The following is a 72089-nucleotide window of genomic DNA, read 5'->3' on the forward strand; positions in this document are numbered from 1 at the left end:
TGTTGTGCGTATGGCTCAGAACTGACTCGATGGCACCTAACAACAACAACGATGATAGAAGTAGTGGATTCCAGGAGAATGGTGCCACATTCATAATCAAAAGGGACATTTCAAGTTCTATCTTGAAGTATCATGCTTTCTCTGGGGATTTTATCTGTCTGCCTTCAAGGAAATTCAGTCACTAAAACTGTTATTTAAACTTCTGCACCAACCACCAAAGCTGGTGATGAAGAAACTGAAGAATTCTACCAGTGACTTCAGTCTGAAATTGATCAAGCATTCAGTCAAAAGGCATTGATAATTATTGGATATTGAAATGCAACAGTTGGAAATAAAAGGGAAGGAACAGTAGTTGGAAAATATAGCCTTAGCAATATAAGCAAAGCTGGAAATCTCATGATAGAATTTTTCAAGACCAATGACTTCCGCATGGCCAATGTCTTCTTTTAACAACACATTGGTGACTATACACCTGTAATTCTCCAAATAGAATGCACAGAAATCAAATTGACTACAGCTACAGAAAGAGGTGATGGAGAAGCTCAAGACCTGCAGCTAAACCAAGGCCAGGGGTCGGCTGTGGAATAGACCATCAATTGCTCATAAGTAAGTTCAGGTGTGTTAGTCTGGGTTGACTAGAGAAACAAATTCATAGACACTCATATATGTATAAGAAAGAGCTTTCTATACAGAAAATCAATTGTACATTAAGAAAGCATCCCAGCCTAGTCCAGTTCAAGCCCATAAGTCTGATATTAGCCATATATCCAGTACTAGTCTATAAAGTCCTTTTCAGACTCACAAAACACAAGCAATGATGCCGAATACAGGAAGATCACAGGCTAGTGTGTGAAAAGTCTTGTGGATCCAGTGATGGCAGAGGCATCTCAGCACTGGCAGGGGTCTCCACGTGGTTCCTTCAGCTTTGAGGCTCTGACTGCCATCAGCCTGTCTCCATGTGGCTTGTCATGGAGTCTCTCTGATAGTAAGCAGAGAGAGAGAGTATCTCCTGCCTCCCAGGAGGAAGACAGGAGTTCCCAGAATCCTCAGGAGAAGGCCACACCCACACAGAGACCTCATTGGCCATGCCCTGATTGACAGACTAGACTCCATCCCTTCACTCTTAATCCTCTGAACTTGACAAATGATTCTATAACTACCACATCAGGTTGACACTGAAGAAAATTAAAACAAGCCCACAAGAGCTAAGACATGGCTTTGAGTGTCCCACCTGAATTGCAAGAACGGATTTGACACCGGAGCACGAATGGTAGAAGACTTGATGAACTGTGGAAGGACTTCAAGAACATGATATGTGAAGAAAGCAAAACTTCACTAAAAAGACAGAACAGATCAAAGTAGATGTCAGAAGGGACTGAGACTTGCTCTTAATCATAGAGTAGCTAAGACAAATATAAAAAATGGCGAAGTCAAAGAGATGAACAGGAAATTCCAAAGGGAAACTTGAAAAGTAAAATTAAAATAATTAAATGACCAAAGACCTAAAGTTAGAAAATCAAAAAGGAAGAGCAAGCAAAGCCTATCTTAAACTAAAAGAACTTAAAAAAATTCAAGCTTCAAGTTGCAATATTCAAAGATTCTATGGGTGTGGTGGTTATGGATTATATAATTAGACCCTTGTGGATAAAAGTGCAACTGAATTCACTCTACCAATTGTTTTGTAGCCTGATGACACCTCCTTGGTGTCATAAGTCTTTGGGGTTAAGAGAGTGAGACAAAATAGGGTTGAATTGTCTTTGGCCCTTCATCTTCTGCCAAAGCTGGATCTTGCATTACGATGTCCCGTTTAATCACCTGCAGATCCCAAGAGTTGGTCAATAGACTACCAATGGTTGATTCATCCAGCCAACTTTTCGAACCTCTGCATCCACTAGCCTGTACCCCTGCTGTCTCTGCTTCATCATCCTGCTTCCTGTTCACCAGCTTCCATATGTTGGAAGAAGCCGGACTTGAAACAGACTGGACGTACCTATTTCTTACAACGGTCTCAGCCATTTCCTGCCGTAAATCGATTTCTATAGACACCAGACGCAAGTTGCACTGGCTTTGCTTCTTTAGAGAACTCAAGCTAACACAATGGGTGAAAGATTGAATGACACAGGAAGCTTTAAAAGAAGATGGAAAGAATACACAGAGTCACTGTACCAAAAAGAACTCGTTAACATTCATCCATGTCAGGAGGTAGCATAAATGAGCAATGACCAAAGTCTGGAGACGAACAGGAATCCCAGAACACTTCCTTGTGCTCATGTGAAACGTGTCCATGGGTCAAGAGGCAGTTGGGCCAACAGAACAAGAGAAGACTGCGTTGTTTAAAGTCAGGAAAGGCGTGTGCAGGGTTGTATCCTCCCACCATGCTTATTCAATTTGTATGATGAGCAAATAATCAGAGAAGCTGGATTCTATGAAGAAGAATATGGTATCAGGATTGGAGGAATCTGTGATATGCAGAGAATACAAGCTTGCTTGCTGAAATTGAGGAGACTCGGAGGCACTTGCTGATGAAGGGCTGAGGGCTGCAGCTTTCAGTGTGGGTGACAAGTCAATGTCAAGAAGACCCAAATCCTCACAGCTGGACTAATGGGTAACATCTTGCTAAATGGAAAAAGATTGAAGATGCCAAGGATTTTGCCTTTCCTGAATCCACAATCAATGCTCACAGAAGCAGCAGTCAAAAGATCAAGCGACAACTCGCATGGGGTAAATCTCTTTAAAGTGTTGAAAAGCAAGGACGTTACTTTGAGGAATAAGATGTGCCTGACCCGAGCCATGGTGTTTCCAATTGCCTTCTAAAGCTGTGAGAATTGGAGGTTAAAAAAGGAAGACAAAAGAAGACATGTACATTTGAATTATGAGAAGAATATAAAAACGATGGCCTGAATGGTCCTTGAATGGAAGGATGTCCAGATTTCATCTCACATACTTTAGATATGTGATCGTCGAGAGGAAAGGACATCGGGCTCCATAAAGTAGAGAAACAGCCACAAAGAAGAAGGTCCCCAATGAGGCAGATTAGCACAGTGGCTACAACTATGGGCCCACATTTAAGAACACTAAGTACAGCTCAGGACCAGAACCAGGCTGTGTTTTGCTCCCTTGTGCATCAGGTGTCTATTAGTCAGAACCAACAAAAGGCCACCTAACAAGAACTGAGAATCCCTGCTACCCAGATTGGTCTGAACCCTAACTGTCCCCATGAGAGTCCTTGTGTTGTCTGGTGTCCAAGAGAACCCTGCTGTGCCAGCAGTAGAACCTACTTGCCCGTCCTCTCAGGTGAGAACATGCCCACTCTGCATTGGCTTCTGAGACCACCCTGCCACAGGCAGTGTTTCTAACCCAATTTTACCCTTCCCTAACGTGTGACTGATGAGCAGACCCCTCTCCTCCCTGAAGTTGAGCCTGCCTAATTCTGCCAGGTGTGGGGTCCGGGCTGCTCACTGCTCAAAGGCAGCCATGGTGCCAGGAGAGCAGAAGTCCAGCCTGTAACGATGCTCCCCGGCACAGCGTCCCTGTGCTCCACAAACAGCCCAGCGCTATGCTCTTATGGGAGCGTGTGTATGTGAGTGTGTGTGTGTGTGTGTGTGTTGTGTATCCACCTGACCTGTGTCTCTCCCCTCCCCCTCCCCCCTCAGGCTGTGTGAAGGCGTCGGAGCTGTGAACGTCTGTGAGTGTCTGAGGGGGAGCTCCTGGGGCCCTGGGGGAGGGTGTCCAGTCCCCGCCCCAGGACAGGAGGGGCAGTGGGCAGCAGGACTGAGGTGAGCTGGGGGAGGAGAAAGAGCAGTAAAGAGGTACTCCCAGGAGCCACCTCAGATGCCACTCGGCACAACACCCACCTCACAGAGTTGAGGGAACTAAGACCCAAAAGGGGAAGGGTCTGTCCAGTGTCGCAAAGTGGAGCCGCCATCTCCGTACTCTCAGGAGTGGTCCCTGCCGTGCCCCCAGGACTGGACCGAAGGCCCAAGTCCTTCCCTGGGCGACCAGCCAGGCGTCTGATAGAGCTCGCTCCTGTCCCCCAAGAGTGGGCAGCTCCCGGGGCGGCGTTGTGTGCCTGTTGAGCTATGACCCAGTGACGGGCCCCGCCTGCAGCGCCCCCTGCCGCGGGAACCTGGCGGTGAGCACTGGCGCGGGCGCCCCCTGCAGGACGGGCGGAGCTCCTATGTGCACAGAAGGCGGAGGCGCGGCTCCCAGAGTGAACTAGGGACTCTCCATCATTGACCGACTCCTGAGTCCACAACGGAAGGGCTTTCGGAAGCATCAAGCCTGATGTCCCAGAATGGCTGAGTGCATCTTCCTGCATCCCCCCACCCACGGCTTCCTCACACTTCCTCCAGGGAAGGCCAGGCTCCTCACCCCCTAATGGGCAGCTCTCTCTGCTCCCCCAAGTATGGAAACCAGGGTTTACTGGAAGTCCTGCTCTAAGCGCCTGTCTAGGTTTGGGCTTCTCCTGGGGATCAGAGGGACCCAGTGGCCACAGGACCCCTGGAGCTTAGGCATGATGGCTCCCTCTCCCTCCCGTTGTCTCCTAGCTCTCAGTAGATCTCATGCGTCAGTGACACCACAAGGATCTCCAGTTTGTCCCCTGCACTGTCTGCCCCTGGGGGGCCCACGGAGGAGCCTTCCTCAGCCTGGTATCTCTACCTGTCCCTTTCCTGCACTTATGCATCCTAAAGTGGACTGAGGGGCAAAGCCATCAAACCCAGGTCCACAATGCCAGGGGGGCAGACTGGAAGACAACTGAGGAGCCTCCAGCCAGGAGGCTTCTGACAGCCCAGTAGGAACTCACCACTTGCCCTGCTGGGATTCCACTGGTCACCCCAACCTCAGCACAGGAAAATTCCCTTCCCATGTTCTCAATTCCCCCTAAACCAAGTCACCTGGACAACAGAACAGCACCTCCCTCCTGGGATAGCAGAACCGGACATACCCTCTGCGATAGTTTATTGTGCCAGCCTGCCCGATAAACAGAACTAGGATTAACTGAAGGGCAGAGGGATAAATGGCTCGGTGGGCCTCACCTTGGTTGTTCTGTGCCTCAATTTAAAGGGGCACACTACCTGTGGGATGCCTAGCCTGTGGACTGTGTCGCTGTAAGTTGAGGTCCCTTTAAGCCCACATGATTGGAATGTTCATCTCTGGAGCTGGGGACCGACAGTTGATGACAATTGGGGACCTACCTTGCTGTTTGCTGCCTGGATATATATAGCCAGCTCTCTCTACAGAAGGGGACTGGCAACTGGCAGCTGTCAAGCCTTAAAGGACTGCTAGTGTCTCACTGCTTTATAATTTAACTGTTAATTTCTTTTATTATCTATCTGTATATAATTTAACGGTTCATTTCTTGAATTATATATCTATCTTTATAAATATTTATATATAATTACTAGCAATCTGGTTTGTCTCTCTGGAGAACCCTGTCCAATACAACCCTCCACATTTATGTTCTAGAGAGAGGCACTCAGATGCCTAACAATCCCCACTCAACTTGAAGAAGCCGGCTCTCAGAGGGCAGTGGGGAAGAGGGGCTTAGTCTCCTCCCAGCTAGGACAGGGGCTCAGAACAGACTTCCCATGATGCCCACGTGCTAGAGAATCCCTGAAAGTGCTAGAATCTCACCTGCTCAGCGATGTCCTCACCAGCACCAGCCCCTCGCAGAGCAGAGGATGGACCAGAGAAGGCACTGTGCTCTGGCCACGCAGCAAATCGAGGAGAGCATTGGAGCCTGAGCCCGGGACTTCTTCTGGGAAGACCTGTGTCCTCACCTGGGCCTCTCTGTCCTCTCAGGGGAGCTTCTCTGCACCAGTTTAATCCTGCCTCGGGACCCCCTCCTCCAGGGAACAGCACCTGGGGGCCTGCCTGTTCCCTCAGCACCTGCACTGCCAGAGCTTCCACCTCTACGCTGTGGGTACCATCCCTGAGCCTACCAGTGGTGGAGCCCTGCAACCCAGCATCTACCTAGTCTCTGCTGTTCTATGTACTAGCTGGGTGGAGTTAGGTCAATCACGTAGCCAGCCTCCAGTGACCATACACCTAAATCTGTTACGGAGCGTCGGACTTGGCCCAGCTGCAATTGGCAATGTTCTCATACAAGACCTTGACTTCATTGACTCTGCAGCTCTGGGAGATGGACATATTTGATCAGAGCACACGGGAGCAGATGAAGGGGCAGGAGGAGAGAGTGGAGCACAGCCTGGCCCACTAGGCCGTAATGATGATGTTCCTGAGTAGAGCGGCCAGTCCACAGAGAGAACAACATGGCTGGCCCCACTGTGGGACGTGGTGCCCCTCAGTGACTGAGGGCGATGCGGGGGACAGCACCGGAGACACAGTGTGGGAGTTGCACCTGGCCCGATCCCACCACACCGAGGCAGATCACTGGGGGGGGTGCAGCGGAGCAGTGGGGGAATGGAGTGGCAGGGTCCCCTGGGAATGCTGAAGGTGGACTTTGGGGCCAGGGCGTGGTGCCCCAACAGACTGGACTGGAAAACGCTCCTAAGGGCCAGCAAACGATCCCTGAACTAACTACAAGCTTTTCTCTTGTGAACTGTTTTGTTCTGTTCTTTGTCAGTGGTTTGTTCTTATTGTTTTGTTGTCTGGTTGTATACTGTTGCTTTGTTTTCCTCTGTCTAGTTTTCGTGCATGCTAGTGACTCCACAGGTCTGTCTGAATAGGACAGGCTGGATGAACTATCTGGAGGAAAAACAACGGGACCGACAGTTCTGGGGGGACTTGGGGTGGGGGGGTAAGGGGGGTAAGGAAGTGGTGTTAACAAACCCAGGGACAAGGGAAAAACATGGGACCCCAAATGGTAGAGAAGGGGGAGTGGCAGGCCTGGTGGGAAATGATCAAGGATAAGGTTGCTTAGAGAAGAGGTATACTCTAGCCCAGGTGGCGATGAAGCATGGTAGTAGGGCAGGAGGAAAGTCAAGGGAGATGGAGGAAAGAGCTAGGAGTCAAAGGGCATTCATGGAGGTCTAGACAAAGACATGTACATGCAAATATATATAGGAGGATGGGGAAATAGATCTATGTGTCTATATTTATAGGTGAAGTATTAAGGTGGCGGAAGGACCTTGGGCCTCTACTCAAACACTCCCTCAATGCATGAATACATTCTTTTATTAAATTGGAACTCTATGATGCTCACTCTCCCGACACAACGGCTGGAGCCAAAGTGGGTGAACAAGTAAATGTGGTGAAGAAAGCTGATGGTGCCCGGCTATCCAAAGAGATAGTGACTGGGGTCTTAAAGGCTTGAAGATAAACAAGCGGCCATCTAGCTCAGAAGCAACAAAGTCCACATGGAAGAACACACCAGCCTGTGTGATCGAGTGGTCCCAATGGGATCAGTTACCAGGCATCAAAGAACAAAAAATCATATCATTGACTGCACACCTCCATGATAGGATCGCTGAAGACAAACGGGTGCATAAGCAAATGTGGTGAAGAAAGCTGATGGTGCCCGGCTATCAAAAGAGATAGTGACTGGGGTCTTAAAGGCTTGAAGGTGAACATGCGGCCATCTAGCTCAGAAGCAAATAAGCCCACATGGAAGAAGCACACCGGCCAGTGCGATCACGAGGTGCCCAAGGTACCAGGTATAAGGCATCATGCAAAAAAAAAATAAAGATATAAGTGTGTGTGTGTATGTGTATATATGTGTATATGTATATATGTATGTATATATGTATATATATATATCATATTAAATGAAGGGGGAAGTGCAGAGTGGAGACCCAAGGCCCAAGTGTCGACCAATGGAGATCCCCTCATAGAGGGGTTTAGGAGAGGAGATGGGTTAATTAGGGTGTGAGGTAGTATCGATGAAGAACCCAGCTTTCCCCCGGATCCTGGATGCTTCCTCCCCCCAACCACCATGATCCGAATTCTACCTTGCAGGCCTGGATAGGATAGAGGCTGTACACTGGTGAATATGAGGGTTGGAGGTACAGGGAATCCAGGGTGGATGATACCTTCAGGACCAAGGGTGTGAGGGACGATGCTGGGAGAGTGGAGGGTGAGTGGGTTGGAAAGGGGGAACTGATTACAAGGATCCACATGTGACCTCTTCCCTGGGAGAGGGACAGCAGAGAAGGGGGGAAGGGAGACTCCGGATAGGGCAAGATATGACAAAACAATGATGTATAAATTACCAAGGGCATATGAGGGAGGGGGAATGGGGAGGGAGGGGGGAAAAAAAAGAGGACCTGATGCAAGGGGCTTAAGTGGAGAGCAAATGCCTTGAGAATGATTGGGGCAGGGAATGTATGGATGTGCTTTATACAATTGATGTATGTATATGTATGGATTGTGGTAAGAGTTGTATGAGTCCCTAATAAAATGTAAAAAAAAAAAGAAAAGAAAATGATTAGGGCAAAGAATGTACAGATGTGCTTTATACAATTGATGTATGTATATGTATGGACTGTGATAAGAGTTGTATGAGCCCGTAATAAATTGTTAAAATTAAAAAAAAAAAAAGACCTTGACTTGGTGATGATGCCATCGATGACCCCAGAGTCACTGTTGTCCATGGACAGCACCACAGATGTGTCTGAGATCTGGCCCTGCAGCTCTGACCATTTTTGTAGGTTCCAGACAGAAGGTTGGGACGGGGGTGTGACCCACCCCGCCCCCTCTGAGAGTCCCCCACACAAGAGACGAGGGAAGACCAACAGGAGACTGGGGTGAGCACGAGTGTGGCAGGTCACAGGCAATAAGGAAGTCACAGTGCCGCAGGGTCGTCAGTGGCTGATATTTCAGGAGTTTATCAATGGGACTTGCTTCCATAGAGCCCCTGGGTGGACTTGAACCTGAAACCTCTCTGTTAGCAGTTGAGTGGGAGCTGTGTGTCCCACCAGGAAGAGCAGGAGAAATGCTTTCCCAACAAACACACACACACAGGGATGGCCCAGAGGCAGACCCTGGACCAGATGGCTTGCAGGTTGTAACACAAAATAGCTCACAGTTTCATAGATGGCTGTCAGGAATTGGATCTCATCCTTCAGGGTGTCCACCTTGGCCTCCATCTCCCCTTCATTCATGTAGACAGCATCCACATCTTGGGAGGAGCTGGGTAGGGCAGGAGAAGGAAGAGATGGACACTCGATTCAACACTCAGGACATTTAATAGTGCTGGTGAGAACCAACATGGTCCAGCCTATAGGAACCCGACCCCTTGTGCATCACACCCAGATCTCCCAGTCACCCCGGCATGACCAGGGATAGAAGCCCCCTGAGCCGGTCCCCCAACTGTGTGAGCCCAATGTCACTGCCTGCCCAGGAGCAGGTGCACCTCATCACAGGAACCCCAGGGTGACCGGAGGTCCCAGACCCAGCACTGACTAGGTGCTAAAGCTTTTCAGGGGGTGGACACACTCCTGGCTCTACCACGGAGCACACTCTGACCTGGAAGAAATCATTTCACTCTGGGAGCCTCTGCTTCTCATCAGGGACAGGGGTGAGTGCATGTGACTGAGAATCCAGGACCAACTCCTAGAGATGACCAATCCCAGTTGAAATAGTTAACTAGCCTGATGGGGGATTATGAGGCAGGTGGGTGCCATTCCACACCTTAACACCCCTGGCCCAGATGAGGTCTGGGGTCCTTCCCAGCTGTACTTCCTAATGGTCAGTCTCCCTAAGGAGGGGCCTGGTGTGGCTCAGTGCTGAGCCTCCAAGGTCCCTGCCCCAGAGACAGATTGTGGGGCTGGATCACCAACCTGCTCTGTGAGAGCACACGAAAACAAGATCTCCAGGGATATGTAGTTCAAGTCCCAGTGAAACACTCCTAAGGCCTTCCGACCTGGGCTTGCATATCTCCAGTGTCAGGGAGCTCCCTCTGCCCAGAGCCCGAGCCAGCCTGTTCCACTCCTTCAGCCCACAGTCCAGGCTGTCCTGGGCCACATTCTCTGTAGTGGGATGTTCTGACTGAGCGAGAACTCTCCCTTATTTAGAGCTGATGTCTCACATCTGACCTCCATGCTTCCCTCTCAGTTCTACCCCCTGGGGACCCAAAGCAAGTGCAGTCACTCCCTAGAGAGAGTGAGCCAGAGCACAGGTGCCCCTCACTCATGAGCATGCGGGAGCACACACGAACACACATAGACACACACACACACACACACACACACACTAACAGAGTAGGAGAAGGCTTTGTTGTAAAGACGTGACTTGCAGACCCCGCCCTCTCCGTGCCCATCATTTCCTTAGTCTGAGCAGCCCCATGGGACAGGCCTGAGCTCAGGGACCACATTACCCACTTTGTCCCACCTCTCCCACACCCAGGACTAGTCAATGGCCACACAATTGGGACATTGTGGAGCAAGAACAAGCAGTAGGACAAGGACAGCCCAAAGACACTCAAGAGTTTCAGGGGCCCCTCCCTAGTTATCCCCAAGGATGGAACAGGTGAACCATGGTCTCCAACCACCAGAGGCGGCTCAAGGAGCAGGCAGGAGGGGTGAGCGAGACCAGGAGGCTCCCTCCCTCCAGCCCTTCCTTTCCTGCATCTCCTCCAGCATGAGCAACACGGGGAGGGAAGGGGGAGGTGTTTATCAGCTGAAGAAGTGTCACTCACTACCCCACCTGACTCCACACAGCACCCTCTCAGAGAAGGGCCCAGAAAGAGAACTCCTGGTCCTGCACTCTGGAAACCCTTCACCTAGAACTGCTGACAGACCTGGCTCAGTGGACCCCATGCAAAATCAGCTTGGTATTTGGGGAGATCTCATTCTCACATCCTGGGAGCAAGGTTAAACTCATCACCAGGACATCCATGCCAACTCATAGGAACCCCATAAGGCAGAGCAGAGACACCCCATTGGTTTTCCAAGACCACACCCCTTTTGGTAGCTATCTGTCACATCTTTCTCCCAGTGGGGAGTAGGTTGCTCCTGCCAGTCTTTCCATAGCAGGTCTGCACCGAACCACTGCACCACTAGGGCTCCTCTCTGGCAGGACAGGGAGAAGGGGCTGGAACAGCAGGCTGGAGTCCAGGTAAGAGGTCCTCTGGATGATCCAGCCCGGGGATGCCTGGAGGCCTCTGCCTGTAGCCTCATTAAGATGTGGAGGGAAATGGCTTCTTCATCATAAAGAACACTCTCCCTGTTTTATCTATGTAGTTGGTGTTGGTTCTAACATTTGTATAGGCGTGTAATTTCATATCATACAATTCAATAGTTCAGCCATATTCAAAAGTTGTTGGTGAAATCAGCACTACAGTACGTTCCAGAATAATTTCTCCTCTTTTGTGCTCATTGTTATGAGCTCCCCGAATCCCCCAAACACTCCAAGACACTATTCACCTATTGAAACCCTGCTTATATTGAACTGTCCTGCATTTACTGCACAGAAACACATGCCATAACTCTGAAAGAAACCTATGAAAAACTATAATAAATTAAAATTGGGTGAAAAGGAAGGACAAGTGATAGGGTATTTAATGATAACCTAACTACATGAGGACTGGTACACTTCGCAGGGCTCTCTGCCTGAGAGCAAAGCTGTTCACGTGCCTGCTCAGTGGTCAGAGGGTACTCACTGGAGACTTGATCCATGAGATTAATCCTGAAAATGGATTTGGGGCTCTCGTTGTCAGTCACAGCCTTCTGAAAACTGGCTGCTCACAATTTAACCTCTCATATCATTTCCTCTCTTTTCTTAGGCTTTAGTATTTACAATCCTTGGGTCACACAGGCAGGTGTGCTCTTTCAGTGGGAACTGAGCTGACTCCTCACTTAGCTCACTGCTACTTTTAAGACAAGCCTTGAAGACCGCAGACACTCTTCTTTCTGACACCCACAGGCCGTCTAGTTTCTTCAGCGCACGTTGCTGTAGCAGCCAGACCTTCAGTGATCTCTTCAGGAGGGTAAGTACTGACTAGGACCACTGCCTAACAGCTACTCTCTCTTCATTCAGGCTCCAATTAAGCCAAAACCCAAAAGACAGTCACATATCTGGTTCCATTTACAAACATCATTCCCATTTTATTGGGGAACATTCTAAATCATCCTCATGGAGCATATGACAATTCTATCTATCATATCACTAATTAAGCTAATGGTATAGAATTTAACATTGTTGAGAAATGTATGGAATGGCTTTTAGACCCAAATACATGGATTGTGGCCTCTTACATTATCTAGTTGACATAGAGGGAATTTTATATCTTGTGATTATCTGAGTCATAGAAAGCACCAGGAAGAGTTCATGACCCCACAAATGCGCACTCCCATGTAAATGTAGAAACCTTTCTGTACTTTGAGCACCAGGAGGTCACCACCAAGCCAGCCCGCTTTCCTGTTGGTCTCCTTGCTGGTGGCTCTTTCTATCAAACTCTTCTTTTTCGCTCTAGCTTGGTGTTAGTAAATTGGCTCTACTGCTCCAGGGCTAGAGCCTTTAATAAAGGTACAAAGTTGGTCCCCAGCAGGGAGCTGGTTACACTAGCCCTGGTTCCATCTCCTGAAGGACCAGGATTCAGGACAGAGCTGTGGTGAGAGACAGTGCACCCTCTTCAGGTCAATGGAGGTCCGTCTACCCTCGCTCCCCTGGAAGTGTGGAGAGCTCCGCAGTGGCAAGTCCACAGCGAGGAAGAGCACTGACAGACACGCACAGGAGATGTCTGAGGGAAAGGCAAATTCCCTATAAGGACTACAGAAGAGGTGGGTGCTGTAGACCCCTGACGCTAAGAGCCAGCAGTCAGCCCAGGACCAGAGAGCAATGGAGTGGCCCAGGCTGAGGACTAGGATGCAGAGTTGGAGACGTGAGCTTGCAGGGAGTTCCACAGCATCTGGGAAGTGATTTCTGTTTTGGTGAATCCCCTCGAAGGAATTAAACATTAAACTTGTGTAACTGCTGTATTCTCTACTAGCTGGGACATGGGAGCTGGAAAACGAGTCTGGTGATCTTTATATGTTGCTACCCAACTTGCTCGGTAGAACTAAACTGACGAGGGGAAACTGCATGAGGAATGTCTCATGACTCGGTGGCAATTGGATATGAAAAGACTGAGTTGACGTGCACTGTTTTTATAAGCGCTTTTTGAAAACAACTGAGTCTCTTGAGTCCCTTCTTCATTTCTCAAAGGTTCCAAAGTTTGTGGAAGGAAACAGGGAAGCAAAAAGAAAAGGGAAGTTGGAAGGGAAGGGAAGGTAGGGAAGTGGAAGGGAGGGAAGGGCCTCCACTGAGAGAGGATAAAGCAGCTTGCCTTTGGAAGGACAGTGAAAGCATGAGTGCCCAGAGAGAGGGAGGAAGCAAGAAGTAGGAAGTTCAGGAAACACAGAAAGTGAGTTTTAAGGAAGAGTCAGAAAGAGTACAGATGATGAGGAAGGTGGGGTGGGGAATCAAGAAATTCTTATCCCCTTACTGACCCGGTGGTTACAGTAATGTGAGGCAGAAAGACTGTGCACTGTTTTACACCAATGAAGCAGATTATATACTTTGAACTCATCCTCCTGATTCCTTCCCTCCCAGGAAGACTCAGGTGATGGGGATGTCTGGATCAGAGGTACCCTGCTCACTTCTGAATCTCATGGATTGTGAGTTAAGGGAAACCCTTGTGTAAGATGCTAACTGACTGCTGCCTCTTTTTAGGAGAACCTTTTTGAAGCAATATCAATGCACAACATATATTATTTTATTGTAATATATTTTGTCATTTTATTGCCACCTATGCTATATATCATATAATTCAATCATATAAAAATTGTACAATCATTAACACGATCAATTTTAGAATCCCCCCCCAAGGGTTAAGTCGCATATGAAATGAGCTGTGTAACCACAATCAGTTCTAGTGATTCCTCTCCTGACACAAACTGTTTTCCATAAACCAGGATTGTCCTTGAAAGTTTCAGAGCAGCAGGCTTTACCTCACCAGCTGCCCTCATAGGCCTTACCGGACCAGCTCCAGTCGGACGTCCACAGACAGAAGCACTGCAGAGCAAAACCAACACAGCAAGTCCCAGCATGTGGCTCAGGGGACGGCCTGGGAGAGCTGAGTCAGTAGCTCCCATCACTGCTGAGTCGTTGGCCGGGGCGACCCCTTCCAGTGCAGCAGTGTGTGATGAGACCTCAGGCACTGGTGCCCAGAGTGGGAGGAGTGCTGTCCTGTGAGTCTCCTTCCAGCCCTCCTCCCACAGGTTATAAAGGCTCTGCTGGTGAGTTCCGGTTTGTTTAACACCTGCGCTAAGTAGAGAGATTTAAATGACCATTTATCTTGTCACCTGCCTGGATAGTCTGTGTCCCTCATTAGATTGCAAGCTAGCCAGACAAAGTAAACACTTAAACATTGGGAGAACTCAGGGAAAACACAGACTTCTTGCCATATGCCAGCCTGCTCCCACCCAGAAACTGGGAACCGCTGTGTGATGGTGCCTTGTGGTCAAATAGGAATGCCTCATTTGGGAATCTTGGCGAGGCCCTTCTATTTAGTCACACGGAGAGCTGCTTGACCCTCTTTGGAATGGACTGCTGAGTGCCAGCAAGTTTAGAAACCTAAGGCAGGATATGAGGATGGCATCCCCGTGCTGGGAAATGCATTTTTATGCCTATGCTGAAGAAAGGGGAGGCCTTCTTTCATGGAGGGAACTTTCTCAGACTCTAGGACCCAGGAGGTGTCCCAGTTCCTCCTTTCCGAAGGACATGGACCCTGTTCAAAGGGCTAGCCCAAGTCCACCAGGAGAGTGATGGCATCTTGGCCAAAGTGGATCCATTCAATGTGAGACAGAGGACTCCTAGGTTCACCCCATCTGCTAGCATGGTGGAACATAAAGGATCAGGATGTCTGTTCCACGCTTCCACCTGACTCCCCTAGGACCTGACCCAGGTCCACAGGAGCCCACCTAGCACCGCAGAGCCCAACCTGAGCCACCTGACCTGGCCTCCCTCCCAGCAGCAGGAAGGGAGAGCTGGAACTAGGAAGGGCTTGAAGGCGGCCCAGCACCAAACAGCAGGGTCACGTGCTGTGTTCACAGACTCAGAGGTGGGAGTTGGGAGGTTCCAGGGCAGGAGGCCTTGATCCATCCCACCAGCATCAAGTCCTTTCAGGTTGTCTTGAGACCCCAAGACCCAAGGAGATGCCAGAGCAGTGACTGGAAGCTTCGCTCCTTCCACCTCCAGAGTAAGTAATAAGCGAGGACCAGACGATTATTTCCATATTGTTTTCTACTTTCCTTCCACCAAAGATTACTCTGCACTGGGATTTTCTTTGTTTTATTTTTCTTTTAATAATTTAATAGGGGCCTCATACAGCTCTTATCACAATACATACATATATACATACACTGCGTGAAGAACATTTTGTACATTTGTTGCCATCATCATTTTCAAAATATCTTTTTCTGCTTGATCCCTTGGTATCAGCTCCTCATTTTCTCTCTCCCTCCATCATCCTCCTTCCATAATAAAACATCTATAATTTATAAATTATTATTATTTTTCATGTCTTGTACTCTGAACTCTCCCCATACCCCCTTCTCTGTTGTCCATCCTCCTGGGAGATGGTTATAGGTAGTCATTGTGATCTATTCCCCCTTTCTCCTCTCACCTTATTCCTACCCTCCTGGTATGGCTACTCTCAATATTGGTCCCGAGGAGCGTATCGGTCCTGATTTCCCTGTGTTTCCAACTCTTATCTGATCCATGTACATGCTCTGCTCTAACCAGATTTGTAAGGTAGATTAGGGTCATGAGAGTGGGGGGAGGAAGCAGTAAAGGGCCAGAGGAAAGGTCTATGTTTCATTGATGCTCTTCAGTCCCCTGACTGGCCTGTCTCCTCCCCATGACCCTTCTGAAAGGGGATGCACAGTTGTTTCCAGATTGACTTTGGGCTTCCTCTCCACCTCCCCCACTCATTCACCTTAGGATTGTTTGTTCTGAGATTTGATGCCAGATACCTGATCCCATGAACACCTCATGATCACACAGGCTGGTGTGCTTCTTCCATGAGGGCTTTGTGGCTTCCCAGGTAGATGGCCTCTTGTTTATCATCAAGCCTATAAGAACCCAGGTGCTATATCTTTTGATGGCCTGGTACCATCACGTTGCTTCACCACATTTGCTTATGTACCCACTTTGTCTGCAGTAAACCTGCTGGGAATATGAGCATGATGATCAGAACAAAGTGTTCTTGCATTGAGGGAGCCCTTGAGTTGAGCCCCAATGTCCACCAGCTTCCTTAATACGAAGCCTATAAATATATATACGTAAATCTATTTCCCCATCGGCATATATAAATATATATTTTATGTACATGTCTGTATTTTGATCTCTATAGATGCCCTTTGCCCCTAGGTCTTTCCTCTATTTCCATTTACTTTCCTCTTATCCCACTTTCATGTTCAGGCTTCACTTGGGTTTCTGTAATTCCTCTCGGTTACATTGCCCTTATTCAAGTCCTACCGGAACTCCTACACCCACCTCCACATCAATTTTCAGTCACTCCTTGTTTCCTACAGAACAGTTTTTCTTTTCTCAAAGGCCAATGGTGTAGTTAAGATGTCAGTGTCACAATGTCCTGTACTTTTAATGACGGTGTCACCTACGTTCATTGTAAATATCCCCTGGATTTCAAATGGTCACTGAAAAGACAAGAAAGAACACATCAGAGTGGATGTCAGAAGGGACTCTGAATATGCTCTTAATTGTAGAGAAGCTAAAACACATGAGAGGAATGCTGAGCTTTCAGAGCTGAATAGAAGTCTTCAAAGAGCAGCTCCAGAAGACAGAGACAAAGAGCATCGTGAAACGTGGCAAGAACTTGAATTAGAAAACCAAAAGGCAAGAACACACTCAACATAGTTTATACTGAAAGAACTCAAGAAAAAACCAAGCCTCAGATGCAGCCCTGAAAGAGTCTGAGGCCACAATATGGACGAAGTAGAAGTCATCAAGAGACGATGGAAAGAATACACACAGTCCCTCTCCCAGTAAGAACTCGTCAACATTCAACCCCTTCATGAGGTAGGTTTGAGCAAGAATGAAAGAGGCTGAAGGGAGAAGTTCAAGGTGCACTGAAAGGATTGGCCAAGAACAGGCTCCATAAATAGGTACACTAAAAACTGAAAAATACAAACAAACTAAGAAGGCACTGGGGACACTCCATCAGTTTCAGAATTTTAAAGGGATCCATCTTTGTGTCCATTCCTAAGAATGGGAAACAACAGAGGGTGCAAATTATAAAACACTCTCATCAATAGTACATGCAAGGAAAATATGGCTGAATGATCATCTAACAACGGTTGCAGGGGTACATGGACAAGGAGCTGCCAGACGTTCCAGCTGGATTCAGAAGAGGAAGTAGAACAAGGGCTAACAGTGCGGATGTCAGGTGGACATTGGCTCAAAGCAGAGAACACCGAGAGGTGTTTCCTTGTGTTATTATTGACCATGCAAAGACCATCAACTGTGTGGATCGTTACAAACTATGGAGAACCTTGAAATGAATGGGGATTCAAGACACTCCATTGTTCTCGTGCAGAACTTATACAAGGATCCAGAAGCACCTGTGTGAAGGGCCCCGGGGAAGAACTGCATGATTCACAGGAAGGAAAGGTGTGAATCAGTGTGGTATCCTTTCACCATATCTGCTCGATCTGTGTGCAGAATAAATCATCAGAGAAGCTGGGTTCTATGAAGGAGGAGGTGGCATCAGGATGGGAGGAAGACTCATTAACAACCTTCCATGTGCACGTGGCACAACCTTGCTTACGTGGAGTGAGGACGACTCACAGCACTTGCTGATGAAGATCAAGGATTTCACCTTCAGTCTGGATGATGACTCAATGTGAAGCAGACCAAAATCCTCACAAATGAACCAATAAGTAACATCATGAGGAATGGATAAATATTTAACTTGTCAAGGATTTTGTCTGGCTTAGATCCACTTTCAATATGTATGGAAGCAGCAGTCAGGAGATCAAAAGATGTATTGTGGTAGGTAAATCTCTTGCAGAAGGCCTCTTTGGAGTATTGCACAGCAAGGAGGTTACTTTGTGGGCTAAGGTACGCCTGACTCAAGCCATGCTATTCTCCACGGCCTCCCATGCCTGTGAAAGGTGGGCATTGAATAAGGAATGCTAAAGGAGAATGCATGCACTTGCATTGTGGTTCTGGAGAAGAATAGTGACAGTACCTTGGACTGCTTAAAGGACAAAGAACTTTGTCTACTTCTTACTTACATGGGACATGCTTGCAGGAAAGACCAGCCCTTGGGGAAGGCATCACGTTTGTCAAAGCAGAGGGACAGAGGAGAAGAGGAAGGCCCTCAGCAAGATGGATTGACACAGTAGCTCCAACGATGAGCTCCGCAGAGGATCCATCGTGAGGACGGCGCAGGACCGGCAGTCTGTCCTTCCATTGTGCAGAGTGCTGCTGTGAGTCCCCACTGACTCGATGGCTCCTGATCTCTGGGGCTGTTTCTCTTAAGCAGAAGCTCTAAGCCTCTCTCAGAGGTTCTTCCTGGAGACTGCACTCCAGAGCACTGGGTTTCACTGCGGATTGAAATGACGACCTGCCGCTGCTCTAAAAGCTGAATGTGGGCTCCTGGCTGTCTTTCTGGTCATTCTCTCAGTCTGACTCTGGTTCCACAATGAACTTGGCACCTTAGGTGCCCTCAGAGTGCCCTCCTGTGTTACACAGCAGCATTGATCCACAGAGATGCCTTGACTGTGATCACCATCCTGGGTGCTCAGACACCGTTATGGGACTTCAACCCCCCAACACACACCCCACCTTTAAGGGACTAGTCCATCATAGACCACTAGGCCCACCAGGGCATCCGATCTGTGTGCTTGTGCTTGTATTTGCTCCCCAACACTCTCACCATCCCTCTCTGCCTTCCATTTTTATATAAGAACCTCCAGCACTAAACACCAACCCAACAGTTCTCTGCTGTTTCTACCCCGTCCAGGAGCGGGGTAAACACGGGGCTGGAAAAGAACACCAGGGAGGGAGACACTGTTGCGTGCTGGCCTCACTCCCTGGGAGCCTGCAGTCACACAGCCCCCCCCCCACACACACACACACCACTGCCCTGCTGAGCCCTGGCTTCCCACAGGGACCCTGCTCAGCAGAGGAGCCTTTGAGAAAGACTGCTGACTGGCCAGTCACCTCTAGCCCACCAGCAGCACTGTCCTGATGAGCTGGCCAGGATAACACACAAAAAAAGCTCTCCAGGAGTCCTGGGTAGAGAAAGGTGGGCCTGGGTTGCCCTTCCTTGTTTGCAATTTCACTTAGCCCAGAGCTGGCTTCCAGGAAGGCTAAGCCTGCAGCACTTCCTGATCCTCTGATATTTAATCATAGATGTCCTTGCCAGTCACCACACACCCACAGCCAATGCCCAGAGGCACAGCAGTCCAACTGCTTGATGTACACACACCTGCTCTGCCCTTACTCCCAACTGAACCCTCTTCAGTCAGCCTCTCAACTCTTACCCCTGCCTGCACCAGCTGCACTGGTCCCAAACCACCTCTCCCACCCTCAGTCCACCCCAGATTCTGCACTCAAGAGAAGGCCCTGCCCTGCCCAGACAAGGACTTTCCCCCTGCACTACACCCCTAGAGCAGGGCCTGATACATCTCAGTTGACCCACAGTCCCCTGCCCAGTTGGCTTACATAATCCCTCTCCCTGGACCACTGCAGTGGGTCTCCCACATTATTTACCAAACCCTGGAAAAACAGAGGATTTGTAGAGGGAGGTCAGACAGTGCAGAGAAGGTGTCTAGGAAGCCAGACTTCAGCCTCCCCTGGGCAACAGGTTCCATTTAATTTGGTGCCAGGTCAACCCCTCAGGGAGTTCTCCCCCTGGAGGATAACTAGTTCTCAAGGCCAAAGCACTGGGAGTCCTGGTCCAGCCAGGTTGACAAAGAACCTTAATCCTCACATCCTGTTTGCACATTCCTTGAGTAAAGGACTGCAGGTGCTCTGTCATATGGAATATGTTCAGTTGTATAAGAAATAGCCACTCTGATTCCCAAAAAGGTTCTACCATTTTACACTCCATCAAAGTGCCAGCTGCTTTATGCTCTAGACTTGTCATGGTCCGTCTTTAACATGTCAGCCTTCTAGGGGGTGGTGCGCTCCCAGCAGCTGTCCACAGAGAAAGCTATGCTGTGTGCTGGAGAGGGGCGTGCTCACAGTCAGAGTTCAGATGCTCTCTGCCTGGGCAAGGTTGTTCCCACTCAGTTTAAGATCAGAAGGCATTTAATGATGGTTTAATGCTTGTGGAGATGCTCTACATTTCTGTGTGCTCTCACCGGGAATCAGGCATTTGGCTGCTGACCAGTATCTGCCTTGGAGTCAACAGCTGTCCTCTCTCTTGAAGCTGCACAATCTCAGAAACCTGGGAGACCATCTCCACGCTGTCCTGTGAGATCACTGTGGGTAGCAATCGACTCAATGAGCAAGTTGTTAAATCAAAATGCTGACACACCTAAAAAATCTGAAAGACGTCAGTGTGGATGAAACAACTAAATTGGATTACATGATCCAAATTGGTGGTGAGGAGGGTGTGGGAGGCCTGGTAGGGCATGATCAAGGGTAATGTAATCAAGAGGAATTGCTGAAACCCAGGTGGGGAGTGAGCATGATAGTGGGACAGGAGGAAAGTCAAGGGAAATAGAGGAAAGAGCTGGGATGCAAAGGACATTTATAGAAGTCTAAATAAAGACATGTACATATGAAATTTATTTATGTATGAGGATGGGGAAATAGATCTATGTGCATATATTTATAATTTTAGTATTAAGGTAGCAGAAGAATATAGGGCCTCTACTCAAGGACTCCCTCAATGCAAGAATACTTTCTCCTATTAAATTGGCATTCTATGATGCTCACCTGCCCAACACAACCATGAAGACAAAGCAAGTGAATAAGCAAATGTGGTGAAGAAACTTATGGTGCCTGGCTATCAAAAGATATAGCGCCTCTGATCTTAAAAGTTAGAGGATAAATTAGCGGCCATCTACCTCAGAAGCAACAAAACCCACATGAAAGAAGCACACCAGCATATGTGATCATGAGGTGCCGAAGGGATCAGTTATCCGAAATCAAAGAACAAAAATTCATATCATTGTGTGCTCACCTCCATGATACGATCGCTTAAGACAAATGGGTGCATAAACAAATGTAGTGAAGAAAGCTGGTACTAACCGGCTATCAAAAGATCTAGTGTCTGGGGTCTTAAAGGCTTGAAGGTAAACAAGTAGCCATCTATCTCAGAAGCAACAAAGACCACATATAAGAAGCACAACAGCCTGTGCAAACACAAGGTGTTGAAGGGATGAGATATCAGGCATCATGAGAACAAAAACTCTTACCATAGTGAATGATGGGGTAGTGCAGAGTGGAGACCCAAAGCCGATTTGTAGGCTACTGGAGATCCCCTTGCACAGCGGTCTCTGGAAGTAGATGAACTAGTCAGGGTTTGATGAAGCAAAGATGAAAAATATAACTTTCCTCTACTCCCTAAATGCTTCCTTCCCTCCTCCCCCCACTATCATGATCCCAATTCTACCATGCAAGTCTGGCTAGACCAGAGGATGTACACTGGTACAGATAGGAACTGGAAACACAGGAAATCCAGGGCAGATGTTGCCATTAGGACCAGTGGTATGAGTGGTGATACTGGGAGCAGAGAGGGAAGGTGGGAGGGAAGGGGAACCGATTACAAGGATCTACATGTGACCTCCTCCCTGGGAGATGGACAACAGAAAAGTGGGTGAAGGGAGACATTGGACAGGGCAAGATATGCAAAATATTAATTTATAAATTATCAAAGGTTCACGAGGCACTGGGGAGCAGGGAGAGAGGGGAAAATGAGGACCTAGTGCCAGGGGCTTCAGTGAAGGGCAAATGTTTTGAGAATGATGAGGGCAATGAATGTACAAATGTGCTTTACACAATTGATGTGTGTATGGATTGTGATAAGAGATGTATGACCCCTTAATCAAATGATTTAAAAAAAGAAGTTTAACTAGTGAGGAGACCCTAATAGCCAATAAATATATAAGAAAATGCCCCTGATCATTAGCCATCAGGGCAATGCGAATTAAAACAACCAGGAGATATCACCTAACATCCCCAAGCATAGGTCAAATCAGAGAGCAACACATGTCGGAGAGGCTGTGGCAAGATAGGAATTCTGCTGCACTGCTGGTCATCTTGTAGATACGTACAACCTCTGTGGGAAGTGATCAGACTATACTTAAAACAAATGGAAATTACTAGGTTATGATCCAGCAATCCATCTACTGGGCATGTACCCAGAAGGGGTACAAAGTAGACTGCGACCAATCATCTGTGCTACAGTATGTATTGCGGTGCAACTGATAATCACAACGAACGGGAGCAACCTATATTTCCATCAAGAGATGAGTGGATTAGTAGACTGGCACATACGCAGAAGGGCATCCTTCAAAAGCATGACGGTTGCCTGAAGCACACGATCTCATGGCAAGTGTTGGAGGAAATTGTGCTAAGTGAAGTAAGCCAATCACAAAGGACAAGTAAGACATGAGTCCACTGAGGTTGTATAATCGGCACAGTAGGTGTAGAAGGAAAGCCACTATCTTACAGTATAGAGGTTAAGGTACAGGCAATCTGATGGGGTGATATCCACGGATATACATGTGATTCCAACACAAAAAAGGGAAAGGGTGTGGAGTGGGACAAGGGGGAGATAAAAAGGAGGCAGACAATGGCACAAATCCACCCAAGAGGGAATGTATTGTTTATGTCTCCACAGAAATGTGAGTGTGAATGCAGACCCCACCACAGCACACCTAACCTAGAGGGCAACCCAACCACATGGAGCAACTCATGAATAGAGAGGTCTACAGGCTGAACTCCAGTTAAAGCCAAATCGCCCCCTTTGAGAGAATGATGTGCTACAGATGACAACTCTAAACCTACAGGGTGGGGAGTGGGGCTGGACTGCCATGCCCACATGGAAGCAAACCAAGAAGGAAAAGAGAGTTAGGGACTAAACCCCATACTGGTGCACATAGCCCTGAGGATAACATTCTTGCAAACAGCTGCTAAGCCACTGAGAAGCCTGAAGGGCCGACAACATGACATACCCTCCAGACATGACATACCCTCACTGGAGCAAACTGAGACAGAGCACAATACTGAGGACACAGCGTATGTGTGTCCAGCCTGGCACCATCTGCTGCACACACACAGTGAGGCGAAGCAAAAAGGGAGTATAACATGTAACAAGGTATAAAATTAGGCCACAAAGACCCCCAAATAGGCGTCAGGCTCTGAAGAGCAGTTCCCTTAAACCCCCGGGACTCCTGGGCCAATTAGTCATAGAAGTCAGTGGACAGACCTGGATATATGTATTCTTATTCATTTTTATTGCTATTGTTTTTAGTATATTCTATGATTTGTTTTCCTTTGTTTGGACTCCTTGTTGTTGTTTCCCTTGCAAAGAAAGCCTGATAGAGTAACAGAACTGGTAGTTCTAGACAGCCTTGCATGGAGAAGGAAGTGGGGGAAGGGAGTGATGAGCAAACAACCCCATAGAAAGGGAAACAACTAGGGAATTAATTCAACAATGAGGAGGACACAGAGATCCAGGTGGTGCAGGAGCAACAGCCATCTAGCTGAGAGGAATTGCTATGAAGTAGAAGAAGGGCAATTGTGATGGTGGGACAGGAAGCAGGTAAAAGGAAACAGGAAAGCTCTAGGAAGCATGCTATGAATGTAGCTGTGAACATAGGTGTGGACATATGTAGAAACATGACTTGATGAAAGGAGAGGTATTGGTCTATGCTCCTATATTTGTATGTGAATACCTTGAGGAAGTGATTGGGGTTGCGGCCTCTGCTCAAGTCCTCCCTCAAGGCAAGAACACTTTGTTCTAACAACCTGGTGTTCTGTGATGCTCACTCTCTGGACATGCTCACTGAAGACAAATCGGTGCATAAGTAAGTGTCGTGAAGAAAGCTTACACTCCTGGCTCTCCAAAGATATATCCTCTGAGCTCTTCAAGGCTTCAAGTTCAATGAGCAGGCATTTAGCAAAGAGCCTCCCGGCCCACGTAGGAGAAGAGCACAGGCCTGTGGGATCATGAGGTGTAGATGGGATCAGCTAACGGGCATCAGTAGACCCCAAACAAAGAAACCCATGTTGTTGAGAATGAAAAGGGTCAGAGCAGATACCCAAACCTGTGTTTACAATAGGACTCCCCTCACAGAAGAGTCACAAGGAAGGGGTGAGTCCATCAGGGTGCAGTATAACAGTGCTGACACACACAATATTTCTCTGGTTCTTTGAAGCTTCCTGGCCCCTCACTATTGTGACCCCAATCCTGCTTTCTCATTCAGGCTAGATGGAGCATATACACTGGTACAGATAAGAGCTGACGACAACAGAATCCAGGTCAGATAACCCTCTCAGGAACAGAAATAGAAAAGTGATAACAGGAGGGTAGGGGGAAAGTGGGGCGAGAAGGATAAAAAGAGGAATGGATCACAACGATTAACGCATATCTCCCCATCCCTCACTTCATGAGGAGGCCCAACAACAGGAACGTGGGTGATGGGAGACAATGGTCACTGTAAGATATGAACACAATAATTTGTCAAGGGGTCACAAGGTTGGGAGGAGGGGCCACTATGGGGAAAAAAGGAGCTGGTACAAAAGGATCAAATAGAATGTAAATGTTGAGAAAATGATGATGGCAACGTAAGTACAAATATGCTTGATGCAATTGGTGTATGGATTATTAATAGAGCTGTATGAAGCCCCAATTAAATGATCTTTTTTAAAAAATGGCATTTAGACTTTAAAGTATCCCAAACATTTTGTTACCTTAATGTACAATCAGAAAATACTGAAGGATCTTCAAATTATGAATGTAACACAGAACACAGCTGAAATAAAATTTACTCGTTTTGTTTTTTCTTTAGTTGTTTCATCTACACTGACATACTTCAGATATTTTAGAAGTGTCAACATTTTGATTTAACAACTTGTTCATTGAGTCGATTTCTGCCCACAGTGATCTCACAGGACAGAGTGGAGATGGTGTCTCAGGTTCTGAGATTGTGCAGCTTCAAGAGAGAGGACAGCTGTTGTCTCCAAGGCAGATACTGGTCAGCAGCCCAGTGCCTGATTCCCGATGAGAGCCCACAGAAACGTACAACATCTCCGCAAGCATAAAATCATCATTGAATGCCTTCTGATCATTAAACTGAATGTGACAGCCTTGTCCAGGAAGAGAGCATCTGAGCACTGACTGTGAGCATGCCCCTCACCAGCACACAGCATAGCTTTCTCTGTGGACAGCTGCTGGGAGCGCACCACCCCCTAGAAGGCTGACATGTTAAAGACGGACTGTGTCAGGTCTAGAGCACAAAGCAGCTGGCACTTTGATGGAGTGTAAAATGGTAGAACCGTTATGGGAATCAGTTTGGCAATTTTTTATAAAGCTGAACATGTTCCATACGACAGAGCACCTTCCGTTCTTTACTTAAGGAATGTGCAAACAGGATGTGAGCATTAAGGTTCTGTGTCAACGTGGCTGGACCAGGCTGCCGAGCGCTGTGGCAATGAGAACCAGTTTTTCTTCATGGGGAGAGCTCCTTAGGGACTGACCTGACTCCAAATTAAATAGAAAATGTTGGTCAGGGAAGGCTCAAGCCTAGCCTCCTAGATACCATCTCTGCGCTGTCTGAGCTCCAACAACAAAGCTCCTGTTTTCCCAGGATCAGTAACTAAAGTGGGAGACCCACTGCAGTGGCCCAGGGAGGGACCTATGCAAGACACCTGGGCAAGGGACTGTCACCTAAGATGTCTCAGGTCAGGATCGAAGGGAGTAAATCAGGGGGGAAGATCCTGGTCTGGGTGGGGCATAGACTTCTCTTGAGTACAGATTCTGTGGGAAGCCTGAGGGTACGAGAGGTAGTTTGGGGTGAGCAGAGGGTGTGGGGGCAGAGGGAAGTGTTGAGAGGCTGACTGAAGAGGGATCAGTCAGGAGTAAGGACAGAGCAGGTGTGTGCACACCAAGCAGTTGGACTGCTGTGCCTCTGGGCATTGGCCGTGGGTGTGTGGTGACTGGCATGGACGTCCATGATTAAATATCAGAGGACCAGGAAGTGCTGCAGGCTTAGCCTCCCTGGAAGACAGCTCTGGCCTAAGTGAAATGGCAAACAAGGAAGGGCAACCCAGGCCCACCTTTCTCTACCCAGGACTCCTCAAGAGCTTCCTTTGCATGTTATCCTGGATAGCTCATCAGGGCAGTGATGCTGGTGGGCTAGAGGTGACTAGTCAGTCAGCAGTCTTTCTCAAAGGCTCCTCTGCTGAGCAGGGTTCCTCTGGGAAGTCAGGGCTCAGCAGGGCAATGGAGTGGGTGTGGCCTGTGTGGCTGCAGGCTCCCAGGGAGTGAGACTAGCACTCAGCAGTGACTCAGTCCCTGGTGTTCTCTTCCAACCCCATGTTTACCCTGCTCCTGGAGGGGTTTGAACTGCTGTGAATTATTTGGGTTGGTGTTTGGTGGGGGAGGTTCCTATGGGAATGTGGCAGCCATGGGGGATGGTGAGAGTGTTTGAGAGCAAATACAAGCACAAGCACACAGATCAGATGCCCTGGTGGGCCAGTGGTCTGTGATGGGCTACCCTCTTAAAGGTGAGGTGTGTGTGTGTGGACGGGGATGAAGTCCCATAATGGTGTCTGAGCACCCAGGCCTGGTGATCAGAGCCAAGGAAGCTCCATGGAACAATGCTGCTGTGTAACACAGGAGGGCACTCTGAGGGCACCTAAGGGCCAAGTTCATTGTGGAAATAAAGTCAGGCTGAGACAATGATTAGAAAGACAGCCAGGTGCCATATTTAGCTTCACTCAGCAGCCGAATGCCCCCTGAAAGGGTCATGATCCCAATCGAACCTTACAAATCTGGCCAGACCACAGGATTCACACGGGACGAAATAGGAATTCAACGCACACGGAATCCAGGGCGGATGATCCCTTCAGGAACTGTGGTGAACGTAGTGGTACTGAGGGAGGGGGTTGGAAAGGGGGATGCAGGGCAGTGTAATATATGACAAAATAGTCACTCATACATTTTCAAGGTTTCATGAAGGAGAGCAGAGCAGGGAGGGAGGGGAGAAAATAGAGTAGCTGATGCCAGGAGCTTATGTGGAGAACAATTGTTTTCAGAATGATGAGGGCAATGAATGTCCAAATGTGCTTTAAGCAATTGACTTACGTATGGATTCTGATAAGAGTTGTATGAGCCCCTAATAAAATGATTTTTAAAAAAGGAACAAAACATACAGCTTCCCTGTGGTTTATCAATGCATGCTCCCCCCACTCTCCTGACCCTAATTCTACCTTACAAATCTGGCTAGACCAGAGCTTGTACATGGGTCAGATAAAGCTGGAACCACAGGTAATACAGGACAGATAAACTCCTTGAGACCAATATTGAGAGTAGTCATACCAGGAGGGGAAGGAGAAGGTGGGACAAGAAAGGGGAAATAGTTCACAATGACCTACTATAACCCCCTCCCAGGGGGATGGATAACAGACAAGGGAGTAAAGGGAGAACTCAGATAGTGCAAGACATGAAAAATATTAATTTATAAATTATAAAGGGTTAGTGTGGGAGGGAGGATGGGGGAGGGAAGGGAAAAATGAGGAACACTTTCCAGGGTTCAAGTAGAAAGAAGACATTTTGAAAATGATGATGGCAACATATGTACAAAGGTACTTGATACAATGTATGTATGTATGTATTGTGATAAGAGCTATATGAAGCCCCAATAAAATGACTTAAAACAAAGAAAATCCCTGTGCAGAGTAATCATTGGTGGAAGGAAAGTGAAAAACAATATGGAAATAATCGTCTGGTCGTCGCCTATAACTTACTCTGAAGGAGGAATGATCGAAGCTTCCAGTCTCTGCTCTGGCATCTCCTTGGGTCTTGGGTCTCAACTCAACCTGAAAGGACTTGATGCTGGTGGGATGGACCAAGGCCTCACCCCCTGGCACCTCCCAGCTCCCACCCCTGAGTCAGGGCACAGAGTACACAGACCTGCTGCTGTGTCCAGGGCCGCCCTCAAGGCCTTCCTAGTTCCAGCTCTCCCTCCTTCTGCTGGGAGGGAGGCCAGGTCAGGTGGCTCAGGCTGGGCTTGTGGGTAAGGTACTAGGGGAGTCAGGTGGAAGCGTGGAACAGACATCCTGATGCGTTCTGTTCCACCATGCTAGCAGAGGGAGTGAACCTAATAGTCCTCTGTCTCAGATTCAATGGATCCACTTTGGCTACGATGCCATCACTCTCATGGTGGACTTGGACAAGCCCTTTGAAGAGGGTCCATGTCCTTAGGAAAGGAGGAACTGGGCGCCTCCTGGGTCCTAGAGTCTGAGAAAGTTTCCTCCATGAAAGAAGGCCTCACCTTTCTTCAACATAGGCATCAAAATGTGTTTCCCAGCACGGGGGTGCCATCTCATATCCTGCCTTAGGTTTCTAAACTTGCTGGCACTCAGCAGTCCATTCCAAAGAGGGTCAAGCAGCTCTCCATGTGACTAAATAGAAGGGCTAAGCCAAGATCCCCAAATGAGGCATTCCTATTTGACCACAAGCCACCATCACACAGCGGTTCCCAGTTTCTGGGTGAGAGCAGGCTGGCATATGACAAGACGTCTTTGTTTTCCATGATTTGTCCCAGTATCTTAGTGTTTACCTTTGTCTGGCTAGCTTGCAATCTCATGAGGGACACAGACTAACCAGGCAGGTGACAAGATATATGGTCATTTAAATCTCTCTATTTAGCGCAGCTACTAAACAAACCGGAACTCACCAGCAGAGCCTTTATAACCTGCGGGAGGAGGGCTGGAAGGAGACTCACAGGGCAGCACTCATCCCACTCTGGGCACCAGTGCCTGAGGTCTCATCACACACTGCTGCACTGGAAGGGGTCGCCCCGGCCAACGACTCAGCAGTGATGGGAGCTACTGACTCAGCTCTCCCAGGCCGTCCCCTGAGCCACATGCTGGGACTTGCTGTGTTGGTTTTGCTCTGCAGTGCTTCTGTCTGTGGACGTCCGACTGGAGCTGGTCAGGTAAGGCCTATGAGGGCAGCTGGTGAGGTAAAGACTGCAGCTCTGAAACTTTCATGGATATTCCTTGTTTATGGAAAACACTTTGTGCCAGGAGAGGTATCACTAGACCTGATTGTGGTTACACAGCTCATTTCATACGTGACTTAACCCTGGGGGTGGTGGGGTGGGACACCAATTCTAAAATTGGTCGTGCTAATGGTTATACAGTTTTTATATGATGAAATGATTGAACTATTGATTTGTATGATACGTAAGTCAGTTGGCAATAAAAATGCAAAAATACAATAAACTAATTTATTTTGTGCATTGATCTTGCTTCAAAAAAGCTCTCCTAAAAAGAGGCCTCAAGCAGTTTGCATCTGACACAGTGGTTACCCTTATCCCACAATCCATCTGCAGCAGTGAGCAGGTCACCTTGTCCAGGTTTCCCTGTCACCTGAGTCTTCCTGGGAGGGAAGGAATGAAGAGGATGCGTTCACAGTACATAATCTGCTTCATTGCTTTAAAACAGTGCACAGTCTTTCTGCCTCATAACTCTCTAATCAAGGGGTCAGTTAGGGGGCTATAATTTCTTGATCCTCCACCCACCTTCCTCATCATCTGTCCTCTCTCTCACTCTTCCTTAAAACTCACTTTCTGTGTTTCCTGAACTTCCTACTTCTTGCTTCCTCCCTCTCTCTGGGCACTCATGCTTTCACTTGCCTTCCAAAGGCAAGCTGCTTTCTCCTCTCTCAATGGAGGCCCTTCCTTTACCTTCACTTCCTGCTTTTCCTTTCACTTCCCTGTCACCTCCCCCAAACTATGGAACCTTTGAGGAATGAGTAAGATCTCAAGGGACTCTTGGTTGCTATCAAAAATAACTTGAAAAAATACTGGAAGTCAACTCAGTGTTTTTATTTCCAACTTGGCACGGAGTCATGAGACATTCCTCATGCAGTTTCCACTCATCATTTTACTTCTACGGAGCAAGTTGGCTAGCAAAATAATATTATGATCACCAGATCTTTTTCCAAGCTACCATATCCCAACCAGTTATGATTACTGCAGGTACACAGTTTAATGTTTAATTCCTCTGAGCGGCTCCACCAAGATAGAAACCATTTCCCAGATGCTGTGGACTCCCTACCAGCACACGTCTCCAACTCGCCATCATCATCCTCAGCTTGGGATACTCCATCTCTCTCTGGTCCTCACCTGACTGCTGGCTCTTAGCGTCAGGGGTCTACAGCACCCGCCTCTTCTGTAGTCCTTACAGGGAATTTTCAGTCCCCTCAGACATCTCATGTGCTTGCCTCTCAGTGCTCTTTCTCGATGTGGACTTACCACTGCTCCAGGGGAGCGAGGGTAGAGAGACCTCCATTGACCAGAAGAGGGTGCTCTGTCTCTCACCACAGCTCTGTCCTGAATCCTGGTCCTTCAGAAGATGGAACCAGGGCTAGTGTAACCAGCTCCCTGCTGGGGACCAACTTTGTACCTTTATTAAAGGCTCTAGCCCTGGAGCTGTAGAGCCAATTCACTAACACCAAGCTAGAGAGAAAAAGAAGAGTTTGTTAGAAAGAGCCACCAGCAAGGAGACCAACAGGAATGCAGGCTGTCTTGGTGGTGACCCCTTGTGCTCAGAGTACAGAAAGGTTTCTACATTTACATGGGAGTGCGCATTTGTGGGGCCATGAACTTTTCCTGGTGCTTTCTGTGACTCAGATAATCACAAGATATAAAATGCCCTCTAAGTCAACTAGATAATGTAAGAGGCCACAATCCATGTATTTGGCTCTAAAAGCCATTCCATACATTTCTCAACAATGTTAGATTCTATACCATTGGCTTAATTAGTGATATGATAGATAGAATTGTCATATGCTCCATGAGGATGATTTAGAATGTTCCCCAATAAAACGGGAATGATGTTTGTAAATGGAACCAGATATGTGAATGTCTTTTGGGTTTTGGCTTAATTGGAGCCTTGATCTAAGAGCCAGTAGCTGGTCCACAGTGGTCCTCGTCAGTACTTACCCTCCTGAAGAGATCACTGAAGGTCTGGCTGCTACAGCAACGTGCGCTGAAGAAACTAGACGTCCTGTGGGTGTCAGAAAGAAGAGTGTCTGAGGTCTTCAAGGCTTGTCTTAAAGGAATCCGTCATCTAAGTGAGGGGTCAACTCAATTCCCACTGAAAGAGCACACCAGCCTGTGTGGCCCAAGGATTGTAAATACTAAAACCTAAGGACAGAAGAGGAAATGATATGAGAGCTTCAATTGTGAGCACCCAGTTTTCAGAAGGCTGTGACTGACAACGAGAGCCCCAAATCCATTTTCAGGATTAATCTCATGGATCAAGTCTCCAGTGAAGTCCCTCTGACCACTGAGCAGGCACGTGGACAGCTTGGCTCTCAGGCAGAGGGCCCTGCGAAGTGTACCAGTCCTCATGTAGTTAGGTTGTCATTAAATACCCTATCACTTGTCCTTCCTTTCACCCATTTTAATTTATTCTAGTTTTTCATAGGTTTCTTTCAGAGTTATGGCATGTGTTTCTGTGCAGTGAATGCAGGACAGTTCAATCTAAGCAGGCTTTCAATAGGTGAATGGTGTCTTGGAGTGTTTGGGGGATTTGGGGAGCTCATAACAATGAGCACAAAAGAGGAGAAATTATTCTGGAACGTACGGTAGTGCTGATTTCACCAACAACTTTTGAATATGGCTGAACTATTGAATTGTATGATATGAAATTACACGCCTATACAAATGTTAGAACCAACACCAACTACATAGATAAAACAGGGAGAGTGTTCTTTATGATGCAGAAGCCATTTCCCTCCACATCTTAATGAGGCTCAAGGCAGAGGCCCCCAGGCCGTCTCAGGCTGTAATATCCAGAGGCCCTCCTACCTGGACTCCAGCCTGCTCTTCCAGCCCCATCTCCCTGTCCTGCCAGAGAGGAGCTCTGGTGGTGCAGTGGTTCAGTGCAGACCTGCTCATGGAAAGACTGGCAGGAGCAACCTACTGGCCACTGGGAGAAATATGTGACAGATAGCTACCAAAAGGTGTGCGGTCTTGGAAACCCAATAGGGTATCTCTGCTTTGCCCTGAGGGGCCGATATGGGTTGCCATGGAAGTCCTGGGGATGGGTTTGCCCTTCCTCCCAGGATGTGGGATGAGATCTCCTGAGCCAGGTCTGTCAGCAGGTCTAGGCAAAGGGTTCCAGAGTGCTGGACCAGGAGTTCTCTTTCTGGGCCCTTCTCTGAGAGGGTGCTGTGTGGAGTCAGGTGGGTTCTGAGTGACACTTCTTCAGCTGATAGACACCTCCCCCTTCCCTCCCCATGCTGCTCCTGCTGAAGGAGATGCAGGAAAGGAAGGGCTGGAGGGAGGGAGCCTCCTGGTCTCGCTCACCCCTCCTGCTTGCTCCTGAAGCCTCCTCTGGTGGTTGGAAGCCTGGGTTCACCTGTTCCATCCTTGGAGATAGCTAAGGAGGGGCCCTTGATGCCCCTGAGGGCCTTGGACTGTCCTTGTCCTACTGCTAGTTCCTGTTCCCTATTGTCCCCATTGTGTGGCCGTTGACTGGTCCTGGGTGTGGGAGAGGTGGGACAAAGTGAGCTCAGACCTGTCCCAGGGGGCTGCTCAGACTAAGGAGATGATGGGCACGGTGAGGGTGGGGTCTGCAAGTCAAGCCTTTACAGCACAGCCTGCTCCTCCTCTGTTAGTGTGTGTGTGTGTGTGTGTGTGTGTCTGTGTCTGTGTCTGTGTGTGTGTGTGTGTGCTGCATTCCCGCATGCTCGTGAGCGAGGGGGCACCTGTGTTCTGGCTCACTCTAGGGAGTGACTGCACTTGCTTTGGGCACCAGGGTGTAGCACTGAGAGGAAAGCATGTAGGTCAGACGTGAGCCATCAATTGTAAATAAGGAAGTCTTCCCCCTTCATCTGAACATCCTACTACACAGAAGGTGGCCTGCGACAGGCCTGGACTGTGGACTGAAGGAGTGGAACAGGCTGGCTCTGGCTCCAGGCAGTGTGAGATCCCTGACAGTGGAGATATGCAAGCCCAGGTCAGAAGGCCTTAGGAGTGTTTCACTGGGACTCGAACTACATATCCCTGGAGATCTTGATTTCATGTGCTCTCACAGAGCAGGTTGGTGATCCATTCCCATAATCTGTCTCTGGGGCAGGACCCTTGGAGGTTCAGCGCCGAGTCACAGCAGCCCCATCCTCAGGAAGACTGACCATTAGGAAGCACAGCTGGGAAGGACCCCAGACCTCATCTGGGCCAGGCGTGTTAAGGTGTGGAATGGCACCCACCTGCCTCATAATCCCCCATCAGGCTAGTTAACTATTTCAACTGGGATTGGTCATCTCTAGGAGTCGGTCCTGGATTCTAAGTCACGTGCACTCACCCCTGTCCCTGATGAGAAGCGGAGGCTCCCAGAGTGAAATGATTTCTTCCAGGTCAGAGAGTGATCCGTGGTGGAGCCAGGAGTGAGTCCACCCCCTGAAAAGCTTTAGCACCGAGTCAGTGCTGGGTCTAGGGCCTCTGGTCACCCTGGGGTTCCTGTGCTGAGGTGCACCTGCTCCTGGGCAGGCAGTGACATTGGGCTCACACTGTTGGGGGACCGGCTCAGGGGGCTTCTATCCCTGGTCATGCCGGGGTGACTGGGAGATCTGGGTGTGATGCATAAGGGGTCGGGTTCCTATAGGCTGGACCGTGTTGGTTCCCACTACCACTATTAAATGTCCTGAGTGTTGAATGGAGTGTCCCTCTCCCCCTTTTCCTGCCCTACCCTGCTCCTCCCAGGATGTGGAGGCTGCCTACCTGAATGAAGGGGAGATGGAGGCCAAGGTGGACACCCTGAAGGATGAGATCCAATTCCTGACAGCCATCTATGAAACTGTGAGATATTATGTGTTCCAACCTGCAAGCCATCTGGCCCAGGGTCTGCCTTTGGGCCATCCCTGTGTGTGTGTGTTTGTTGGGAAAGCATTTCTCCTGCTCTTCCTTGTGGGACACACAGCTCCCACTCAACTGCTAACAGAGAGGTTTCAGGTTCAAGTCCACCCAGGGGCTCTATGGAAGCAAGGCCCATTGATCAACTTCTGGAACGTCAGCCACTGACGACCCTGCGGCACTGTGACTTCCTTATTGCCTGTGACCTGCCACACTCGTGCTCACCCCAGTCTCCTGTTGGTCTTCCCTCGTCTCTTGTGTGGGGGCATCTCAGAGGGGCCGGGGTGGGTCACACCCCACGTCCCGGCCTTCTGTCCCATCCCTACAGGAATTGTCAGAGCTGCAGACCCAGATCTCTGACACATCTGTGGTGCTGTCCATGGACAACAGTGACTCTGGGGTCATCGATGGCATCATCACCAAGTCAAGGCCTTGTATGAGAACATTGCCAGTTGCAGCTGGGCCAAGCCCGATGCTCAGTAACAGATTAAGGTGTATGGTCACTGGAGGCTGGCTATGTGATTGACCTAACTCCACCCAGCTCGTACATAGAACAGCAGAGACTAGGTAGATGCTGGGTTGCAGGGCTCCACCACTGGTAGGCTCAGGGATGGTACCCACAGCGTAGAGGTGGAAGCTCTGGCAGTGCAGGTGCTGTGGGAACAGGCAGGCCCCCAGGTGCTGTTCCCTGGAGGAGGGGGTCCCGAGGCAGGATTAAACTGGTGCAGAGATGTTCCCCTGAGAGGCCAGAGAGGCCCAGGTGAGGACACGGGTCTTCCCAGAAGAAGGCCCGGGCTCAGGCTCCAATGTTCTCCTCGATTTGCGGTGTGGCCAGAGCACAGTGCCTTCTCTGGTCCATCCTCTGCTCTGCAAGGGGGCTGGTGCTGGTGAGGACATCGCTGAGCAGGTGAGATTCTAGCACTTTCAGGTATTCTCTAGCACGTGGGCATCATGGGAAGTCTGCTCTGAGCCCCTGTCCTAGCTGGGAGGAGACTAAGACCCCTCTCCACCACTGCCCTCTGAGAGCCGGCTTCTTCAAGTTGCATGAAGTTTGTTGGGAATCTGAGTGCCTCTCTCTAGAACATGAACGTGGAGGGTCCTGAGGGCCCTGGCTGAGGCCTGGTATGGACGGGGCAGCTGAGCAAGAGCAGTGTCTGACCATGGGCTGTAGACAGCAGTGTCCCCAACCTGGTGGGGTGGCTCGGGGCTGATGTTCAGAAATGTCCAGAACATGTTGCCCTGAACAAGATTTTGCTTTGGAAGGACGAAGGGGTGTGTCACCGGCAACCACTGCCCGCCTATGCTGCCCTACTTCTCCCCGTGGTTCTTCCAGCTGGAGACCCTGCAGGCCCAGGCAGGCAGGCACTGGACTGACCTCTGGAACACCCAGAGTGAGTTTGCAGAGATGACCCGGGCCACCCAGAGGCTGCAGGCTGAGAAGGACAACACCAAGAACCAGGTGGGGAGACCCCCTCCTCCGTGCCCCTCCTCCATATTCCTGGGGACTGTGCAGGGCAGCCAGCCAAGGCCAAGCTCCGGAGGCCTTGCCCTTTCAGACCTCCCATGGGAGCTTGGCATGAGGGGAGCAGGCAGCCTGTGGCATGAGCAGAAGGTTTCCCTGCAGACCCTTGTCCGTCCTACCTGGGGAGAAGGGGAGGCCTGGCTGTGGGGGAGCCTCTGAGGGCTGACCAGAGAGTGCCCATGACCTCATGCTGCCAGGGTGCTGCTGAGAGCTCGGCCGGCCTGTGGTGCTGGGTGCAAGACGCCTCACTAGGAGCTCACCGTGTTGGGGCGGAGGGGGAGCCAGAAACTGGTTAAAAGCAAATCTCACATCACTTCCAAGCCCTTCCCCACCTTCTGGCTTGACAGGCCACATTCCTCTCACTCAGAGAAGCCTGGCCACCAGGGCCCGCTGCCCGCCCGCACCTGCATGGGCCCAGTGTGTTCACACCTTGGTCTTTCAATGCCCCCTGGCATGTGGTCCTCCCTCCAGCTCATGAGTGCTGCCCCTGCTTCCTCTTTGGGGAGCAGGACAAAAGGTTCCTTCCCTCAGCTGGCTGGCTGCCTCAGACACTAGCCCCGCCCCAGCAGTCTGTCTGCAGGGCTGTGGCACCTGTTCCAAAGCAGACTTACTATTTACGGAAGTCCTGCTCGCTGCTCTGGCTGAGGACACAGGTCCCGGAGGAGAGACCAGTTAGTCAGCTGCCCTTTGCTGGGGTGGGATGTGGAACGGGAAGGGCCCTCGGGCGCTGCTTATGGCTGTGGTCTGGTGTGGATGGGAGAGTTGAGCCGGAGCAGTGTTCAGACACGGGACTGTACAGCAGGAGGACAATGTGTGTGGGGGTTCAGAGTGGCCCTTCCTGAGAACCCTAAAGGCTTGTCTACCAGAGGATGCAGGCTGCCTTGGGGCCCAGACGCAGGGCTGTGAGTCACGCAGAGCAGCTCCAGCCTCTAGGCTGGGAAGGGAGGAGTGAAACCTGCACAGAGACTTCCTAGACCCCGTGTGAGCTCAGTCCACACAGTGAGGCAGAGATGACCTGCAGGACCCGGGGTTGGGCCTCTGGGTGGAGCCAGAAGGAGTCTGAGCAGGCAGCCGAGATGGCCCTGCCTCAAGGACTGGAGGAAGAACAGGGGCGCCAGGGTGGCAGAGCTTGAGGGGCCTGGGAGTGGGCTGGGAGTGTGGGCAGTGAGGCAGACACCTGCTATGAGGGCAAGAGGGCATGGAACTCAGAGAAGGAATGGGCCAGGTTGGGGGGAGGGTGGCAGCCCTGGAGAAGAATGAGTGTAGGCCTCTGGGCTGCACAGGCTCTTGTGAGTGAGGCTGAGCCCCCAACTGAAGGGACCCTAGAATGAAGATAAGAACAGGCCCATTGTTCTTAGAACGGGCTCCCCAAATGTAGGAAGCCTGGGACTTCCAGCTGTACATCTGTGCCCAAGCCCCCCTCTCTCCTGGGCCTGTTCCAAATTGGCTTCTGCTTTGAGGGCAGTTTCTGCATGTCAGCTGTCTGACTTTGGGACTCAGCTAGGATGTCATGGCCTGGGAGCTCCTCCAGCAGCTGGCTGGGGGAGTGGGGTGGGGATGGGGGGGTCCTTTGTAAATCACAATGAATGACATTGAGCAAGCACTGCCTGTGTCTGGCACAGTGGCAGGGACTCCACATATCTGTGTGTTATCTCTCTAAGCCCTCCCACCACCCCCCTCCCAAGCTTTTATTTCAAATCATTTTATTGGGGGCTCACACAAGTCTTGTCACAATCCGTACATCCATCCATTGTGCCAAGCACTTCCTACCAGCTCAGCCTCACCCCACCCACAGAGTGCCAAGGTGGAGACCGCCAAGGAGAATGGGACGTTGGCACTTAAGGATATAGAAACCATGGTGGAGGAGCTAGAGGCTGCCCTGCTCAAAGTAGTGCGGAAGTGGGCGCAATACCTGTGGCAGTACCAAAAGAACATGAACACCAAGGTCTCTGGGCATGGAGATCGCCGCCGAAGCAAGCTGCTGGAGGGCAAGGAGAGCAGGTGAGAGGGGGCATCCCCCCAGCAGTAGGCATGGCCTGTGGAGTAAGTCATTCTTCTGAAGACACGTGGTGTCAGGGTCAGAGTGAAGGTTGAAATAGTCTCAGTCCCTTCCTGTGTGTGGCCGTCAGCAGGGTCCTGTTCCTGGATCCTGGGAATTGACAGAGGAGAGAACTGTGGTTCAGGTCACTGAGGACGAGTGCAGTCATGGTCTGCTGATCCCTGGTCTCAGCATCTGCACTGAGACCAGTCCGAGTCCCACTACCTAAGTCATGAGGGCCTTGGAGGAGGTTGATTTCCCCTCACCCAGGGATGGCCCCACACCTAACTGCAACTCAGAGAAGGAGCTCCATGACCTAGTGGATCACACACTGCTCTGCTATCCACAAGGGCAGTGCTTCATGCTTAGTGGTAGCTTTAAGAGAGAGAGGAGAGGTAGATTAGATAGATAGATAGAAAGATAGATAGATAGATAGATAGATAGATAGATAGATAGATAGATAGATAGATTGAGGCTGCCTACATTGCATAGTTAACGTCTCAGACACCCAAAGGGTCAGTTCTACTCCACCCTGTGGGGCCACTGTGAGTCCCGTGCCCCTTGGTGGCAGTTGCAGGAGTGTCTGGGGTCAGAGAGGAGGCAGAGGTACGTTGCAATGATAGGACTTCTCCCCACAAGCGATGGCCCTGACTTTGGGTTGTTCCTCTCACGTTAATGACTGGTTGGTTGGCTCACTCAGGTGCTCTATAGGGGGAGGGGATGGTTGGTGTTTGGCAGGGGCTGGAGAGGACAGGGTGACACAGTCTTGGAAGGGTTACCAGGTGCACCCGGTTGGGAAGTGGCCTGGAGTTGGATAATGGGGACGATACCTTTCTGCCGTGGGAGCTTGCAGAGCAGTAGATGGGAGCCGTCCTCTGCTCAGACAGTGCACAAACACCAGTGATGTGCACTTGGACCTGCCAATGGACCAAGTCTACCAAGAACACTTTCTTTCTTGAGTGTCTTTCCCAAGGGTGGGGGATGGGAGGGTGGAGGACAAGGCATTGGGGGAAGACATAAGCTGGAGACAGGGAACCTTCCCATGCTGTGGGGGTGGGAGAGGCAGAGAAGAATCCTGATGGTGGGTGGCAGGGTGTGAGGTCACAGCACAAGGATAAGTCTGGGAACAGAGACTCTGCCACAGCATGTGGGCTGGTCCCAGGCAGTCTCAGCACACCCAGCAGTCCCTTACTGGCCCAGGGGACCCTCTTTCTCCAGACCCATTTTCCTCAGAGAAGGCAGAGTGGAGGGGCCGCAGAGTGGGATCTGGTCCACTTCCCCTGAAGTGGCAGCCAAGGGGTGTGGCCTCAGGGAGCAAACACCTGCTTCACTCCGGGGTCCATTCCTGGAAGGCAGGTTTCCATCCTGGCTGCTGTCTATCCCCAGGGCCTGTTTCCTGTTCTCCGTGGGGAGACCCAGCCTTTCCACTCTTTGGGCACTGGGAGAGGGAGCTTGAGTTTATCCATTATCTGCTCAGCCTCCCCCAAGGGCAGATGGGAGGTTGGTGCCCTGAACTTCTTACAATTCAAGCCATCTTATAAAGTTACACAATTACACAAATCCAATTGCACACACACACACACACACACACGACCTTTATTTAGCATTAGGAAGGAAAATGGCACAAATGGCTAGAGCCTTGAGCATCAGGCCTCTTCTTGTGGGGCATCCGCAGGCCCTGCAGCAGAGACCTGTACAGCTTCTGGGCTCCCCTCCCCCACAACTGGAGCACTGGCCTTGCTGTCTGGACAAGGGGGCTGGCAGCTTCCCAGCATGCCTACTGGTTTCCTTGGCCTGGGTCCCCTCTCCTCAGGCTCTAGGCTGCTGAGTTCATTCTCTCCCCCCTCACTGAGCTCCCGACCCACTCATCTGCAGAGGGCACTGACCCCCAGGGCCATTGCTTGGTGACAAGGGGGCAGTGAGTCATTAAACGAACACTCAGTGCCTCACATGGGTTTTCAATTTCCCTGAAAGACCTGCTTTATGGTCACAGGCTGAAATCACCCCCCCCCTCTTTCCCAGTCTGGCTGGGGCAGCATTCGGTGAGGGAACAATCCGCTGGTCATTGCTTCACATAGGAAGTCACCACCATGGGCCAAGTCTCCTGCTAGGAGCTAGAGCAGACTCTGGAATCAATCAGCTGGAGCCAGCTTCGAAGAGTTTATGACCTCGTGGGGAAGACAGCTTTCACAAGGATTATATGAATCGCAGCTGCCATGACCTTAATCCTATTTACTCAGGGCTTTAGGCACATTGGGAGCGCTGGTGGGATCCTGGTAACACACTGGGCTTCAAGCAGCAAGATCAGCAGTTGGACAGCACCCGCTGCTCCCTGGGAGAAAGACAGGACTGTCTACTCCCACAAAGAGTGATCTCAGAAACTCAGGGACCCTTCTCCCTGTTCTGTAGGCTTCACTAGGCATGGACTGAATGACAGCAAGTTTGGTTTTACAGATTCAGGCAAATTATGTCGTGTCGCCCTCAGAGGTTGGAGCTGCAGTGAGGCTCAGTGGGTGAGGCAGGGGAGGCTCAAAGCTGCTGCCCATGGTCCTACAGTCAGGAGACAGAAGTTCCCACTTGGAACTGCCCCTCCTTCCTCCCCCTGGCTTGGTCAAAGCAATTCAGGAAGTGGGGAACAGAGGGGGGAAAGCAAGGTCCCTGTTGAGTTCTCAAGGAATGGCGACAGGGAGGGTCCCTTTGGAGGACTGAAGAAACAGCTGCTCTCAGTTTACCCTCTGCCCACAGGTCGGCTGGTGATGGAGCAGGAGCCAGGGATATCTGTAAGTCCTTGGCTCTGAGCTGGGGGAGGTCGCCCTGTGCTGGGCAGACAGGCTGGGTCTGCAGAATGGCAGGCACATTGGCCTGAATGTCGTGCCTCATAGACAAGCCCACAACCTCCTCCCTCCCCCAGCTTCTGGTGGGATCCCAGAAGCTCCCATCAGTCATGGAGCGGATGCAGAAGGGCAGAGTGGATGGAAGGATGGCCTGATGGAGGGAGTTGAGGGAAGAGGCAGGTGGATTGGGAATAGGCCACTACTGATGCAGCTAAGGCAGGAGGGTGGGAGTGGGTGAGGGGATCTTGGTGGTGAGCCCCCTGGAATCCCTCCTTCCTTCTCTCCCAGTCCTGGTGAATTCCATGGGTGCAGTGGTTGGCAGATCTCTGGGGCTCCATGGGCAGCAATGCCCTGACAGCTTCCCCAGCAGTGGGAGGCTCACATCCCTAAAGACCTTTGACCTCAACCCCACCCTCAGGAGTGCTCTCAACTCAGAATGGAGTGTACTGACACCCCTGTTCTCCCTCCTACATGCTCCCAGGACGACTCCCATTCCCGGACCCAAGACTGGGAGACCGACCGCAGAAAGGATGCCAGAGTCTCTTCCAATACAGCAACCTCTGTCAGAGACCCACTGCCTCTGTCCTGGTTTCTGGAGGAGGCGGGGAAGCATAAGGGCAGCCTCTGCCCAGATGACCAGGGAGCCCCTTGTGCAGGAGGCCTGATGGTGACAGGAGTGAGGGGAACCCCTGTCCTGTTAGTGCAGCACACTCATGGATGTATGCCAGACTGGGACCCAGTCCAGCTCCTCTGTGGAGAGTCCAGAAATGCCCCAGGGAAGTCTGTCCTCTGGAAGGCAGTGCGCACTGAGTCCTCCCCACTGACGAGGTGGGACTCCGTGTGGACACCAGCCCCTCCCTGCCCTGTGCTGGCTGAGTGCATCCCTCAGGGGCTGAGAAGACCACCAACCTTCAGCTGCCCAGGCTGAGTTCCAGGTGCACAGGCCAACTCTCAGGCCATCCTTGCACGGCCCTTGCTGGTGCTTGTGGTCCAGAGCTCCGGGCAGCCAGGTGCACACTCCTGGGCCTTGTGAGGTTCCAGGAGCCTCTGCGGCTGCTTTGGTCAGTTTTTGCCGTGGCAGCGGAGGTCAGAATGTTGGGAGCGCTTATGTAACCTTGTAGGCATGCAAGCCGTGGTGAGCAATACCTAACAGGAAGGGGAAGTGCTAGGGATACACACACGACAGGGAGGCACCTATGTAACAAGATGGTCAGTTTCTGGAGTTCAACTATGGGCTTAACAGTTGCCATCCCTGAGCTAGCTTGATCTTAGCTGTCCCTGAGCTCTGCTCCAGGGGAACAGTGTACGATCCTTTTCAGAAGGGAGCTGGCTGTGCCTAGGTGGGGAAGGACACAGGGTCTGATGGCTCTGCACTACAGATAGAGAATTGGCGTATTAGAGAGCAGTCATGTGCTTAACAGGAACATCTTTAAGTAGCCTAATATGGGGGCCACTGTGGGGGTGACTTTGAGTCAGGAAATTGTGACTGGGATTCATGTCCAACTTACCGATGTCAAAACCTTCCTCCACCTGAGTCTTCCGTCGAGACTCCTTAAATGTGAGCACACAGAACTTGTCTACATACACTCTCTGCTGGGTTCTCTGTTTCCCACAGGAGAGACTGAGTGAGGGTCCCGGAGTCTAGCGCTGTGGCAGGGTCCCTGTGCCTGGAGTCCTGGGCAGCGGGATGGACTGAGCATGTGGTTTCTGGGAGAGTGGCCCCTGGGGAGCTAAGTTCATGTCAATGGGGCCAGACCCAGGGTTTGGGTGGGGGTGTATATGAGGGGTGTTTCTGGGTTGGGGATCTCCATCCTGCAAGGGAATATAGGACATATCATGGGTACCAAGGGAGCAGGGAGGGTATATCTGGTTCTGCTTTCCCAGGAGGGAGGTGCTGTTCTATTGTCCAGGTGCCTTGGGTAGAGGAAATTGAGATCATGGGTAGGGAATTTTCCTGTGCTGAGGTTGGGGTGACCAGTGGTGTCCCAGCAGGGCTAGTGGTGAGTCCCTCCTGGGCTGTCAGAAGCTTAAAGCCTGTCCCCTGGCTGCAGGCTCCTCAGAGCCCCTTCTCAGTTGTCTTCCAGTCTGCTCTGCGGACCTGGGTTTGTTGGCTTTGCCCCTCTGCCCACTTTAGGATGCATAGGTGCAGGAAAGGGGCAGGCAGAGATACCAGGCTGAGGAAGGCTCCTCCGTGGGCCTCGCAGGGGCAGAGAGTGCAGGGGACAAATGGGAGATCCTTGTGGAGCCACTGGCGCATGTGATCTACTGAGAGCAAGGAGACAACAGGGAAGGACAAGGAGCCAGCCTTTCTGAATTCCAGAGGTTCTGTGGCCACTTTGTCCCTCTGATACCACAGAGGAAGTCCAAGTCTAGACAGGCCCTTAGAGCTGGGCTTCCCGTAAACCCTGGTTTCCATACTGGGGGAGCAGGTAGAGCTGCCAGCAGGGGGTGAGGGGCCTGGCCTTCCCTCGAGGAAGTGCGAAGAAACCGTGGGTAGGTGGTTCCATGGAGATGCACTGAGCCATTCAGGGACATCAGGCCTGATGCTTCTGGAAGCCCTTCCATCTGTTGACTCAGGAGTCATCACCAAATGAGAGGCCCTCGTTCACTGTGGGAGTCCGGAATCCTCAGTGGGAGCTCTGTGCACATAGGAGTTCCGCTGGTCCAGCAGGGCGCGCCCGCGCCCATGCTCATGGCCAGGTTCTCAGGGCAGGGGGCGCTGTAGGAGCTGCCTGTCACCAGCTGGAGCTGGAAGTGCACAGATCACCACACACAACCCCCTGTGCGAGCTGGAGCTACTCACCCCTGGCGGACAGGAGAGCGGGGTCAGATGCCTGGATGATCATCCAGGGAAGAACTCCAGGCCTTCGGTGCAATCCTGGGGGCAAGGCGGGGACCACCCCTGAGAGTGCAGAGATGGTGGTTCCACTTTGGGACACTGGACAAGCCCCTTCCCTGTCTGGGCCTCAGTTCCCTCAACTTTCTGAGGTGGGTGCTGTACAAAGTGGCATCCGAGGTGGCTTCTCAGAGTTACTCTTTACTGCTCTTTCTCCTCCCCCAGCTCACCTTGGTCCCTGCTGCCCACTGCCCCTCCTGTCCTGGGGCGGGGACTGGACACCCTCCCCCAGGGTCCCAGGCGTTCCCCCTCAGATACTCACAGATGTTCACAGCTCCGCCACCTTCACACAGTCTGGGGGGGGCGGGGCATGGGAGACTTGCTGGTCAGAACGGATCTCCTTCCTCTCATCCAACACACATCCTCCAGTAAGAGCACCATGCAGGGCTGTTTGTGGAGCACGGGGATGCTCTGCCGGGGAGTATCATTACAGGCTGGACTTCTGCTCTCCTGTCCCCACTACTGCCTTTGAACAGTGGGCAGCCCAGACACCTACACCTGGCAAAAGTGGGCAGGCTCAGCTTCTGGGAGGAGAGGGGCCTTAGTGACAAGTTAGGGAAGGGCAAAATTTGTGTAGAAACACTATCAAATGGCAGGGTGGTCTCAGAAGCCAATGCAGAGTGGGGATGTTCTCAACTGAGAGAAAGGGCAAGTAGGTTTTACTTTTGGACATTGGGGGTTCTCTTGGACACCAGACAACATGAGGACTCTTATGAGAACAGTTAGGGTTTGGATCCATCTGACCAGCAGTTATTGTTGTTAGGGGGCCTTGAGTTGGTTCTGACTAATAGACACCCAATGACAGCAGAGCAAACACAGGCTGGTCCTGGTCCTGAACTGTACTTCTCAGTGTTCTCAGGTTTGGGCCCAGCGTTGTAGCCACCTGGTCAATCTGTCTCATTGAGGATCTTATATTTTTCCTGCTGCCCTTCTGCTTTAACAGGCATGATGTCCTTCCTCAGGGACTGTTTCTCTGGATAGCATGCTCAAATTATGGGAGATGAAGTCTGACCATCCTTACATCCAAGGACCATTCTGGCCGTCCTTTCAATAATCTTCTCCAACATCAAAAGTTTCATGTATCTGTACTTCCTCGGCCTTCCTTTTTCAATGTCCTACTCTGACATGGATAGGAGGCTTGGGTCAGGCACATCTGATTCCTCAAAGTACCATCCTTGGTTTTGAACACTTTAAAAGGTCTTGGCCACAGACATACCCCATGCAAGTGTTGGCTCATATCATGCACTGAACAATGTTAACAGACTAAACAGATTAATCTGTAAGGAATGAAATGTCCCAATTGTCCACAGGGCATGGCTTTTTAAATTTTTCTTAGTGATCTATTGCTGCTATAACAGAAACAACAGAAGTGGCTGTCTTGAATTGGCAGAAATTATCATCTCTCCATTTAGGAATAGAAATCTGAATTCAGGTCTGTATTTCTGGAGAACGGTTTTCTCTAGCTGTTGGCTCTGTGGGAAGGCCCTGGCCATCAAGACTCTCCTGGGCCTAACAGTTTCCCATTGTATGGGACTCGGTCTAAAGCAGGGGTCCCCAAACTGTAAAACAGGGGGCCAGTTCACTCTCCCTCAGACCCGTTGGAAGGCCGGTCTATAGTTTAAAAATTAACTATTAACAAATTCCTATGCACACTGCACATATCCTTTTTTGATGTAAAAAACAAATGGGGCAAAAACACCCAGTGGGCTGAATAAATGTCCTTGGCGGGGCCCATGGTGTCCGCAGGCCAGAGTTTGAGGATGCTTGGAAGGGATGTGCTTTGCTCCCAGCTTTCCCATCGTGGTAGTGTTGACGTTCCTTTGATTTCTGCTTGCTTGCTGAATCTCCTTTATATTTCACAAGTAACGGACTCAAGAGACAGCCTAACCCTGTATATTTTATACTGCCTCATTACCATAGCTGTCATCATTCCAGTGTCATTATGTTATAAATATTCGAATTAGATAACACAGAATGATTACATCAGATCACGAAATGCAGGATAGCTATATCATACTGAGAATTGCTGGACTGCATGATAACAAGAAAGAAAGAAATTTAATTCTTCAGACTGAGAGGATTATGTCAAGTCTCCCTAAAGGGAAGAAGAACACTGGAAGGAATCAAGAGGTGCATGAGCATGATAGCCCATTTCATCCTTTCCTAATAAGACTGTTTAAAGCAAAGTAATAAAGCTGATAATAATATAGGAAGAAACAGACATGGTAACAGTTCCACAAATGATGATTAAGAGTTAAATGGATTTTGCTGCTATGTAGTGTTAAGTGTGAAACATCAGTTATGGAATGGGACATGGTCATGCTCTGTATCTGTTTCAGGGCAATGCATATAGTTAAACAAACTACTTAGTAATAGGAAGTGAGTCTAGGTCCCATGACTCCCCATGAAGTTTCCAATCGTCAGATATTGATAAGAATCTAAAATGACCCCTGGCCATTAGCTTTTTTCAAAACCATGTGGTTTTGTGGACCTAAAGCAACTGGTCCTGGAAGTAAACTATTTTAAGAAGGAATTAGATCTTAAAAGGAGAAATTAAAAAACAAACAAAAAAGAAATCCAAACCTCAAACTATTAGACTCCCATTAGACTGGTTAAATTTTCACTATATCAAATAAACAGATCATCATCAGATAGATCATCATTGAACATTCCTTTGGCTGCATATCTCTTACAGTAACTGCTAAATGTGGAGAGAAAAGGAGGACACAGTTTAGCAGACCTACATATAGACATATTTTCCTTTAGAATGATAAGTGAATCTTAAGCTTCGCAGAGGAAATATAAAGTAAGAAGAGAAAACTGGCAAAAATTATTCCAGGCAAAGGGCACCTTAAGAAAAGCAGAGGTTGCAATCCTACTCGCTGACAAACTTGAGCTCAAGGTGAAGACCATAAGAAGAGACAAGGCTGGGCACAAGATAATGCTCAAAGGATCAGTAGACCGGCAACCAGTGAGCATGACACACACACACACACACACACACACACACACACACGAGCGACCCGTGACGTTCCTCAAACTATTCAAACGTGAAAAAGGAAATCACAGACTCAATAAACATAAAACGTGACTTTAATACACTATTATCAGAGAACAATAGATCCATTGGAAAGGAGCCCAGCAGGGAGGCTTCAGAGCAAAGCACTACACTTAGGCGAGTGGACCTGATGGACATTTATAGTTCTCTTTACAAATTGAAAAAAAATCACCATCTTTTCAAGTGCATATGGTTTATTTTCAAAAATAGACCACATGCTGGCACATGAGTTGAGCCTGAGTAAATTCAAACACAGAGATCACTAAGATGTCCCTCTTGGGCCACCAAGCCAGAAAGCTGGCGAGCAACCAAAGGACAATCAGTAAAACAAGGGCAGCATTTGGAGGATGAACAACCATCTTCTGAGACATGAATAAGTACTGTCCCAGATTAGAGAGGAAATTAAGGAGTTTCTAAAATCTAATGGGAATGAGAATATCAAATAACAAAACCTAGGGGACACAGCAAAAACAGTTATCAGAAGAAGTTTGAGAGCGAATAATGCATATATGAAAAATAAAGAGAGACTTTTGACTGATATGCTCTCACAAGACCTCCAGAACCAGAACAGAGTCCACAGAACAAACCTTCAACAGCGGAAGGAAAGAAATAATAAAACTCAGGGCAGAGTTAAAAGTGGGTGAGACAGGACAAAACAACAATGCAAAAATCAATACAGCAATTACCTGGTTCCTTGAAAGGCTCAACAGAACGCTGCCAAATGTAAGCAAAACAAGGAAGAACAAATATTGATAGCCAGGCTAAGGGATGAAACTGGGGAAATCACAATGGACCGTGATGAGATTAAAAGGATAACCATAAAGTATTCTGAAAGTCTGTATTATAACGAATTCCACAAATACTTGGGGAAACAATTGTTCCTTAGATTGTCCCTCACAGAAATCAAGAACCTTAACAGACACAAAGCAAAGAAGAAATATATATGGTTATCAAGAAATTACCAAGGACAAGAGCTCCCATAACAGAGAGCTTCACAGGAGAGTCCCACCAAGCATCCAGGGAAGAAATGTCACCGACCTCCACAAATCATTCCAGAGCATAGAAAAGGATGGCAAATTCCCAAACTCTTCTTAGGATGCCAGTATAGCTTTGATACCCAAACAGGGTAAGGGTCCCATGGGAACAGAGAAATACAGGCAGATTTCTCTCATGAACACAGATGGGAAAACCCTTAACCAAATATTGGCCAGTAGAATACTAAAATGTATAAACATACCATCCATACTGGTCAGGTGGGATTCATTCCAGAGATGCAGGGATTGTTCAACATCTGAAAGTCCATCAACATTATTAGTCACAGTGATAAGAAAAGGGATAAGAACCACATGATACCATTGATGGATGCAGAATCAGCATTTGACAACATCCACCACCCATTCCTAATTAAGGCCCTCAAGAAGATAGCTATGGAAGGAAAATTCTTCAAGTTAATGCAAGCAATTTAAGAAAAGCCAACATCCAATATCATAGTCAACGGAGAAAAGATGAAAACAATCCCACTGAAAAAGGGGTCCAGACAAGGATGAGCCTTGTCCCAATATCTATTCAACATCATACTGGACATCCTACCTAACAGCATAAGGCAGCAGAAGAACATAAAAGGTATCCATCTTGACGAGGATGAGGTGAAACTATCGCTATTTGCAGACGACATGATTTTATACAGTGAAAATCCTAGCAAGAGTACTGGCAATGTTAGAGGAATATGGTAGAGTGATAGGACACAAGATCAACAAACAGAAGTTTACTATATACATCGAAGAAGAACACAGAAGAGGAGATCAAGACGGCAATACCCATCACAATAGCCAAGAACAAATGGCAATATCGACGGATATTTGTAAGTAAAAAACCCAAAAGACTTTTACACAGAAAACTACAGAACCCTATTACTGGAACTCAAAAGCTACCTCCTCAAATGAAAGAATTGCCATGCTTCTTGTGGGTTCAAAAAAATGACAGCCAATATAATGCTTTGATAATTTAGAAGAGGCTTTATTCCATTATAACCCTACTGCTAGAATCTACAAAAACTTATTTGCTTTCCGTTCTGAGTGGACATTTCAGTCCATTTTTAAAGCCAAAATCTCATTTATCACGTGTTCAGCAAAAGTAGGAAGCAAAATTAATGTTGTTATTCTTTAGAGTTAGTGAGCATTAGAGTACAGTGTTGTATATAATATTCTGGTTAATAAAATAAGAATAGTAATGTCCTGGTTACAACGTCAAAAGAAATCTTATTTGCTACAATGTTCTGATCTAGGAAACATAAGAGTACATTCTAAAAGCAGTCATTGGTGGGACTTCCTGTGATGGGAGGGGGAAACAGGCAGATCATTGAACACTCCACAAGATGACATTAGAGTGGCTAATGTTAGTCTGTCTCATTCCCTGCTGGTTTCCTTTGGGAATCAAATCTTTGATTCATCAGCCGCTTTTTCTGGATTTAGGGCGACATATTGATTTTTTAATATTCTCATGTGTTAACAATGACAAATTTCAGTATTAATAATAATAGGGAACCAGCAAGACCAGTGATTTAATTAGTGGCCTAAGGAGACCACTGATTGGCAAGACCAATTTAACAATTTTTGATACCAGTTGTCTACAAATTCTATTGTTTTCTTTTATCATCCTTTTTACATTTCTGAAGACAAAGGGAAGAGTTTTTTGTACCTCAGCCTTTTTGTTTCTATAAAAGCAGCATTTTGTGTTAAAGGTAGTTCATAGTTTACCATTTTGAAAGAAATAACAAATTCAGACCCTGTCTATTCTGCAAGGCTACTTCAGCTAAGGATTTCATTTGTTCTGAAATATTTGAGATGTTGGCTTTTAATCAGGCAATATTTGCATTAGTTGTACTGGAGAGGCCTTTCAAGCCAGGACTCGGGGTGTTGAGTGTAGAGAGGTTGTGGCTGTGGAACCTGCAACCCTTAGTTGTTAAACATATAAGTAGACCAGCAGATGTTAAGGCCAAAAGAGCAAGAATACCATTTTTCCTGGAAAAACTTAAAATACCTTGGGAACTATTGTAGCACATTTTAATAGTTTGAGTACAATATTTAGAAAACCTAGACTGAGATAACAGTATTAAGAAACCTGAGCTAGTCATAGTTTAAGGGTTCTTTTACAGAAGAAGGAATCTTTCCTTCTGAGGCTGGCAGGGCAGCCTTGTGACGTGAGTGGTGAACTCAGGCAACAAGTCCATTCACGTTGACTATGGTCAGAGTGTGAGCACGATGATAAAGGGCCTTTTTCAAAATGGCGTCTCCCAGGGTCCGTGGACTGCTTCACTAGGACACGGTCACCAGGTTGGAATTGGTGCAACAGTTAGGCTGTTTGCAGGTGGCTGTGGTACCGCCTTCCTCAATAATATGTGGAGTTTGTGCTGGACAATCTGTAAGGTTAGTAGGGACTTAGGAGAATTATGATTATGAATCTTTGATGGTAAGTGTCTTGGAAGAATGAAGAGTCTGTATGGTATTAAGGACATATTTACACAACTTTTTAGCCACATACCATTTCAAAAACAAGCACAAGCATTCTAACAAGGTAAAACCAAAATACATACAGTTTGAAATGTACCAGCCTTATTGAAAAATAATATGAGAGTAAAATTAAAATAATTTATGTTTTCTTGTATGGGAGTTTTTAAGCCAATTACCTTATGCCTTTATCATCCCAATTTGGGGCATCCATTTCTTATACTGCTCACTTATATTACCCCAGTGCCCTAAGGAGACAAGCATGTTCTTTGCTATGAAGAATCTTCACATCACAATTGGTACCTTGTTGGTCTGCATCCATAAGCAAAGTCAAATCAGTACAGGCCATCCATATAGTCGGCAGCAATATGCACCAATTTACAGGCTTAAAAATCTTCTGTTCATCTGGCGTAATTTTGTTTAAATCAATGGGGTCTTCCTCACTTGACCCACCACAGTGTCCATTGATTGCCTTGCCTTTTGGTCTAGGCCATGAGCTTCATCCAAACTGCTCTCATAATCTTCTTTGATTCCTGTGAACCATGTTGATTCATGTGTGTTAGTGACCAGACCGAACCCGTGTTCCTATTACTGGATTTCTTTCCACGTTCACGCAGGGAGGGGATCCAGGTGGTCACCCGCAAACATTCCAGGCTGCTTACAAGCTCCCTTTCACATTCTGTCCCAGAGAGAAGAGGTCCTTCTTGTGTTTGAAAATTTTTAGTTTCAGGCACAAAGCACTAATCTAAAATTTAAAAGCCCAACAGAGTTTTTTTTTTCTTCTGCTAGAAGCCATCGTTGCCAGTGTCTACAAATGTCCAGAGCACTCAAAGCACGGGGCATGGTTTACCTATTCAGAGCTTTTTTTTACAGGTGTGTCCTATACCAATTTTAAAGATTCAAATTGATGTCTGAAAGCAAATAGGCTTACCAACTTTCTATTTTTATTTGTAATCATAATCTTTCATCTTAATTTCTGTATTAATAACCACAGTCAGAAGAAAATAGTATGCACCTAGTAAAGTGAATTCCTAAACTTAATTTTAAAAAAAAATCAAACTAATTTTTATTCATTTTATTTTACTATTATTTAAACTATTTCATTGACAGGAAATTTGGCCTCAGGCCCCTGACTACATTTAGCCAGGGACGAACTTCTGTCAGCCATTGTGACTAAGCCGCATGGTCTCAGTCAGAGCAAGGTTTAATGGGACCTTTTGATTCACTTAGCATAAAATGGACATTTATTGCATTTATTTTTTTCCATCTTAGACAGGATTAAACAAAGATAACTTCTAGGAATTAACACTTTAACTTTCCACGTTCTTTCGAGAAAACAATTGAGTACAGAATGTGGCATTATATGTTTGGCTGTGTAGGTACTAGAAATTTTTACAGGTGCCACTGTTCAGGGGAACAAACGATGGAAACCAAAGAAGAGGTTGAGGAGGGTTTGAGCACCTTCTCCTTATGTTATTAATATTTTACTCTTACCTAATAAGAAGATTCTGTGTAATATCAAATAGTATTATTTACCTAATGACACATAGTTGCATTTATAGTTTTAGAACAATTTTTATGATAACCTCAATTAACAATAGTGACAGAATTATTAGCAATATATGTATATTCCTTCTGTGGCCATTGACAGCATAATCAACGTCCCTCCTTTTGTATAATTTTGTGATAAGTGAAAACTTATTTTCTTTGCCAAGCTGTGCAGTATTGTTTTCATATTTAGCAAAAGTTATTCCTGCTAAGGAGAAAAGTCTATAATCCAATTAACAGATAACCAAGACTATATACACTTGCATTTAGCTTTAAGACAAGATGTTTCAGATTTCACACACAGCGGATAAGAGTTATCACCTAAGTAATGTTCAAGGCACATTCCTTTCTTGTTCAGAAGGAGACTCCCCACCACTCCCTACCTCCCCAATCTTCCCATGGTCCTAGAGTTCATTGAGTGTCATTGGTGAAAACCAGAGGTCCTGACAAATGGTATTCAAATATGTGTAAGAAAAATGGAAGCCATTAACAGTGATTTGCATTTCGTTTAGATGAAAGAACCAGCACTGCCAGATTGGCCGGAAACATGCAATCAGGAGTCTTAAGAGAAATTATTGGGTCTCTACAAGAGAATGTTCTTGTAGTAATCTCTGAAGACAATCTGCTTCAGGTAGACATACCAAACAGTTATTAATACAGTTTTCCAAAAATATGACCAGGTGAAATATAAACATAATTTTTCCTAAGATTGAGCAATGGTTTCAATATTTTATTATTATTATTATTTTCAATGCTTCTCTTCTTGTAATATGTGCATTGGGTCCTTCCGAAGTGGCGCCTGTTCTGAATCTGACCCCTCACTGCCCTTGCTTTAATGACCTTCTGGGAGATCTGACCTGCTTTTTTAAGGCCAGTTCTACAGTTCAGGCTATAGCAGTTTATCTTGTTTCTCCAGGAATTATAAACGCCTTGGGAAATTTTTACCAATACTTATTTTAAATATTTATATATAATTTGTTTCTATTTCAGATCTCCACCCCCACAGCCCCTACGGTGAAGCCCAACACAGCTTTGTGGGCATTGTGGCTAATACAGCTGTGTGCTTTTGATGTGAAAAACACAAAACTTATTTGTTTGCAGTCATTTCAAGTGGACCATTGAGTTTACAAAATAATATCAGGGACTTTACCAGAGTTCTGCAGAGTAGGGACCCAGCTATCTGCTGACAATTTCTGCCCTTTACAAGTATAAGCACGTAGTCGTCCTCTGTGACTGCTCTTTGCTATCCACAGATGAGAGAGAGCTTGGCGGATGGGGATGCAGCACCCACAGCAGGCAGGCTTAACCCAGGCTGGAAGAAACAGTGCTGAAAGAGCTGTAGCCAATGGGCAGGTCTTGGAGCCACACAGAGAATTTTTCATTTTACAAAGAGATTCTGGCATACAGGTGGAATAGCAAGGGCTATTACATAGAAAACTGTGAGCTGACAAGCACAGAGAGAGAATTTTGCCGTGGCAGAAAGATCTTGCACAAAAAGGCAAAGGCACTGAGCAGCCAGAAAGTGGGACTAAAAAAACAACCTGAGAATTAACCAAAGATGAATGAGACAACATGGCACGGGGAAGGAGGAGGCTGACACGTGAAGGGGGAGTTATACGAGCTGATTTTTAACCCTGTGAATACAAAGTAGACAAATAGGAGGGGAGTTCCACTAAAGTGAAACCATTCAGGTACTGTCCTGACCCACAGTGAGAACTGTAATTATATGCAAACACACGCCTACAGAATTTTTCTTAATGAAAAACCAAAAATCACCTTCTGCAGAAAAGAAAATATACAGAGACAGTTACCAGAGGGGGGGGGGTGTAAAGTAAAGAAAATGTATGGCCTGAGCTTACAAAGTGTTTTGTGGGCCAAAGATTATCTATTCAATAACACATTTTGGTTTCCAAACCTCTGGGTGAAACTACTCACGGGCCTGCAACAAAGACACAGAGCTCAACAGGTCATCCGTTTTCAAGAAGACTGCAAAGCAGAGAAAACAAAAATTTTAAAAGGCAAAGGATCTTCGGTGTCAATATGAAAAGGACAGTACAAAAATTTTACACCCGGAAAACTGCAAATCCAACTAGACCATGTCTGCATAAGATAGTTACTACTGTTATTCAAGTTTACAATAACGACAAAAGCACAAACACAAAGAAATCTACCTTCCAAGGCTTATACTTCTGCCAAGTGCCCTGGCAGGTTAGGCTTGTGGATAAAACCACTCAATGTCAAAAAAATAAAAGGATAAGCAAAAAACGTTACAAGGATTTTAAATTTATAAAACAAAAGTGTTTCGTCATAATGAACTTCTAGCCAACAATTTAAACCTACTAACAACAAACAAAAATATAACAATAGCCCAAAGAAAACTTTCTGTCCAGGTGTCCAGTAGTCAGTGTTGTGACTGTGAGGCTAATAGCCAGCAGTCCAGTCTCCTGGAGGGAAGAGAGACAGAAGGCTTCACGGAGGAACATAAAGGTGCTCACACAGAAAAAGACAAGCTACAGACAGTCAACACAAAAGACAGCCAGTTTACACAAAAAGGCAGAGAACCGTGATTAACCGCATTTCCAGATTTGCCAGACTTGTTAAGCAGTTCCTTGTAAACACAAGAACCCCCCTCCCCCCAACAAGGTAACACACTTCCTGAACAGAATCTTGGGAAGAAGGGGCCGAGGAGAACTAGAGTCACATCTGACCCCCACCTCTAGGCAAATGGACAAGACCAGCCTCACAGAGAGGTTTACTTCTGAGCTGTCAGAAGATTCAAACCAAATTCCAGCAACCCCAGGCAGCAGCTCAACTGGGAGAGCAGGAGTGTGGAGGCCTAAATATTATCTCAGGAGCCCCTCCTCTAGAGGTCCACATTCCAGGGGAAGCTGTCTGACACAGGCATCAAGATCCAGTGGCTTCACTGGCCAACACATTAAAATGTTGTGCGTTCACATGAAGGTGAGCCACTATGATGCCTTGATAACTTAGAAGAGTCTTTATGGAGCTACAACCAGACTGCTAGATTGTAAAGCGATTCTTTGATCATTTCAGTCCATCCTAAAAGGCAAAACACCCTTTAACATTTGTCTAGGTCCAAAGAAAGCATGGAGGTAAGCAGAAAACAAACTTAACGTTATTTTTCTTTAGACTTCTTGAGCGTTACAGTGTACAACATTGATTATAGAAGTAAAACCCCAAACTATCAGTACCTTTCTTGGAAACTTGGGACAAACCTGAGAGCTGTGGCAGAGGGAATACAGAAGCTGAAACCGGGAATGTGGCACAAATGCAACTGCAATCTATAAGTGGGTGATGAAGGATGCGACACTGGCATGTGTCCACAGACTTCACCAAGAGAGGTACAGGAGGGCCCACAGAGTGGGACAGGATGTTAGCAATGCCACAACAGAAGGGCGCTTATTACTTAAACCTACAATACTCTCCTAGCCTGCGAAAGAAGACAACAGTTAACCCCTGAGCAAGTGGGCCAAAACGGGAACAGAAGTGTCACCAGTGAGAAGACCCTAATAGCCAATAAATATATAAGAAAATGTTTCCGATCAATAGCTATCTGAACAATGCAAATTAAAACAACCAGGAGATATCACCAAACATCCCCGAGCATAGGTCAAATCAGAGAGCAACATATGTCGGAGGGGCAGTGGCAAGATAGGAACTCTTCTGCACTGCTGGTCATCTTGTAGATACGATTCCCCTCTGTGGGAATCGATCAGACAATACTTGAAGCAAATGGAAATTACTAGGATACGATCCAGCAATCCATCTACTGGGCATGTACCCAGAAGAGGTATGAAATAGACTGCGACCAACCATCTGTGCTACAGTATTTATTGCGACGCAACTGATAATCACAATAAACGGGAACAACCTATATTTCCATCAGTAGATGAGTGGATTAGTAGACTGGCACATACGCAGAAGGGCATCCTTCAAAAGCACTGATGGTTGCCTGAAGCACATGATCTCATGGCAAGTGCTGGAGGAAATTGTGCTAAGTGACAAAAGGACAAGTACAACATGAGTCCATTGAGGCAGTATATTCGGCACAGTAGGTGTAGAAGGAAAGCCACTATCTTACAGTATAGAGGTTAAGGTACAGGCAATCTGAAGGAGAGAGATCCATGGATGGACATGTCATTCCAACACAAAATAGAGAAAGATTGTGGAGTGGGAAAAGGGGGAGATAAAACGGAGGGACACAATGGCACTGGGGGAGCAGGGCACAAATCCACCGAAGGGGGAGTGTATTGTTTATGTCTCCACAGAAATGTGAGTTGAATGCAGACCCACCACAGCACACCTACCCTAGAGGGCAACCCAACCACATGGAGCAACTCATGAACAGAGAGGTCTACAGGGTGAACGCCAGTTAAAACCAAATCGCCCCCTTTGAGAGAATGATGTGCTACAGATGACAACACTAAACCTACAGGGTGGGAAGTGGGGCTGGACTGCCATGCCCACATGGAAGCAAACCAAGAAGGAAAAGAGAGTTAGGGACTAAACCTCGTACTGGTGCACATAGCCCTGAGGATAACATTCCTGCAAACAGCTGCTAAACCCCCGAGAAGCCTGTAGGGCCGACAAACGCTCCAGACATGATGTACCCTCATTGGAGTAAACCGAGATAGACACAATACTGGGGACAGAGCGTGTGTGTGTCCAGTCTGACACTCTCCTGCTGCCCGCCCACGCAGACACACAGTGAGGCGAAGCAAAAAGGGAGGATCACAGGGAAGCAAAGTTATAAAATCAACCCACAAAACCCCCCAAATAGGCTTCAGGTTCTGAGGGGCAGTTCCCAGATATCCCTGGGACTCGTGGGGAAGTAGTCATAGAAGTCAGTGGACAAAACTGGAAATATGTAATCTTTACCATTTTTATTGCTATTATTTTTAGTATATTCTATCGTTTATTTTCCTTTTGTTTGAACTCCTTGTCGTTGTTTGCCTTGGGAAGAAAGCCTGAGAGAAAGTAACAGAACTCTTAGGTCTAGACAGCCTTGCATGGAGAAGGAAGTGGGGGAAGGGAGTGGTGAGCAAACAACCCCATAGAAAGGGAAACAGCTAGGGAATTAAATCAACAATGAGGAGGACACAGAGATCCTGGTGGTGCAGGAGCAACAGCCATCTAGCTGAGAGGAATTGCTATGAAGTAGAAGAAGGGCAATTGTGATGGTGGGACAGGAAGAAGGTAAAAGGAAACAGGAAAGCTCTAGGAAGCATGCTATGAATGTAGCTGTGAACATAGGTGTAGAAACATGACTTGATGTAGAAACATGACTTGATGAAAGGAGAGGTATTGGTCTATGTTCCTATATTTGTATGTGAATACCTTGAGGAAGTGATTGGGGTTGCAGCCTCTGCTCAAGTCCTCCCTCAAGGCAAGAACACTTTGTTCTAACAACCTGGTGTTCTGTGATGCTCACTCTCTGGACATGCTCACTGAAGACAAATCGGTGCATAAGTAAATGTCGTGAAGAAAGCTGACACTCCTGGCTCTCCAAAGATATATCCTCTGAGCTCTTCAAGGCTTCAAGTTCAATGAGCAGGCATTTAGCAAAGAGCCTCCCGGCCCACGTAGGAGAAGAGCACAGGCCTGTGGGATCATGAGGTGTAGATGGGATCAGCTAACGGGCATCAGTAGACCCCAAACAAAGAAACCCATGTTGTTGAGAATGAAAAGGGTCAGAGCAGATACCCAAACCTGTGTTTACAATAGGACTCCCCTCACAGAAGAGTCACAAGGAAGGGGTGAGTCCATCAGGGTGCAGTATAACAGTGCTGACACACACAATATTTCTCTGGTTCTTTGAAGCTTCCTGGTCCCCCACTATTGTGACCCCAATCCTGCTTTTTCATTCAGGCTAGATGGAGCAGATACACTGGTACAGATAAGAGCTGACGACAACAGAATCCAGGTCAGATAACCCTCTCGGGAACAGAAATAGAAAAGTGATAACAGGAGGGTAGGGGGAAAGTGGGGCGAGAAGGATAAAAAGAGGAATGGATCACAACGATTAACGCATATCTCCCCATCCCTCACTTCATGAGGAGGCCCAACAACAGGAACGTGGGTGATGGGAGACAATGGTCACTGTAAGATATGAACACAATAATTTGTCAAGGGGTCACAAGGTTGGGAGGAGGGGCCACTATGGGGGAAAAAAGGAGCTGGTACAAAAGGATCAAATAGAATGTAAATGTTGAGAAAATGATGATGGCAACGTAAGTACAAATATGCTTGATGCAATTGGTGTATGGATTATTAATAGAGCTGTATGAAGCCCCAATTAAATGACCTTTTTTTAAAAAATGGCATTTAGACTTTAAAGTATCCCAAACATTTTGTTACCTTAATGTACAATCAGAAAATACTGATGGATCTTCAAATTATGAATGTAACGCAGAGCACAGCTGAAATAAAATTTACTCATATTTTTTCCTTAGTTGTTTCATCTACACTGACGTCCTTCAGATTTTTTAGAAGTGTCAACATTTTGATTTAACAACTTGCTCATTGAGGCGATTGCTACCCACAGTGATCTCACAAGACAGAATCGAGATTGTCTCTCAGGTTTCTGAGATTGTGCAGCTTCAAGAGAGAGGACAGCTGTTGGCTCCAAGGCAGATACTGGTCAGCAGCCCAGTGCCTGATTCCCGGTGAGAGCCCACATAAACGTACAACATCTCCGCAAGCATTAAACCATCATAAATGCCTTCTGATCATTAAACCGAATGTGACAGCCTTGTCCAGGCAGAGAGCATCTGAACTCTGACTGTGAGCACGCCCCTCACCAGCACACAGCATAGCTTTCTCTGTGGACAGCTGCTGGGAGCGCACCACCCCCTAGAAGGCTGACATGTTAAAGACGGACTGTGTCAGGTGTAGAGCGTACAGCAGCTGGCACTTTTATGGAGTGTAAAATGGTAGAACCGTTTTGGGAATCAATGTGGCGATTTCTTATACAGCTGAACATATGCCATACAACAGAGCATTTGCCGTCCTTTACACAAGGAATTTGAAAACAGGATTTGATCATTAAAATTTTGTGTCACACACCAGAGGGACTCCGCAGAATCCAGCCCAGGAGAGTTGCTCAGAGTGAAATTCAACGCCACTGGATCGCAGGAGGTGCATCATAAAGATAAGTAGGCACAGATCCACGGGATTTTGAAGGGCTGGGGTTTTTTGGCTTACCTCAGTGGAAGCCGGCTGGGGCTCGACCCTAGTCCAGTTGCCGGATCTGCCCAAGCCGGGACCATTTGGAGCCTGTAGCAGGGCTTGGTCTCAGCACAGCCACAGTTTTTCCCTATCTGCCTCAGGGCAGGAACAGGACTCTTGGGGCTCCACCGGCAGGGATAGGGGTTCATCTACATTGTTGCTTCTGTTTGCGTCTCTGCTTTATATTCCCACACAGCCTTGGAGGGCTGCTCAGGGGCTTTTTTAAGGCACAGCCGCAGCCACAGCCGCGCCGCGTGGTCTGAGCAGGGAATAAACCCAAACCCCCACAGCTCCATAGGCAGGGATCAAGCTTCAGCTACACGGCGGCGTCTGTTAACATCTCTGCTCTCTGTCCCCCCATTTCTCTGGGGGCGGCTCAGCAGTTTTCTTGTGACCCTTCTTGGGGCTCAGCTGCGAACTACCGCTGGGGCTTGGGGCAGGGAGTAAGCCCTTGTAGATCCACAGGCAGGGAGTGGGACTCAGCTACATAGTTTCTTTTGCTTCCCTCGCTTCCCTGTACCCCTGCACAGTCTAGTCTCACTGTTTGATTTTTCTCACCCCCCCCCCCCCTTGTTTCTGCCCTGCTCTCTCACACTCCATTGCGGACTTACGGGGCACTCCCATTGCCCTAGGGCATTTGCGCCTGGGTCACACCCAGCTAGGTGAGCTCCACCCTGCATAGATAGCCCAAGGCTAGGGTAAGGCCTGCTTGCTCTCCAGGGGATACTCCTCAGACTTCTCACCAGGGAGTTCCTGCCTGTGTACCTGGGGACATAAGGCAGCTCAGCCAACACTTATCAATATTCAAACCAATAGCAGGAACTTCAGCCCAGCCTCTGCAACACTGGTGCAGGCAGTCGATCTGCCATCTGGGGCACTCCCCTGATAGGGAAGCCACAGGAAGATAAAGTGGTAGGTTAATCCCATAGCAAAATCAGCTGTAGGCAGATCGAAGAAGCATTCCTATAAGTATTCCAGAGAGAGACTAGAAAATGGCACCAGGTCCCTCAAAAACAACTCAACGCAAACAGCCATCACCCCCAACGACCTCAACGAAAAAACAGGAGAAACAAAAGGCAAAGGAAGAAGATGTCCTGAACATAACAACATACATAGAAGAAGCAGACATTGAGATGCCATACAAAGAAGCTCTCAGAATGGTGCTTGGAGCGATGCAGAATATGAGGGAAACACCACAGAAAAAGGATGAAATGATAGAGGAGATAAAAGACATATACCAAAGGAAAATACAGGAGCTTGAGGAGCAGGTAACGAAAAACAATAGCAGAATCATGTTCCTTGAGAATCGATTGGAGGAATCAGAGAACCGCATCAGTGTCGTGGAGGACAGCCAAGCAGACTTTAATAAACATGAACAAAAATCTAATAAGAGCATCAGAGAAGCCGAAGAAAACCTAAGAGCTATGTCTGATGCTATGAAGCGGAACAACATTAGAATTATTGGCCTACCGGAGGAAGACACAACAAAGAAGTCATCTGCAACAATAGCGAGAGAATTCTTGGAGGAAAACTTCCCCAGCCTAATGAATGAAAACCAAGCAACCATCCAGGAGGCTGAAAGAACACCAGCACGACGGGACCCCAAGAAGAAATCACCAAGGCACATAATAGTTAAACTTTCAAACTTTGAGGAAAAGGAGAAAATCATGAGAGCAGCTAGGGAAAAGCAAGCAATCACATATAAAGGCTCCCACATAAGGATATGCTCAGACCTATCAGCAGAAAATATGAAAAAAAGGAGAGAGTGGAGTAACATATTCCAAAAATTGAAAGAAAACAACGCAAATCCAAGAATACTCTACCCAGCCAAATTATCGATCAAGATCGATGGAGAAGTAAAAGTCTTCCCAGACAAGGAAAAACTCAAAAAATACGTTACAACAAACCCAGCCTTACAAAAGATCCTCGCCGACTCAGTATGGGCAGAAGAACAACACTCACCAAGCACAAATAAGAGACCAGCACATAGAACAACCTCACCCAGAGCACAACAAAGAGAAAACAGACCCCAAGACAGCAATGGCTTAAGGATGGAAAGAAGTCAAGAATGATACACACACAAAACACACACTAATGAGAAAGGAAAGTAGGAAAACTCCCAACACAAAAAGTATAAAATGGCATCACAGAGTCCGCACATGGAGATAATAACCCTGAATATCAATGGCCTGAACTCAGGCATTAAAAGACTGAGACTAGCAGAATGGCTTAGAAAACACAACCCATCAATTTGCTGCCTACAGGAGACACATCTCAAGGCTACAGACAAAAATAGGCTGAGAATCAAAGGCTGGAGAAGGACCTACCAAGCAAACAGCAATACAAAAAAAGCAGGGGTTGCAATCCTTATCTCGGATAAAATTGACCTCAAAGTGCAAACCATAAAAAGAAATAAGGAGGGACACTATATAATGCTCAAGGGAATGATAGACAATGAACCACTAAGCATTGTAAACATATATTCCCCGAATGAGAGACCAGCTCAATACGTGAACCAAACATTCCAAAAGATTAAGAAAGAAATCACAGACTCGACAATTATAGTGGGTGACTTCAACACACCACTCACTGAGAAAGATAGATCACAGGGAAAGAAACTCAACAAGGAGACTAGAGAGCTAAACTCCACAATTAGACAATTTGACCTAATAGATATTTACAGAGCTTTTCATTCAAATACAAAAAATTTCACATTCTTTTCAAGTCCCCATGGCACATATTCGAAGACAGACCACATGCTGGGGCATAAGGCAAATCTACATAAATTTAAGTACATTGAAATAATACAGACCTCTCTCTCTGACCACTGTGCCATAAGACTGGAAATCAACAAAAGGAAGACAAAGAAAATAAGAGCAAATAATTGGAGGATGAATAACTCTCTACTGCAAAAGGAGTGCATACTGGTGCAGATCCGAGACGAAATCAGGAAATTTCTCGAAACCAATGAAAATGAGCACACGACGTACCAAAACTTATGGGACACTGCAAAGGCAGTCATCAGAGGAAGGTTCATAGCAATACAAGCACACCTGAGAAAGGAAGAGCGACTCATGACGGATACGCTGACACAAAATTTACAAAAACTAGAGCTGAGTCAGCAGGACAACCCTACTAATAGCAAAAGAAAAGAAATTATAAAAATCAGGGCTGAGATTCAGGAGAGGGAAAATAAAAAAACTATGGAAAAAATTAATATCGCTAAAAGTTGGTTCTTTGAAAAGATAAACAGGATCGATAGACCATTGGCAAACCTAACCAAAGAAAGGAGGGAACAAATCTCAATAGCAAGAATAAGGGATGAAAGAGGGGTCATTACAACAGACCCTAATGAAATCAAAAGGATAGTTACACAATACTATGAAGGATTGTACTCCAATGAATTCAACAATTTGGAAGACATGGACAAATTCCTGGAAAAACAATCCCTCCCTAGACTATCCTCGGTGGACATCAAGAATCTCAACAGACCCATCGCAATAGAAGAAATAGAAAAGGTTATCAAGGGATTACCAACAAAAAAATCCCCTGGACCAGATGGATACACTGGAGAATTCTATCAAGCATTCAGGGAAGAACTAATACCAATCCTACACAAACTTTTCCAGAACATAGAAAAAGATGGCAAACTCCCAAACTCCTTCTATGAAGCTAGTATAACTCTGATACCCAAACCGGGCAAGGATCCCACAAGAATTGAGAACTACAGACCAATATCCCTAATGAACATTGATGCAAAAGTCCTTAACAAAATACTAGCCAACAGAATACAAAAGTATATAAAACAAATAATTCACCATGACCAAGTGAGATTCATACCAGGGATGCAGGGATGGTTCAACATACGAAAGACCATTAGTATTATTCGTCACATTGACATGAAAAAGTATAAGAATCACATGATAATATCAATAGACGCAGAAAAAGCATTCGACAACATCCAACACCAATTCCTGTTTAAGACACTAGCGAAAATAGGAATGGAAGGAAAGTTCCTCAAGACAATACAAGCTATATATGAAAAACCAACAGCCAAAGTCATAGTTAATGGAGAAAAGACTAACACAATCCCACTGAAAAAGGGAACCAGACAAGGATGCGCCTTGTCTCCACTCCTATTTAATATCGTGCTGGAGGTTTTAGCTAACAGCATAAGGCAAAGAAGTGACATCAAAGGTATTCGTCTGGGGAAGGAAGAGGTGAAACTATCGTTATTTGCAGATGATATGATTTTATATATGGAAAATCCCAAAAGTTCCACAAGGGGAGTACTGGAAGCAATAGAGGAGTTTGGCAGAGTGGCAGGATACAAGATCAACAAACAGAAGTCCATCGGACTGTTATACACATCAGATAAGACCACAGAAGAGGAGATCAAAAAGGTGGTACCCTTCACAATAGCCAAACACAAACTGAAATATCTAGGGATACACTTGACTGAAAAAACAAAAGATCTATATAGGGAAAACTATAGAACACTATTACAAGAAACCAAGAGCGACCTCAACAAATGGAAGAATATTCCATGCTCTTGGATTGGGAGACTTAATATAGTTAAGATGTCAGTTCTGCCAAAGGCACTATATAAGTTTAATGCTATCCCGATACAATTACCATCATCTTTCTTCAAAGAAATGGAAAAACTGATTACCAACTTCATATGGAGAGAGAAGAAGCCCAGAATTAGCAGAGAACTCCTCAAGAAGAAGGACACCGTGGGAGGGCTTGCTTTACCTGACTTTCGCACATACTATGCAGCCACAGTTCTCAAAACTGCATGGTATTGGTATAATGACAGATACTCAGACCAATGGAAAAGAACTGAAAACCCAGAAATAAAAGCATCAGCATACACACAGCTGATCTTTGACAAGGGCCCCAAAAAGATCAAATGGGAAGCAGATGCCCTCTTTAACAAGTGGTGCTGGAAAAAATGGATATGACCATGCAGAAAAATGAAGCAAGACCCTTATCTCACTCCATGCACAAGAATAAACTCAAGGTGGATCACAGACCTTGAAGGTAAACCCCAAACTATTAGGGCCATCAATGAGGGAATTGGGACCAACTTGAGAACTTTGGCGCAGGGAATACACAGGCTATCAGAAATAGGAAAGGACACAAACACAGAGGAGGCACAAATTGACAAATGGGATATACTGAAGATAAAACACTTGTGTACATCTAAAGAATTCACCAAGAGAGTAATAAGAGAGTCCACAGACTGGGAAAACATCTTTAGCAATGACACATCAGACAAAGGCCTTATTACTAAAATCTACAGTACTCTGCTAGCCAAAAAGAAAAAAAAACCAATAGCCCACTTGAAAGGTGGGCAAAGGACTTGAACAGAAGTTTCACAGGGGCAGAAATCCGAATGGCCAACAAACATATGAGAAAATGTTCCCGATCTTTAGCCATAAGAGAAATGCAAATTAAAACAACAATGAGGTACCACCTGACACCCTCAAAGGTAGCCCAATTCAAAAAATCAGAAAGCAACAAGTGCTGGAGGGTCTGTGGGGAGACAGGAACTCTCATCCACTGCTGGTGGGCCTGTAAGTACGTACAGCCACTATGGAAATCAATCTGGCGATACCTAAAACAGATGGAAATAGAGTTACCATATGACCCAGCAATCCCCCTACTGGGCATATACCCAGAAGAGGCAAGAAACAAACCAAGACCAGACATCTGTGCTCCAATGTTCATTGCGGCACAGTTCACAATTGCAAGGAGTTGGAAGCAACCCAAATTTCCATCTACTGACGACTGGATTAAAAAACTGTGGTATATACATACAATGGAATACTACGCATCACTAAAAAGCAGTGATGAACGTATGAGGCACATAGCGGCATGGGAAGAACTGGAGGAAATCATGCTAAGCAAGGTAAGTCAGGCACAAAAGGACAAGTACAACATGAGTCCGCTGAGGTAAGAATTTAAAAATTTTTTTTAAAAAGCAAAAGTGGCATAGGGAAAAAAACTACTGTATACAAACATTTTAGGGGTGAAGATGGTGTAGTATGGAAGAGACCAGACCAAAACCAGGGATGTACATGGTAGACAATGGTGGAGGAGGTGGGGAAAGGAAAACAAAAGGATGAATACAAGGAAGAAAAGGGTAGTGGGGTCAGGGGGCATTAATCCACCCAAGGGGAGGGTATGGTTTATATCTCCACAGGTAAAGTGGGACCAGACTTCAACCCAGTGTCGCAAGGTGTGAATGCAATATCCCGGCGTGGAGGAGGGAACCGGTGGAGAGGTCTGGGAGGCTGGCCCCAGCACCATAAATTAAGTGGATTCCTGCCCCTCCCCCGAAAAGAATTTGTTCCAAAGGACGACATTGACTCTGCAGCTATGGGAGATGGACATATTTGATCAGAGCACACGGGAGCAGATGAAGGGGCAGGAGGAGAGAGTGGAGCACAGCCTGGCCCACCAAGCCGTGATGATGATGTTCCTGAGTAGAGCAGCCAGTCCACAGAGAGAACAACATGGCTGGCCCTACTATGAGACATGATGCCCCTCAGTGACTAAGGGCGATACAGGGGACAGCACCGGAGACACAGTGTGGGAATTGCACCTGACCTGATCCCACCACACCGAGGCAAATCACTGGGGGAGTGCAGTGGAACAGCAAGGGAATGGAGTGGCAAGGTCCCCAGGGAATGCTGAAAGTGGACTTTGGGGCCAGGGCGTGGTGCCCCAACAGACTGGACTGGAAAACGCTCCTAAGGGTCAGCAAACGATCCCTGAACTAACTACAAGCTTTTCTCTTGTGAACTGTTTTGTTCTATTCTTTGTGAGTGGTTTGTTTTTTTTGTTGTTGTTGTCTGGTTGTAAACTGTTGCTTTGTTTTCCTCTGTCTTGTTTTCGTGCATGTTAGTGTCTCCACAGGTCTGTCTGAATAGGACAGGCTGGATGAACTATCTGGAGGAAAAACAACGGGACCAACAGTTCCGGGGGGACTTGGGGTGGGGGGTAGGGGGGAAAGGAAGTGGTGTTAACAAACACAGGGACAAGGGAACAACATGGGACCCGAAATGGTAGTGAGGGGGGAGTGGCAGGCCTGGTGGGAAATGATCAAGGGTAAGGTTGCTTAGAGAAGAGGTATACTCTAGCCCAGGTGGCCATGAAGCATGGTAGTAGGGCAGGAGGAAAGTCAAGGGAGATGGAGGAAAGAGTTAGGAGTCAAAGGGCATTCATGGAGGTCTAGACAAAGACATGTACATGCAAATATATATAGGAGGATGGGGAAATAGATCTATGTGTCTATATTTATAGGTCAAGTATTAAGGTGGCGGAAGGACCTTGGGCCTCTACTCAAACACTCCCTCAATGCATGAATACCTTCTTTTATTAAATTGGAACTCTATGATGCTCAGTCTCCCGACACAACGGCTGGAGCCAAAGTGGGTGAACAAGTAAATATGGTGAAGAAAACTGATGGTGCCCGGCTATCAAAAGAGATAGTGACTGGGGTCTTAAAGGCTTGAAGATAAACAAGCAGCCATCTAGCTCAGAAGCAACAAAGTCCACATGGAAGAACACACTAGCCTGTGTGATAGAGTGGTCCCAAAGGGATCAGTTACCAGGCATCAAAGAACAAAAAATCATATCATTGACTGCACACCTCCATGATAGGATCGCTGAAGACAAATGGGTGCATAAGCAAATGTGGTGAAGAAAGCTGATGGTGCCCGGCTATCAAAAGAGATAGTGTCTGGGGTCTTAAAGGCTTGAAGGTGAACAAGCGGCCATCTAGCTCAGAAGCAAAAAAGCCCACATGGAAGAAGCACACCGGCCAGTGCGATCACGAGGTGCCAAGGGACCAGGTATAAGGCATCATGCAAAAAAACCAACAACGATATAAGTGTGTGTATGTATGTGCATATATGTGTATATGTATATGTATATATATACCATATTAAATGAAGGGGGAAGTGCAGAGTGGAGACCCAAGGCCCAAGTGTCAGCCAATGGAGATCCCCTCATAGAGGCGTTTAGGAGAGGAGATGGGTTAATTAGGGTGCGAGGTGGTACCGATGAAGAACACAGCTTTCCCCCAGATCCTGGATGCTTCCTCCCCCCAGCTACCATGATCCGAATTCTACCTTGCAGGCCTGGATAGGACAGAGGCTGTACACTGGTACATAGGAGGGCTGGAGATACAGGGAATCCAGGGTGGATGATACCTTCAGGACCAAGGGTGTGAGGGACGATGCTGGGAGAGTGGAGGGTGAGTGGGTTGGAAAGGGGGAACTGATTACAAGGATCCACATGTGACCTCTTCCCTGGGAGAGGGACAGCAGAGAAGGGGGGAAGGGAGACTCCGGATAGGGCAAGATATGACAAAATAACGAGGTATAAATTACCAAGGGCACATGAGGGAGGGGGCAAAGAGGAGGGAGGGGGAAAAAAAAGAGGACCTGATGCAATGGGCTTAAGTGGAGAGCAAATGCCTTGAGAATGATTGGGGCAGGGAATGTATGGATGTGCTTTATAAAATTGATGTATGTATATGTATGGATGGTGATAAGAGTTGTATGAGTCCCTAATAAAATGTAAAAAAAGAAAAGAGGAGAAAAAAATGATTAGGGCAAAGACTGTACAGATGTGCTTTATACAATTGATGTATGTATATGTATGAACTGTGATAAGAATTGTATGAGCCCCTAATAAATTGTTAAAATTAAAAAAAAAGATTTGTGTCAACTTGGTTGGACCAGGATGCTGAGCATTGTGGCCGTGAGAACCAGTTATTCTCCATGGCGATAGCTCCCTGAGGGACTGACCTGCCACCACATTTAATGGAAAATATTGTTCAGGGGAGGCTGATGCCTGGCCTCCTAGGAACCTTCTCTGCGCTGTCTGAGCTCTCTCTACAAATCCTCTGTTTTCCCTGGGTTTAGTACATAAGGTGGGAGACCCACTGCAGTGGTCCAGGGAGAGGGTCTATGTAAGCCAACAGGGCAGGGGACTGTGTGTCAACTAAGATGTCTCAGGCCAGGCTCCTGGGGTGTAGAGTAGGGGGAAGTTCCAGGACTTGGTGGGGCATAGCCTTCTCTTGAGTGCAGAATCTGGGGTGGACTGAATGTGGGAGAGGTGGTTTGGGGCCAGTGCAGCAGGTGCTGGCAGGGCCAATTGTTGAGAGGCTGACTGAAGAGGGTTCAGTCAGGAGGAAGGACAGACGCTGAGGTAAGCGTTAAACAAAATGCAAAAGGGACATAGGGAAAAAGCTACTATACATAAACATTCTTGGGGTGAGGACCGTGTAGTATGGCAGGGGCCAAATGAAATGCAGAGATGCACATGGTAGACAACTGGGGAGGAGGTAGGGAAAGAAAAAAATGATGAAAATAAGGAAGAAATGGGTAGTGGGCCCACGGGGTGCTAACTCACCCAAGGGGAGGGTATTGTTTATATCTCACAGGGAAAGAGGGAGCAGATTTCAACCCAGTGCCCCAAGGTGTGAATGCAACATTCCAGCATGGAGTAGGGAACCAGTGGAGAGGTCTGCAGGGCTTGCCCCATTCCCAAATACAAAGTGGATGCCTGCCCCTCCCCCCAGAAGAATTTATTTCAAAGGAAGGTATTGAATCTGCAGCTCTGGGAAAGGGACATATCTGATCAGAGCACATTGGAACAAATGAAGGGGGAGTAGGAGAGAGTGGAACACATCCTGGCCCATCAGGCCCTGAGGAATATGACCCCAATTAGAGCAGCCAGTCCACAGAGAGGACCACATGACCAGACTCCCTATGAGACATGACATCCCTCACTGACCCATAGCCATACAGGGGACAACACAGTGTGGGAATTTCGCCTGATCTGATCCCGCCACATGGAGGAAAAGCACTGGGGGAGTGCAGTGGAACAGCAAGGGAATGGAGTGGCAAGGTCCCCAGGGAATGCTGAAGGTGGACTTTGGGGCCGGGATGTGGAGCCCCAACAGACTGGACTGGAAAACACTCCTAAAGGCCAACAAAAGATCCTTGAACTAACTACAAGCTTTTCTTTCTTGTTGTGTTTGTTTTGTTGGTGGTTGGTCAGTGGTTGGTCATTGTTGTTGTTTTGTTGTATATTGTTGCTTGGTTTTATTCTGTCTTGTTTATGTGTGTGTTATTATCTCCACAGGTCTTTCTAAATAAGATAGGCTGGATGAATTATCTAGAGGAGGAAACAATGGGACCGACAGTTCTGGGGGGCTCATGGGATAGCGGGAGGTGGGGGATAGGAAGTGCTCTTAACATACCAAGGGACAGGGAACAACAAGTGATCCAAAGTGGTGGTGAGGTGGATGTGGAGGCCTGATAGGGCATGATGAAGGGTAATGTAACCATGAGGAATTGCTGAAATCCAGGTGGGGGACTGAGCATGATAATGGGACAGGAGGAAAGTCAAGGGAAATAGAGGAAAGAGCTGGGGGCAAAGGGCATTTATAGAGGTCTAGATAAAGACATGTACATATGAAAATATATTTATATATGAGGATGGGGAAATAAATTTATTTGCCTATATTTATTGACTGAGTATTAAGGTAGCGGAAGGACATTGGGCCTCCACTCAAGTACTCCCTCAATGCAAGAATACTTTCTTCTATTAAATTGGCATTCTATGATGCTCACCTTCCCGACACAACCACTGAAGACAAAGCAGGTGCATAAGCAAATGTGATGAATAAAGCTGATGGTGCCCGGCTATCAAAAGATATAGCGTCTTAGGTCTTCAAAGCTTGAGGTTAAAAAAACGGCCATCTAGCTCAAAAGCAACAAAGCCCACATGGAAGAGCACACTAGCCTGTGAGATCATGAGGTGCCAAAGAAATCAGTTATCAGTCATCAAAGAAAGAAAAATCATATCATTGTGTGCTCACCTCCATGACATGATCGGTGAAGACAAATGGGAACATAAGCGAAGGTGGCAACTAAAGCTGATGATGCCCGGCTATCAAAAAGTATAGCTTCTGGGCTCTTAAAGGCTTGAAGGTAAACAAGCGGCCTTCTAGCTCAGAAGCAACAAAGCCCACATGAAGAAGCATACCAGCCTTATCACAAGGTGTCAAAGGGATCAGGTATAAGGCATCATGAGAACAAAAATATCTTACCATACTGAATGAGGGGGAGAGTGCAGAGTGGAGACCCAAAGCCCATCTGTTGGCCCCTGGAGATCCCCTTGCAGAGGGGTGCATGGGAGGAGATGAGTCAGTCAAGGTGCCATGTAGCACCGATGAAAAATGCAATTTTCCTCTAGTTCCTAAATGCTCTCTCAACCACCACCACCACCACTATCATGATATGAGTTCTACTTTGCAAGTCTGGCTAGACCAGAGGATGTACATTGGTACAGATGGGAACTGGAAAAACAGGGAATCCAGGGAAACACAGGGAATCCCCTCAGGTCCAGTGGTGTGAGTGGCGATACTGGGAGGGTAGAGTGAGAGTGGATTGGAAACAGGGAAGTGATTACAAGTATCCACAAGTGACCTCCTTCCTAGGGGATGGACAACAGAAAAGTGGGCGAAGAGAGACGTCGGACCGGGAAAGATATGACAAAATAACAATTTATAAATTATCAAGGGTTCATGAGGGAAGGGGGAGTGGGAGGGAGGGGAAAAATGAGGACCTGATGCCAGGGCCTTAAGTGGAGAGCAAATATTTTGAGAATGATGAGGACAAAGAATGTACACATGTGCTGTACACAACTGATGTGTGTATGGATTGTGATAAGAGTTGTATGAGCCCCTAATAAAATGATTAACCAAAACAAAAAAAAAAGGAGTAAGAACAGACCAGGTGTGTGTTCATCAAGCAGTTGGACTGCTTTGCCTCTGGGCATTGGCTGTGGGTGTGTGTTGACTGGCATGGACGTCTATGATTAAATATCAGAGGACCAGGAAGTGCTGCAGGGTTAAACTTCATGGAAGCCAGCTCTGGCCTAAGTGAAATGGCAAACAAGGAAGGGCAACCCAGGCCTACCATTTTCCATCCAGAGCTCCCCAATGGGCTAGTGTGGAGTATTATCTTGGCCATCTCCTCAGGGCAGTGCTGCTGGTGGGCTAGAGGTGACTGGCCAGTCATCAGTCTTTCTCAAAGGCTCCTCTGCTGAGCAGGGTCCCTCTGGGAGGTCAGGCCTCAGCAGGGCAGTGGTGTGGGGGTGGCCTTTGTGACTGCAGGTTCCCAGGGAGTGAGGCCAGCACGCAACAGTGACTCATTCTCTGGTGTTCTGTTCCAGCACCATATTAACCTGCTACGGGATGGGATTGAAACCACCGGGAGTTGTTTGGTTTGTTGTTAGTTGGGGAGGTCTTACAGGAAAATGGAAGCCAGCCATGGGGGATGGTGAGAGTGAGAGCAAATACAAGCACAAGCACACAGATTGGATACCCTGGTGGGCCAAGTGGTCTGTGATGGGCTACTCTCTTAAAGTGGGGGTTGTGTGTGTGTGTTCGGGGCGGGGGTGAAGTGGTGTCTGAGGACCCAGGCCTGGTGATCACAGTCAAGGAAGCTCCGTGGATCAATGCTGTTGTGTAACACAGGAGGGCACTCTGAGGGCACCTAAGGTGCCAAGTTCATTGTGGAACTAGAGTCAGACTGAGATAATCTCTAGATAGGGCCAGGAGACCATATTCAGCTTCTCTCAGCAGTTGCAGGTCGTCATTTCAATCCGCAGTGAAACCCAGTGCTCTGGAGGTGCAGTCTCCAGGAAGAGCCTCTGAGAGAGGCTTAGAGCTTCTGCTTAAGAGAAACGGCCCCAGAGATCAGGAGCCATCGAATCAGTGGGGACTCACAGCAGCACTCTGCACAATGGAAGGACAGATTGCTGGTCCTGCGCCATCCTCACGATGGATCCTCTGCGGAGTTCATCGATGGAGCAACTGTGACACTCCATCTTGCTGAGGGCCTTCCTCTTCTCCTCTGTCCCTCTGCTTTGCCAAGTGTGATGGCCTTCCCCAAGGACTGGACTCTCCTGCAAACAAGTCCCATGTAAGTATGAAGAAGTATACCCTCCTTAACTTTGGCCATACTTCTTTGAAGACAACGTTGTTTGTCCTTTAGGCAGTCCAAAGTACTGTCACTATTCTTCTCCAGAACCACAAGACAAGTGCATGCATTCTACTTTAGTCTTCCTTATTCAATGCCCACCGTTCACAGGCATGGGAGGCAGTGGAAAATAGCATGGCTTGAGTCAGGCGTACCTTAGCCCACAAAGTAATCTCCTTGCTGTTCAATAATGCAAAGAGAGCTTCTACAGCAGGTTTACCTACCACAATGCATCTTTTGATCTCTTGACTGTTGCTTCCATGCTTATTGAAAGTGGATCTAAGCCAGACAAAATCCTTGTCTGCTCAAAGATTTATCCATTCATCATGAAGTTACTTATTAATTCATTTGTG

The sequence above is a fragment of the Tenrec ecaudatus genome, chromosome 6, assembly GCF_050624435.1.
Source record: "Tenrec ecaudatus isolate mTenEca1 chromosome 6, mTenEca1.hap1, whole genome shotgun sequence".
Taxonomy (NCBI): Eukaryota; Metazoa; Chordata; class Mammalia; order Afrosoricida; family Tenrecidae; genus Tenrec; species Tenrec ecaudatus.